This window comes from Anabrus simplex, chromosome 8, assembly GCF_040414725.1.
Source record: "Anabrus simplex isolate iqAnaSimp1 chromosome 8, ASM4041472v1, whole genome shotgun sequence".
Lineage (NCBI taxonomy): Eukaryota > Metazoa > Arthropoda > Insecta > Orthoptera > Tettigoniidae > Anabrus > Anabrus simplex.
In genome coordinates, this window is record NC_090272.1 from 223,185,209 (window position 1) to 223,255,910 (window position 70,702).

General features: G+C 52.9%; 6 non-coding genes across 6 annotated transcripts; all 6 read right to left on the reverse strand.

The window, feature by feature from the left end:
* Positions 1-23,528: 23,528 nt before the first annotated feature.
* On the reverse strand, positions 23,529-23,600 carry TRNAI-UAU (transfer RNA isoleucine (anticodon UAU)). The gene has a single exon. It is a non-coding gene; the product is annotated as a tRNA-Ile (tRNA).
* Positions 23,601-25,463: 1,863 nt separating this feature from the next.
* TRNAI-UAU (transfer RNA isoleucine (anticodon UAU)) lies at positions 25,464-25,535 on the reverse strand. The gene has a single exon. It is a non-coding gene; the product is annotated as a tRNA-Ile (tRNA).
* A 6,685-nt stretch (positions 25,536-32,220) lies between these two features.
* TRNAI-UAU (transfer RNA isoleucine (anticodon UAU)) lies at positions 32,221-32,292 on the reverse strand. Its single transcript has one exon. It is a non-coding gene; the product is annotated as a tRNA-Ile (tRNA).
* Positions 32,293-34,155: 1,863 nt separating this feature from the next.
* On the reverse strand, positions 34,156-34,227 carry TRNAI-UAU (transfer RNA isoleucine (anticodon UAU)). The gene has a single exon. It is a non-coding gene; the product is annotated as a tRNA-Ile (tRNA).
* A 2,558-nt stretch (positions 34,228-36,785) lies between these two features.
* On the reverse strand, positions 36,786-36,857 carry TRNAI-GAU (transfer RNA isoleucine (anticodon GAU)). Its single transcript has one exon. It is a non-coding gene; the product is annotated as a tRNA-Ile (tRNA).
* A 7,153-nt stretch (positions 36,858-44,010) lies between these two features.
* Positions 44,011-44,082, reverse strand: TRNAV-CAC (transfer RNA valine (anticodon CAC)). Its single transcript has one exon. It is a non-coding gene; the product is annotated as a tRNA-Val (tRNA).
* Between the last annotated feature and the right edge of the window lie 26,620 nt (positions 44,083-70,702).

Genomic DNA, 70,702 nt, shown 5'->3' on the forward strand with positions numbered 1-70,702 from the left:
ATGGTGTTGATGATGCTTCCACTGCGCTACTCTGCTGCGAGGGCAGGGCGTATTGCACCAGGCTCTGGCTGTAGTGTGAGACATTATTGTGTTAAAATAACTTTAGCAGAGCGTGGTTTCGATCCACGGACCTCTGGGTTATGGGCCGAGCACGCTCCCACTGCACCACTGTGCTGCGGTGAGAGGGCGTCTTGCTCGAGGCTCTGGCTGTAGTGTGAGACATTTTGTGTTGAAACAACTTTAGCAGAGCGTGGTTTCGATCCACGGACCTCTGGGTTATGGGCCCAGCACGCTACCACTGTGCCACTCCGCTGCGGTGAGAGGGCGTCCTGCTCGAGGCTCTGGCTGTAGTGTGAGACATTTTGTGTTGAAATAACTCTAGCGGAGCATGGTTTCGACCCACGGACTTCTGGCTTTTCGAGCCAGCACGCTTCCACTGCGCAACTCCGCTGCGGTGATTGGGCGTCTTATACCAGTCTCTGGCTGTATTTTGAGACGTTATTGTGTTATGTAACTTTAGCAGAGCGTGGATTCATTCCAAGGACCTCTGGGTTATGGGCCCAGCACGCTTCCACTGCGCCACTCTGCTGCGAGAACGTCGCGTCTTGCTCCAGTCTCTGACTGTAGTGTGAGATATTATTGTGTTTTAGAAACGTTAGTAAAACGGTGTCTCGTAGGACGGACATCTGGATTATCGGCCCGGCATGTTTCCACTGCGCTACTCTGCTGCGAGGGCAGAGCGTATTGCACCAGGCTCTGGCTGTAGTTTGAGACATTGTGTTGAAATAACTTGAGCAGAACGTGGATTCGATCCACGGACCTCTGGGTTATGGGCCCAGCACGCTTCAACTGCGCCACTCTGCTGCGAGCGTGCGCTGCTTGCTCCAGGCTCTGGCTGTAGAGTGAGACATTTTTGTATTAAAATACCTTTAGCAGAGCGTGGTTTCGATCCACGGACCTCTGGGTTATGGGCCCAGCACGCTTCCAATGCGCCACCCGGCTGCTGTGAGAGCGCGACTTCCTCCAGGCTCTGGCTGTATTATGAGTCATTATTGTGTTACGAAAACGTTAGCAGACCGCGGATTCGATCCACGGACATCTGATTTATGGGCCCACAAGAGAACACTGCGGAACTCTGCTGCGAGGGGAGCGCGTCTTGCTCGAGGCTCTGGCTGTAGTGCGAGACATTTTGTGTTGAAATAACTTTAGCAGATCGCGGTTTCGATCCACGGACCTCTGGGTTATGGGCATAGCACGTTTCCACTGCCCCACTCTGCTGCGGTGAGAGCGCGTCTTGCTCGAGGCTGGGGCTGTAGTGTGAGACAATTTGTGTTGAAATAACTTTAGCAGAGCGTGGATTCGATCCACGGACCTCTGGGTTATGGGCCCAGCACGCTTCCACTGCGCGACCCTGCTGCTGTGAGAAGGCGACTTCCTCCAGGCTGTGGCTGTATTATGAGTCATTATTGTGTTAAGAAAACGTTAGCAGACCGCGGTTTCGATCCACGGACCTCTGAGTTATGGGCCCACAAGCGACCACTGCGGCACTCTGCTGCGAGGGGAGCGCGTCTTTCCCCAGGCTCTGGCTGTAGTGTGAGATATTATTGTGTTAAAATAAACTTAGCAGAGCGTGGTTTCGATCCACGGACCGCTGGGTTATGGGCCCACACGCTTCCACTGCGCCACTCTGCTGCGAGAACATCGCATCTTGCTCCAGGCTCTGACTGTAGTGTGAGACATTATTGTGTTTAAAAACGTTAGTAAAACGGGGTCTCGTCCCCCGGACATCTGGATTATTGGCCCGGCATGCTTCCACTGCGCTACTCTGCTGCGAGGGCAGGGCGTATTGCACCAGACTCAGGCTGTAGTGTGAGACATTATTGTGTTAAAATAACTTTAGCAGAGCGTGGTTTCGATCCACGGACCTCTGGGTTATGGGCCAAGCACGCTCCCACTGCGCCACTCTGCTGCGGTGAGATGGCATCTTGCTCGAGGCTCTGGCTGTAGTGTGAGACATTTTGTGTTGAAACAACTTTAGCAGAGCGCGGTTTCGATCCACGGACCTCTGGGTTATGGGCCCAGCACGCTTCCAATGCGCGACCCTGCTGCTGTGAGAGCGCGGCTTCCTCCAGGCTCTGGCTGTATTATGAGTCATTATTGTGTTAAGAAAACGTTAGCAGACCGCGGTTTCGATCCACGGACCTCTGATTTATGGACCCACAAGAGAACACTGCGGCACTCTGCTGCGAGGGGAGCGCGTCTTCCTCCAGGCTCTGGCTGTAGTGTGAGATATTATTGTGTTAAAATAAACTTAGCAGAGCGTGGTTTCGATCCACGGACCTCTGGGTTATGGGCCCAGCACGCTCCCACTGCGCCACTCTGCTGCTGTGAGAGCGCGTCTTGCTCGAGGCACTGGCTGTAGCGTGTGACATTTTGTGTTGAAATAACTTTAGCAGAGCGTGGATTCGATCCACGGACGTCTGGGTTATGGGTCCAGCAGGCTTCAACTGCGCCACTCTGCTGCGAGCGCGGCGCTGCTTGCTCCAGGCTTGGATGTAGAGTGAGACATTATTGTGTTAAAATAACGTTAGCAGAGCGTGGTTTCAATCCACGGCCCTCTGGGTTATGGGCCCAGCACGCTTCCACTGCGCAACCCTGCTGCTATGAGAGCGCGTCTTGCTAGCTGCCCTGGCTGTGTTGTGAGACATTTTGTGTTGAAGTAACTTTAGCAGAGCGTGGTTTCGATCCACGGACCTCTGGTTTATGGGCCCAGCACGCTTCCACTGCGCCACTCTGCTGCGGTGATTGGGCGTCTTATACCAGGCTCGGGCTGTAGTTTGAGACGTTATTGTGTTATATAACATTGGCAGAGCGTGGTTTCATTCCACGGACCTTTGGGTTGTGGGCCCAGCACGCTTCCACTGCGCCACTCTGCTGCGAGAACGTCGCATCTTGCTCCAGGCTCTGACTGTAGTGTGAGACATTATTGTGTTTTAGAACCGTTAGTAAAACGGTGTCTCGTAGCCCGGACATCTGGGTTATCGGCCCGGCATGCTTAAACAGCGCTACTCTGCTGCGAGGGCAGGGCGTATTGCACCAGGCTTTGTCTGTAGTTTGAGACATTGTGTTGAAACAACTTTAACAGAGCGTGGTTACGATCCACGGACCTCTGGGTTATGGGCCCAGCACGCTACCACTGTGCCACTCTGCTGCGGTGAGAGGGCGTCCTGCTCGAGGCTCTGGCTGTAGTGTGAGACGTTTTGTGTTGAAATAACATTAGCGGAGCATGGTTTCGACCCACGGACTTCTGGCTTTTCACCCAAGCACTCTTCCACTGCGCCACTCTGCTGCGGTGATTGGGCGTCTTATACCAGGCTCTGGCTGTATTTTGAGACGTTATTGTGTTATGTAACTTTAGCAGAACGTGGTTTCATTCCACGGACCTCTGGGTTATGGGCCCAGCACGCTTCCACTGCGCCACTCTGCTGCGAGAACGTCGCATCTTGCTCCAGGCTCTGACTGTAGTGTGAGACATTATTGTGTTTTAGAACCGTTAGTAAAACGGTGTCTCGTAGCCCGGACATCTGGATTATCGGCCCGGCATGCTTCCACTGCGCTACTCTGCTGCGAGGGCAGGGCGTATTGCACCAGACTCTGGCTGTAGTTTGAGACATTGTGTTGAAATAACTTGAGCAGAGCGTGGATTCGATCCACGCACCTCTGGGTTATGGGCCCAGCACGCTTCAACTGCGCCACTCTGCTGCGAGAACACCGCATGTTGATCCAGGCTCTGACTGTAGTGTGAGACATTATTGTGTTTAAAAACGTTAGTAAAACGGGGTCTCGTCCCCCGTACATCTGGATTATTTGTCAAGCATGCTTCCACTGCGCTACTCGGCTGCGATTGCAGGTCGTCTTGCTCGAGGCTCTGGCTGTAGTGCGAGAAATTTTGTGTTGAAATAACTTTAGCAGAGTGTGGTTTCGATCCACGGAACTCTGGGTTATGGGCCCAGCACGTTTCCACTGCCCCACTCTGCTGCGGTGAAAGCGCGTCTTGCTCGAGGCTCGGGCTGTAGTGTGGGACAATTTGTGTTGAAATAACTTTAGCAGAGCGTGGATTCGATCCACGGACCTCTGGGTTATGGGCCCAGCACGCTTCCACTGCGCGACCCTGCTGCTGTGAGAACGCGACTTCTTCCAGGCTCTGGCTGTATTATGAGTCATTATTGTGTTAAGAAAACGTTAGCAGACCGCGGTTTCGATCCATGGTCCTCTGAGTTATGGGCCTACAAGCGACCACTGCGGCACTCTGCTGCGAGGAGAGCGCGTCTTACCCCAGGATCTGGCTGTAGTGTGAGACATTATTGTGTTTAAATAAAACGGGGTCTCGTCCCCCGTACGTCTGGATTATCGGCCCGGGATGTTTCCACTGCGCTAATCATCTGCGAGGGGAAGGGCGTATTGCACCAGGCTCTGGCTGTAGTGTGAGACATTATTGTGTTAAAATAACTTCAGCAGAGCGTGGTTTCGATCCACGGACCTCTGGGTTATGGGCCCAGAACGCTTCCACTGCGCCACTCTGCTGCTGTGAGAGCGCGACTTGCTCGAGGCTCTGGCTGTGGTGTGAGACATTTTGTGTTGAAATAACTTTAGCAGAGCGTGGTTTCGATCCACGGATCTCTGGGTTATGGGCCCAGCACGCTTCCACTGCGCCACTCTGCTGCGAGAACGTCGCGTCTTGCTCCAGGCTCTGACTGTAGTGTGAGACATTATTGTGTTTTAAAAACCGTTAGTAAAACGGGGTCTCGTAGCCCGGACATCCGGATTATCGCCCCGGCATGTTTCCACTGCGCTACTCTGCTGCGAGGGCAGGGCGTATTGCACCAGGCTCTGTCTGTTGTGTGTGACATTATTGTGTCAAAATAACATTAGCAGAGCGTGGTATCGAACCACGGACCTCTGTGTTATGGGCCCAGCACGCTCCCACTGCGCCACTTTGCTGCGAGAACGTCGCATCTTGCTCCAGGCTATGACTGTAGTGTGAGACATTATTGTGTTTAAAAACGTTAGTAATACGGGGTCTCGTCCCACGGACATCTGGATTATCGGCCCGCGATGTTTCCACTGCGCTAATCTGCTGCGAGGGGAAGGGCGTATTGCACCAGGCTCTGGCTGTAGTGTGAGACATTATTGTGTTAAAATAACTTTAGCAGAGCGTGGTTTCGATCCACGGACCTCTGGGTTACGGGCCCAGCACGCTTCCACTGCGCCAATCTGCTGCTGTGAGAGCGCGACTTGCTCGAGGCTCTGGCTGTGGTGTGAGACATTTTGTGTTGAAATAACTTTAGCAGAGCGCGGTTTCGATCCACGGACATCTGGGTTATTGACCCAGCACGCATCCACTGCGCCACTATGCTGCGTTGAGAATGCGTCTTGCTCGAGGCTCTGGCCGTAGAGTGAGACATTTTGTGATGAAATAACTTTAGCAGAGCGTGGTTTCATTCCACGGACCTCTGGGTTGTGGGCCCAGCACGCTTCCACTGCGCCACTCTGCTGCGAGAACGTCGCATCTTGCTCCAGGCTCTGACTGTAGTGTGAGACATTATTGTGTTATGTAACTTTAGCAGAGCGTGGTTTCATTCCACGGACCTCTGGGATATGGGCCCAGCCCGCTTCCACTGCGCCACTCTGCTGCGAGAACGTCGCATCTTGCTTCAGGCTCTGACTGTAGTGTGAGACATTATTGTGTTTAAAAACGTTAGTAAAACGGGGTCTCGTCCCCTGGACATCTGGATTATTGGCCCGGCATGCTTCCACTGCGCTACTCTGCTGCGAGGGCAGGGAGTATTGCACCAGGCTCTGGCTGTAGTGTGAGACATTATTGTGTTAAAATAAATTTAGCAGAGCGTGGTTTCGATCCACGGACCTCTGGGTTATGGGCCCAGCACGCTCCCACTGCGCCACTCTGCTGCGGCGAGATGGCGTCTTGCTCGAGGCTCTGGCTGTAGTGTGAGACATTTTGTGTTGAAACAACTTTAGCAGAGCGTGGTTTCGATCCACGGACCTCTGGGTTATGGGCCCAGCACGCTTCCACTGCGCCACTCTGCTGCGAGAACACCGCATGTTGATCCAGGCTCTCACTGTAGTGTGAGACATTATTGTGTTTAAGAACGTTAGTAAAACGGGGTCTCGTCTCCCGGACATCTGGATTACTTGTCAGTAATGCTTCCACTGCGCTACTCGGCTGCGAGTGCAGGGCGTCTTGCTCCAGGCTCTGGCTCTAGAGTGAGACATTACTGTGTTAAAATAACGTTAGCAGAGCGTGGTTTCGATCCACGGCTTTCTGGGTTATGGGCCCAGCACGCTTCCACTGCGCAACCCTGCTGCTATAAGAGCGCGTCTTGCTAGCTGCTCTGGCTGTGTTGTGAGACATTTTGTGTTGAAGTAAATTTAGCAGAGCGTGGTTTCGATCCACGGACCTCTGGGTTATGGGCCCAGCACGCTCCCACTGCGCCACAATGCTGCTGCGAGAGCGCGTCTTGCTCGAGGCTCTGGCTGTAGTGTGAGACATTTTGTGTTGAAATAACTTTAGCAGAGCGTGGATTCGATCCACGGACCTCTGGGTTATGGGACCAGCACGCTTCCACTGCGCGACCCTGCTGCTGTGAGAACGCGATTTCCTCCAGGCTCTGGCTGTATTATGAGTCATTATAGTGTTAAGAAAACGTTAGCAGACCGCGGTTTCGATCCACGGACCTCTGAGTTATGGGCCCACAAGCGACAACTGCGGCACTCTGCTGCGAGGGGAGCGCGTCTTTCTCCAGGCTCTGGCTGTAGTGTGAGATATTATTGTGTTAAAATAAGCTTAGCAGAGCGTGGTTTCGATCCACGGACCTCTGGGTTATGGGCCCAGCACGCTTCCACGGCGCCACTCTGCAACGAGAACATCGCATCTTGCTCCAGGCTCTGACTGAAGTGTGAGACAATATTGTGTTTAAAAACGTTAGTAAAACGGGGTCTCGTCAACCGGACATCTGGGTTATCGGCCGGGGATGTTTCCACTGCGCTAATCTGCTGCGAGGGGAAGGGCGTATTCCACCAGGCACTGGCTGTAGTGTGAGACATTATTGTGTTAAAATAACTTTACGAGAGCGTGGTTTCGATCCACGGACCTCTGGGTTATGGGCCCAGCACGCTTCCACTGCGCCACTCTGCAGCGAGAACATCGCATCTTGCACCAGGCTCTGACTGAAGTGTGAGACATTATTGTGTTTAAAAACGTTAGTAAAACGGGGTCTCGTCAACCGGACATCTGGGTTATCGGCCCGGGATGTTTCCACTGCGCTAATCTGCTGCGAGGGGAAGGGCGTATTCCACCAGGCTCTGGCTGTGGTTTGAGACATTTTGTGTTGAAATAAATTTACCAGAGCGTGGTTTCGATCCACGCATCTCTGGGTTACGGGCCCATCACACTTCCACTGCGCCACTCTGCTGCGAGAACGTCGCGTCTTGCTCCAGGCTCTGACTGTAGTGTGAGACATTATTGTGTTTTAAAACCGTTAGTAAAACGGGGTCTCGCAGCCCAGACATCTGGATTATTGGCCCGGCATGCTTCCACTGCGCTACTCTGCTGCGAGGGCAGGGCGTATTGCACCAGGCTCTGGCTGTAGTGTGAGACATTATTGTGTTAAAATAACTTTAGCAGAGCGTGGTTTCGACCCACGGACCTCTGGGTTATGGGCCCAGCACGCTCCCACTGCGCCACTCTGCTGCGGTGAGAGGGCGTCTTGCTCGAGTCTCTGGCTGTAGTGTGAAACATTTTGTGTTGAAACAACTTTAGGAGAGCGTGGTTTCGATCCACGGACCTCTGGGTTATGGGCCCAGCACGCTACCACTGTGCCACTCTGCTGCGGTGAGAGGGCGTCCTGCTCGAGGCTGTGGCTGTAGTGTGAGACATTTTGTGTTGAAATAACTTTAGCGGAGCATGGTTTCGACCCACGGACTTCTGGATTTTCGCCCCTGCACGCTTACACTGCGCCACTCTGCTGCGGTGATTGGGCGTTTTATACCAGGCTCTGGATGTAGTTTGAGACGTTATTGTGTTATGTAACTTTAGCAGAGCGTGGTTTCATTCCACGGACCTCCGGGTTATGGGCCCAGCACGCTTCCATTGCGCCACTTTGCTGCGAGAACGACGCATCTTGCTCCAGGCACAGACTGTAGTGTGAGACATTATTGTGTTTAAAAATGTTAGTAAAACGGGGTCTCGTCCCCCGGACATCTGGATAATTTGTCAGGCATGCTTCCACTGCGCTACTCTGCTGCGAGTGCGGGCCGTCTTGCTCGAGGCTCTGGCTGTAGTGCGAGTCATTTTGTGTTGAACTAACTTTAGCAGAGCGTGGTTTCGATCCACGGACTTCTGGGATATGAGCCCAGCACGCTCCCACTGCCCCACTCTGCTGCTGTGAGAGCGCGTCTTGCTCGAGGCTCTGGCTGTAGTGTGAGACATTTTGTGTTGAAATAACTTTGGCAGAGCGTGGATTCGATCCACGGCCCTCTGGGTTATGGGCCCAGGTCGCTTCCACTGCGCCATCCTGCTGCTGTGTGAACGCGACTTCCTCCAAGCTCTGGCTGTATTCTGAGTCATTATTGTGTTAAGAAAAGCTAGCAGACCGCGGTTTCGATCCACGGACCTCTGGGTTATGGGCCCAGCACGCTTCTACTGCTCCACTCTGCTGCGAGAGCGGCGCTGCTTGCTCCAGGCTCTGGCTGTAGAGTGAGACATTATTGTGTTAAAATAACTTTAGCAGAGCGTGGTTTCGATCCACGGACCTCTGGGTTATGGGCCCAGCACGCTTCAAATGCGCCACTCTGCTGCGAGAGCGGCGCTGCTTGCTCCAGGCTCTGGCGGTAGTGTGAGACATTATTGTGTTAAAGTAACTTTAGCAGAGCGTGGTTTCGATCCACGGACATCTGGGTTATGGGCCCAGCACGCTTCCACTGCGCCACTCTGCTGCATTGAGAGCGCGACTTGCTCGAGGCTCTGGCTTTGGTGTGAGACATTTTGTGTTGAAATAACTTTAGCAGAGCGTGGTTTCGATTCCCGGACCTCTGGGTTTTGGGCCAAAACGCTTCAACTGCGCCACTCTGCTGCTAGGGCTGCTCTGCTTTCTGCAGGCTCTGGCTGTAGAGTGAGACATTATTGTGTTAAAGTAACTTTTAGCAGAGCGTGGTTTCGATCCACGGACCTCTGGGTTATGGGCCCAGCACGCTTCCACTGCGCCACCCTGCTGCTGTGAGAACGCGTCTTCCTCCAGGCTCTGGCTGTATTATGAGTCATTATTGTGTTAAGAAAAGGTTAGCAGACCGCGGTTTCGATCCACGGACCTCTGGTTTATGGGCCCAGGAAGCTTCCACTGCGCCACGCTGCTGCGACAACGTGGCGTCTTGCTCTAGGCTCTGACTGTAGTGTGAGACATTTTGTGTTGAAATAACTTTAGCGGAGCATGGTTTCGACCCACGGACTTCTCCCTTTTCGCCCCAGCACGCTTCTACTGCGCCACTCTGCTGCAGCGATTGGGCGTCTTATACCAGGCTCTGGCTGTAGTTTGAGACGTTATTGCGTTATATAACTTTAGCAGAGCGTGGTTTCATTCCACGGACCTCTGGGTTATTTGCCCAGCACGCTTCCACTGCTCCACACTGCTGCGAGAACGTCGCATCTTGCTCCAGGCTCTGACTGTAGTGTGAGACATTATTGTGTTTAAAAACGTTAGTAAAACGGGGTCTCGTCCCCCGGACATCTGGATTATCGGCTCAGCATGTTCCCACTGCGCTACTCTGCTGCGAGGGCAGGGCGTATTGCACCAGGCTCTGGCTGTAGTGTGAGACATTATTGTGTTAAAATAACTTTAGCAGAGCGTGGTTTTGATCCACGGACCTCTGTGTTATGGGCCCAGCACGCTTCCACTGCGGCACTCCGCTGCGACAGGAGCGCGACATTCTCCAGGCTGTGGCTGTAGTGAAAGAAATTATTGTGTTAAAATAAACTTAGCAGAGCGTGGTTTGGATCTACGGACCTCTGGGTTATGGGCCCAGCACGCTTCCACTGTGCCACTCTGCTGCTGTCAGAGCGCGTCTTGCTCGAGGCTCTGGCTGTAGTGCGAGACATTTTGTGTTGAAATAACTTTAGCAACGCGTGGTTTCGATCCACGGACCTCTGGGTTATAGGCCCAGCACGCTCCCAATGCGCCAAACTGCTGCTGTGACAGCGCGTCTTGCTCGAGGCTCTGGCTGTAGTGTGAGACATTTGCTGTTTAAATAACTTTAGCAGAGCCTGGATTCGATTCCCGGACCTCTGGGTTTTGGGCCAAAACGCTTCAACTGCGCCACTCTGCTGCTAGGGCTGCTCTGCTTTCTCCAGGCTCTGGCTGTAGAGTGAGACATTATTGTGTTAAAGTAACTTTTAGCAGAGCGTGGTTTCGATCCACGGACCTCTGGGTTATGGGCCCAGCACGCTTCCACTGCGCCACCCTGCTGCTGTGAGAACGCGACTTCCTCCAGGCTCTGGCTGTATTATGAGTCATTATTGTGTTAAGAAAAGGTTAGCAGACCGCGGTTTCGATCCACGGACCTCTGGGTTATGGGCCCAGCACGCTTCAACTGCGCCACTCTGCTACGAGAGCTGCGCTGCTTGCTCCAGGCTCTGGCTGTAGAGTGAGACATTTTTGTGTTAAAATAACTTTAGCAGAACATTGTTTCGATCCCCGGACCTCTGGGTTACGCGCCCAGCATGCCTCCACTGCGCCACTCTGCTGCGAGGGCAGTTCGTCTTGCACAAGTCTCTGGCTGTTGTGTGAGACATTTTGTGTTGAAATAACTTTAGCAGAGCGTGGATTCGATTCCCGGACCTCTGGGTTTTGGGCCAAAACGCTTCAACTGCGCCACTCTGCTGCTAGGGCTGCTCTGCTTTCTCCAGGCTCTGGCTGTAGAGTGAGACATTATTGTGTTAAAGTAACTTTTAGCAGAGCGTGGTTTAGATCCACGGACCTCTGGGTTATGGGCCCAGCACGCTTCCACTGCGCCACCCTGCTGCTATGAGAACGCGACTTCCTCCAGGCTCTGGCTGTATTATGAGTCATTATTGTGTTAAGAAAAGGTTAGCAGACCGCGGTTTCGATCCACGGTCCTCTGGGTTATGGGCCCAGCACGCTCCCACTGCGCCACTCTGCTGCTCTGAGAGCGCGTCTTGCTCGAGGCTGCGGCTGTAGTGTGAGACATTTTGTGTTGAAATAACTTTAGCAGGGCGTGGATTCGATCCACGGACCTCTGGGTTATGGGCCCAGCACGCTTAAACTGCGCCACTCTGCTGCGAGAGCTGCGCTGCTTGCTCCAGGCTCTGCCTGTAGAGTGAGACATTATTGTGTTAAAATAACTTCAGCTGTGCGTGGTTTCGATCCACGGACCTCTGGCTTATGGGCCCAACACGCTCCCACTGCGCCACTCTGCTGCGGCGAAAGCGCGTCTTGCTCGAGGCTCTGGCTGTAATGTGAAACATTTTGTGTTTAAATAAATTTAGCAGAGCGTGGATGCGATCCACGGACCTCTCGGTTATGGGCCCAGCACGCTTCAACTGCGCCTCTCTGCTGCGAGGGCTGCTCTGCTTTCTCCAGTTTCTGGCTGAAGAGTGAGACATTATTGTGTTAAAATAACTTCAGCTGAGCGTGGTTTCGATCCACGGACCTCTGGCTTATGGGCCCAACACGCTTCCACTGCGCCATCCTGCTGCTGTGTGAACGCGACTTCCTCCAGGCTCTGGCTGTATTCTGAGTCATTATTGTGTTAAGAAAAGTTAGCAGACCGCGGTTTCGATCCACGGACCTCTTGGTAATGGGCCCAGCAAGCGACCACTGCGGCACTCTGCTGCGGTAGCGTCGCGTCTTGCTGCAGGCTCTGGCTGTCGATTGAGACATTATTGTGTTAAAATAACTTCAGCTGAGCGTGGTTTCGATCCACGGACCTCTGGCTTATGGGCCCAACACGCTTCCACTGCGCCACTCTGCTGCTGTAAGAGCGCGACTTGCTTGAGGCTCTGGCTATGGTGTGAGACATTTTGTGTTGAAATAACTTTAGCACAGCGCGGTTTCGATCCACGGACATCTGGGTTATGGACCCAGCACGCATCCACTGCGCCACTCTGCTGCGTTGTGAGGGCGTCTTGCTCGAGGCTCTGGCCGTAGAGTGAGACATTTTGTGTTGAAATAACTTTAGCAGAGCGTGGTTTCGATCCACGGACCTCTGGGTTATGGGCCCAGCACGCTCCCACTGCGCCACTCTGCTGCGGTGATTGGGCGTCTTATACCAGGCTCTGGCTGTAGTTTGAGACGTTATTGTGTTACATAACTTTGGCAGAGCGTGGTTTCATTCCACGGACCTCTGGGTTGTGGGCCCAGCACGCTTCCACTGCGCCACTCTGCTGCGAGAACGTCGCATCTTGCTCCAGGCTCTGACTGTAGTGTGAGACATTATTGTGTTTTAGAACCGTTAGTAAAACGGTGTCTCGTAGCCCGGATATCTGGATTATCGGCCCGGCATGCTTCCACTGCGCTACTCTGCTGCGAGGGCAGGGCGTATATGCACCAGGCTCTGGCTGTAGTTTGAGACATTGTGTAGAAATATCTTTCGCAGAGCGTGGTCTCGATCCACGGACCTCTGGGTTATGGGCCCAGCACGCTTCCACTGCGCCACTCTGCTGCGAGAACGTCGCGTCTTGCTCCAGGCTCTGACTGTAGTGTGAGACATTATTGTGTTTTAAAACCGTTAGTAAAGCGGGGTCTCGTAGCCCGGACATCTGGATTATTGGCCCGGCATGCTTCCACTGCGTCCGCCTCTGTGGTGTAGTGGTTAGCGTGATTAGCTGCCACCCCCGGAGGTCCGGGTTCGATACCCGGCTCTGCCACGAAATTTGAAAAGTGGTACGAGGACTGGAACGGGGTCCACTCAGCCTCGGGAGGTCAACTGAGTAGAGGTGGGTTCGATTCCCATCTCAGCCAGCCTGGAAGTGGTTTTCCGTGGTTTCCCACTTCTCCTCCAGGCGAATGCCGGGGTGGTACCTAACTTAAGGCCACGGCCGCTTCCTTCTCTCTTCCTTGCCTATCCCTTCCAATCTTCCCATCCCTCACAAGGCCCCTGTTCAGCATAGCAGGTGAGGCCGCCTGGGCGAGGTACTGGTCATACTCCCCAGTTGTATCCCCTGACCAAGAGTCTGAAGCTCCAGGACACTGCCCTTGAGGCGGTAGAGGTGGGATCCCTCGCTAAGTCCGAGGGAAAAACCGAACCTGGGGGGTAAACAGATGATGGTGTTGATGATGCTTCCACTGCGCTACTCTGCTGCGAGGGCAGGGCGTATTGCACCAGGCTCTGGCTGTAGTGTGAGACATTATTGTGTTAAAATAACTTTAGCAGAGCGTGGTTTCGATCCACGGACCTCTGGGTTATGGGCCGAGCACGCTCCCACTGCACCACTGTGCTGCGGTGAGAGGGCGTCTTGCTCGAGGCTCTGGCTGTAGTGTGAGACATTTTGTGTTGAAACAACTTTAGCAGAGCGTGGTTTCGATCCACGGACCTCTGGGTTATGGGCCCAGCACGCTACCACTGTGCCACTCCGCTGCGGTGAGAGGGCGTCCTGCTCGAGGCTCTGGCTGTAGTGTGAGACATTTTGTGTTGAAATAACTCTAGCGGAGCATGGTTTCGACCCACGGACTTCTGGCTTTTCGAGCCAGCACGCTTCCACTGCGCAACTCCGCTGCGGTGATTGGGCGTCTTATACCAGTCTCTGGCTGTATTTTGAGACGTTATTGTGTTATGTAACTTTAGCAGAGCGTGGATTCATTCCACGGACCTCTGGGTTATGGGCCCAGCACGCTTCCACTGCGCCACTCTGCTGCGAGAACGTCGCGTCTTGCTCCAGTCTCTGACTGTAGTGTGAGATATTATTGTGTTTTAGAAACGTTAGTAAAACGGTGTCTCGTAGGACGGACATCTGGATTATCGGCCCGGCATGTTTCCACTGCGCTACTCTGCTGCGAGGGCAGAGCGTATTGCACCAGGCTCTGGCTGTAGTTTGAGACATTGTGTTGAAATAACTTGAGCAGAACGTGGATTCGATCCACGGACCTCTGGGTTATGGGCCCAGCACGCTTCAACTGCGCCACTCTGCTGCGAGCGTGCGCTGCTTGCTCCAGGCTCTGGCTGTAGAGTGAGACATTTTTGTATTAAAATACCTTTAGCAGAGCGTGGTTTCGATCCACGGACCTCTGGGTTATGGGCCCAGCACGCTTCCAATGCGCCACCCGGCTGCTGTGAGAGCGCGACTTCCTCCAGGCTCTGGCTGTATTATGAGTCATTATTGTGTTACGAAAACGTTAGCAGACCGCGGATTCGATCCACGGACCTCTGATTTATGGGCCCACAAGAGAACACTGCGGAACTCTGCTGCGAGGGGAGCGCGTCTTGCTCGAGGCTCTGGCTGTAGTGCGAGACATTTTGTGTTGAAATAACTTTAGCAGATCGCGGTTTCGATCCACGGACCTCTGGGTTATGGGCATAGCACGTTTCCACTGCCCCACTCTGCTGCGGTGAGAGCGCGTCTTGCTCGAGGCTGGGGCTGTAGTGTGAGACAATTTGTGTTGAAATAACTTTAGCAGAGCGTGGATTCGATCCACGGACCTCTGGGTTATGGGCCCAGCACGCTTCCACTGCGCGACCCTGCTGCTGTGAGAAGGCGACTTCCTCCAGGCTGTGGCTGTATTATGAGTCATTATTGTGTTAAGAAAACGTTAGCAGACCGCGGTTTCGATCCACGGACCTCTGAGTTATGGGCCCACAAGCGACCACTGCGGCACTCTGCTGCGAGGGGAGCGCGTCTTTCCCCAGGCTCTGGCTGTAGTGTGAGATATTATTGTGTTAAAATAAACTTAGCAGAGCGTGGTTTCGATCCACGGACCGCTGGGTTATGGGCCCACACGCTTCCACTGCGCCACTCTGCTGCGAGAACATCGCATCTTGCTCCAGGCTCTGACTGTAGTGTGAGACATTATTGTGTTTAAAAACGTTAGTAAAACGGGGTCTCGTCCCCCGGACATCTGGATTATTGGCCCGGCATGCTTCCACTGCGCTACTCTGCTGCGAGGGCAGGGCGTATTGCACCAGACTCAGGCTGTAGTGTGAGACATTATTGTGTTAAAATAACTTTAGCAGAGCGTGGTTTCGATCCACGGACCTCTGGGTTATGGGCCAAGCACGCTCCCACTGCGCCACTCTGCTGCGGTGAGATGGCATCTTGCTCGAGGCTCTGGCTGTAGTGTGAGACATTTTGTGTTGAAACAACTTTAGCAGAGCGCGGTTTCGATCCACGGACCTCTGGGTTATGGGCCCAGCACGCTTCCACTGCGCCACTCTGCTGCGAGAACGTCGCATCTTGCTCCAGGCTCTGACTGTAGTGTGAGACATTATTGTGTTTTAGAACCGTTAGTAAAACGGTGTCTCGTAGCCCGGACATCTGGATTATCGGCCCGGCATGCTTCCACTGCGCTACTCTGCTGCGAGGGGAGGGCGTATTGCACCAGGCTCTGGCTGTAGTTTGAGACATTGTGTTGAAATAACTTGAGAAGAGCGTGGATTCGATCCAAGGGCCTCTGGGTTATGGGCCCAGCACGCTTCAACTGCGCCACTCTGCTGCGAGCGTGCGCTGCTTGCTCCAGGCTCTGGCTGTAGAGTGAGACATTTTTGTATTAAAATACCTTTAGCAGAGCGTGGTTTCGATCCACGGACCTCTGGGTTATGGGCCCAGCACGCTTCCAATGCGCGACCCTGCTGCTGTGAGAGCGCGGCTTCCTCCAGGCTCTGGCTGTATTATGAGTCATTATTGTGTTAAGAAAACGTTAGCAGACCGCGGTTTCGATCCACGGACCTCTGATTTATGGACCCACAAGAGAACACTGCGGCACTCTGCTGCGAGGGGAGCGCGTCTTCCTGCAGGCTCTGGCTGTAGTGTGAGATATTATTGTGTTAAAATAAACTTAGCAGAGCGTGGTTTCGATCCACGGACCTCCGGGTTATGGGCCCAGCACGCTCCAACTGCGCCACTCTGCTGCTGTGAGAGCGCGTATTGCTCGAGGCACTGGCTGTAGCGTGTGACATTTTGTGTTGAAATAACTTAAGCAGAGCGTGGATTCGATCCACGGACGTCTGGGTTATGGGTCCAGCAGGCTTCAACTGCGCCACTCTGCTGCGAGCGCGGCGCTGCTTGCTCCAGGCTTGGATGTAGAGTGAGACATTATTGTGTTAAAATAACGTTAGCAGAGCGTGGTTTCAATCCACGGCCCTCTGGGTTATGGGCCCAGCACGCTTCCACTGCGCAACCCTGCTGCTATGAGAGCGCGTCTTGCTAGCTGCTCTGGCTGTGTTGTGAGACATTTTGTGTTGAAGTAACTTTAGCAGAGCGTGGTTTCGATCCACGGACCTCTGGTTTATGGGCCCAGCACGCTCCCACTGCGCCACTCTGCTGCGGTGATTGGGCGTCTTATACCAGGCTCGGGCTGTAGTTTGAGACGTTATTGTGTTATATAACATTGGCAGAGCGTGGTTTCATTCCACGGACCTTTGGGTTGTGGGCCCAGCACGCTTCCACTGCGCCACTCTGCTGCGAGAACGTCGCATCTTGCTCCAGGCTCTGACTGTAGTGTGAGACATTATTGTGTTTTACAACCGTTAGTAAAACGGTGTCTCGTAGCCCGGACATCTGGGTTATCGGCCCGGCATGCTTAAACAGCGCTACTCTGCTGCGAGGGCAGGGCGTATTGCACCAGGCTTTGTCTGTAGTTTGAGACATTGTGTTGAAACAACTTTAACAGAGCGTGGTTACGATCCACGGACCTCTGGGTTATGGGCCCAGCACGCTACCACTGTGCCACTCTGCTGCGGTGAGAGGGCGTCCTGCTCGAGGCTCTGGCTGTAGTGTGAGACGTTTTGTGTTGAAATAACATTAGCGGAGCATGGTTTCGACCCACGGACTTCTGGCTTTTCACCCAAGCACGCTTCCACTGCGCCACTCTGCTGCGGTGATTGGGCGTCTTATACCAGGCTCTGGCTGTATTTTGAGACGTTATTGTGTTATGTAACTTTAGCAGAACGTGGTTTCATTCCACGGACCTCTGGGTTATGGGCCCAGCACGCTTCCACTGCGCCACTCTGCTGCGAGAACGTCGCATCTTGCTCCAGGCTCTGACTGTAGTGTGAGACATTATTGTGTTTTAGAACCGTTAGTAAAACGGTGTCTCGTAGCCCGGACATCTGGATTATCGGCCCGGCATGCTTCCACTGCGCTACTCTGCTGCGAGGGCAGGGCGTATTGCACCAGACTCTGGCTGTAGTTTGAGACATTGTGTTGAAATAACTTGAGCAGAGCGTGGATTCGATCCACGCACCTCTGGGTTATGGGCCCAGCACGCTTCAACTGCGCCACTCTGCTGCGAGAACACCGCATGTTGATCCAGGCTCTGACTGTAGTGTGAGACATTATTGTGTTTAAAAACGTTAGTAAAACGGGGTCTCGTCCCCCGTACATCTGGATTATTTGTCAAGCATGCTTCCACTGCGCTACTCGGCTGCGAGTGCAGGTCGTCTTGCTCGAGGCTCTGGCTGTAGTGCGAGAAATTTTGTGTTGAAATAACTTTAGCAGAGCGTGGTTTCGATCCACGGAACTCTGGGTTATGGGCCCAGCACGTTTCCACTGCCCCACTCTGCTGCGGTGAGAGCGCGTCTTGCTCGAGGCTCGGGCTGTAGTGTGGGACAATTTGTGTTGAAATAACTTTAGCAGAGCGTGGATTCGATCCACGGACCTCTGGGTTATGGGCCCAGCATGCTTCCACTGCGCGACCCTGCTGCTGTGAGAACGCGACTTCTTCCAGGCTCTGGCTGTATTATGAGTCATTATTGTGTTAAGAAAACGTTAGCAGACCGCGGTTTCGATCCATGGACCTCTGAGTTATGGGCCCACAAGCGACCACTGCGGCACTCTGCTGCGAGGGGAGCGCGTCTTTCCCCAGGATCTGGCTGTAGTGTGAGATATTATTGTGTTAAAATAAACTTAGCAGAGCGTGGTTTCGATCCACGGACCTCTGGGTTATGGGCCCAGCACGCTCCCACTGCGCCACTTTGCTGCGAGAAGGTCGCATCTTGCTCCAGGCTATGACTGTAGTGTGAGACATTATTGTGTTTAAATAAAACGGGGTCTCGTCCCCCGGACATCTGGATTATCGGCCCGGGATGTTTCCACTGCGCTAATCTGCTGCGAGGGGAAAGGCGTATTGCACCAGGCTCTGGCCGTAGTGTGAGACATTATTGTGTTAAAATAACTTCAGCAGAGCGTGGTTTCGATCCACGGACCTCTGGGCTATGGGCCCAGCACGCTTCCACTGCGCCACTCTGCTGCTGTGAGAGCGCGACTTGCTCGAGGCTCTGGCTGTGGTGTGAGACATTTTGTGTTGAAATAACTTTAGCAGAGCGTGGTTTCGATCCACGGACCTCTGGGTTATGGGCCCAGCACGCTACCACTGTGCCACTCAGCTGCGGTGAGAGGGCGTCCTGCTCGAGGCTCTGGCTGTAGTGTGAGACATTTTGTGTTGAAATAACTTTAGCGGAGCATGGTTTCGACCGACGGACTTCTGGCTTTTCGCCCCAGCACGCTTCCACTGCGCCACTCTGCTGCGGTGATTGGGCGTCTTATACCAGGCTCTGGCTGTATTTTGAGACTTTATTGTGTTATGTAACTTTAGCAGAGCGTGGTTTCATTCCACGGACCTCTGGGTTATGGGCCCAGCACGCTTCCACTGCGCCACTCTGCTGCGAGAACGTCGCATCTTGCTCCAGGCTCTGACTGCAGTGTGAGACATTATTGTGTTTTAGAACCGTTAGTAAAACGGTGTCTCGTAGCCCGGACATCTGGATTATCGGCCCGGCATGCTTCCACTGCGCTACTCTGCTGCGAGGGCAAGGCGTATTGCACCAGGCTCTGGCTGTAGTTTGAGACATTGTGTTGAAATAACTTTAGCAGAGCGTGGTTTCAATCCACGGACCTCTGGGTTATGGGCCCAGCACGCTTCCAATGCGCCACCCTGTTGCTGTGAGAGCGCGACTTCCTCCAGGCCCTGGCTGTATTATGAGTCATTATTGTGTTAAGAAAACGTTAGCAGACCGCGGTTTCGATCCACGGACCTCTGATTTATGGGCCCACAAGAGAACACTGCGGCACTCTGCTGCGAGGGGAGCGAGTCTTCCTCCAGGCTCTGGCTGTAGTGTGAGATATTATTGTGTTAAAATAAACTTAGCAGAGCGTGGTTTCGATCCACGGACCTCTGGGTTATGGGCCCAGCACGCTTCCACTGCGCCACTCTGCTGCGAGAACACCGCATGTTGATCCAGGCTCTCACTGTAGTGTGAGACATTATTGTGTTTAAAAACGTTACTAAAACGGGGTCTCGTCCCCCGGACATCTGGATTACTTGTCAATCATGCTTCCACTGCGCTACTCGGCTGCGAGTGCAGGGCGTCTTGCTCGAGGCTCTGGCTGTAGTGCGAGTCATTTTGTGTTGAAATAACTTTAGCAGAGCGTGGTTTCGATCCACGGACCTCTGGGTTATGGGCCCAGCACGCTCCCACTGCGCCACTCTGCTGCTGTGAGAGCGCGTCTTGCTCGAGGCACTGGCTGTAGTGTGAGACATTTTGTGTTGAAATAACTTTAGCAGAGCGTGGATTCGACCCACGGACCTCTGGGTTATGGGCCCAGCAGGCTTCAACTGCGCCACTCTGCTGCGAGAGCGGCGCTGCTTGCTCCAGGCTCTGGCTGTAGAGTGAGACATTATTGTGTTAAAATAAATTTAGCAGAGCGTGGTTTCGATCCACGGACATGTGGGTTATGGGCCCAGCACGCTTCCACTGCGCCACTCTGCTGCTGTGAGAGCGCGACTTGCTCGAGGCTCTGGCTGCGGTGTGAGACATTTTGTATTGAAATAACTTTAGCAGAGCGTGGTTTCGATCCACGGATCTCTGGGTTATGGGCCCAGCACGCTTCCACTGCGCCACTCCGCTGCGAGAACGTCGCGTCTTGCTCCAGGCTCTGACTGTACTGTGAGACATAATTGTGTTTTAAAACCGTTAGTAAAACGAGGTCTCGCAGCCCGGACATCTGGATTATTGGCCCGGCATGCTTCCACTGCGCTACTCTGCTGCGAGGGCAGGGCGTATTGCACCAGGCTCTGGCTGTAGTGTGAAACATTATTGTGTTAAAATAACTTTAGCAGAGCGTGGTTTCGATCCACGGACCTCTGGGTTATGGGCCCAGCACGCTACCACTGTGCCACTCTGCTGCGGTGGGAGGGCGTCCTGCTCGAGGCTCTGGCTGTAGTGTGAGACATTTTGTGTTGAAATAACTTTAGCAGAGCGTGGTTTCGATCCACGGACCTCTGGGTTATGGGCCCAGCACGCTTCCACTGCGCCACTCTGCTGCGGTGATTGGGCGTCTTATACCAGGCTCTGGCTGTAGTTTGAGACGTTATTGTGTTATGTAACTTTAGCAGAGCGTGGTTTCATTCCACGGACCTCTGGGTTATGGGCCCAGCACGCTTCTAATGCGCCACTCTGCTGCGAGAACGTCGCATCTTGCTCCAGGATCTGACTGTAGTGTGAGACATTATTGTGTTTAAAAACGTTAGTAAAACGGGGTCTCGTCCCCCGGACATCTGGCCTATCGCCCCGGGATGTTTCCACTGCGCTAATCTGCTGCGAGGGGAAGGGCGTATTGCACCAGGCTCTGGCTGTGGTGTGAGACATTATTGTGTTAAAATAACTTTAGCAGAGCGTGGTTTCGATCCACGGACCTCTGGGTTATTGGCCCAGCACGCTACAACTGCGCCACTCTGCTGCGGTGAGAGGGCGTCTTACTCGAGGCTCTGGCTGTGGTGTGAGACAATTTGTGTTGAAATAACTTTAGCAGAGCGTGGTTCGATCCACGGACCTCTGGGTTATGGGCCCAGCACGCTTCCACTGCTCCACTCTGCTGCGAGAACGTCGCGTCTTGCTCCAGGCTCTGACTGTAGTGTGAGACATTGTTGTGTTTTAAAACCGTTAGTAAAACGGGGTCTCGTAGCCCGGACATCTGGATTATTGGCCCGGCATGCTTCCACTGCGCTACTCAGCTGCGAGCGCAGGGCGTATTGCACCAGGCTCTGGCTGTAGTGTGAGACATTATTGTGTTAAAATAACTTTAGCAGAGCGTGGTTTCGATCCACGGACCTCTGGGTTATGGGCCCAGCACGCTCCCACTGCGCCACTCTGCTGCGGTGAGAGGGCGTCTTGCTCGAGGCTCTGGCTGTAGTGTGAGACATTTTGTGTTGAAACAATTTAGCAGAAAGTGGTTTCGATCAACGGACCTCTGGGTTATGGGCCCAGCACGCTACCACTGTGCCACTCTGCTGCGGTGAGAGGGCGTCCTGCTCGATGCTCTGGCTGTAGTGTGAGACATTTTGTGTTGAAATAACTTTAGCGGAGCATGGTTTCGACCTACGGACTTCTGGCTTATCGCCAAAGCACGCTTCGACTGCGCCACTCTGCTGCGGTGATTGGGCGTCTTATACCAGGCTCTGGCTGTATTTTGAGACGTTATTGTGTTATGTAACTTTAGCAGAGCGTGGTTTTATTCCACGGACCTCTGGGTTATGGGCCCAGCCCGCTTCCACTGCGCCACTCTGCTGCGAGAACGTCGCATCTTGCTCCAGGCTCTGACTGTAGTGTGAGACATTATTGTGTTTTAGAACTGTTAATAAAACGGTGTCTCGTAGCCCGGATATCTGGATTATCGGCCCGGCATGCTTAAAATGCGCTACACTGCTGCAAGGGCAGGGCGTATTGCACCAGGCTCTAGCTGTAGTGTGAGACATTATTGTGTTAAAATAACTTTAGCAGAGCGTGGTTTCGATCCACGGACCTCTGGGTTATGGGCCCAGCACGCTCCCACTGCGCCACTCTGCTGCGGTGAGAGGGCGTCTTGCTCGAGGCTCTGGCTGTAGTGTGAGACATTTTGTGTTGAAACAACTTGAGCAGAGCGTGGATTCGATCCACGGACCTCTGGGTTATGGGCCCAGCACGCTTCAACTGCGCCACTCTGCTGCGAGAACACCGCATGTTGATCCAGGCTCTGACTGTAGTGTGAGACATTATTGTGTTTAAAAACGTTAGTAAAACTGGGTCTCGTCCCCCGGACATCTGGATTATTTGTCAGGCATGCTTCCACTGCGCTACTCGGCTGCGAGTGCAGGTCGTCTTGCTCGAGGCTCTGGCTGTAGTGCGAGAAATTTTGTGTTGAAATAACTTTAGCAGAGCGTGGTTTCGATCCACGGAACTCTGGGTTATGGGCCCAGCACGTTTCCACTGCCCCACTCTGCTGCGGTGAGAGCGCGTCTTGCTCGAGGCTCGGGCTGTAGTGTGGGACAATTTGTGTTGAAATAACTTTAGCAGAGCGTGGATTCGATCCACGGACCTCTGGGTTATGGGCCCAGCACGCTTCCACTGCGCGACCCTGCTGCTGTGAGAACGCGACTTCTTCCAGGCTCTGGCTGTATTATGAGTCATTATTGTGTTAAGAAAACGTTAGCAGACCGCGGTTTCGATCCATGGACCTCTGAGTTATGGGCCCACAAGCGACCACTGCGGCACTCTGCTGCGAGGGGAGCGCGTCTTTCCCCATGATCTGGCTGTAGTGTGAGATATTATTGTGTTAAAATAAACTTAGCAGAGCGTGGTTTCGATCCACGGACCTCTGGGTAATGGGCCCAGCACGCTCCCACTGCGCCACTTTGCTGCGAGAACGTCGCATCTTGCTCCAGGCTATGACTGTAGTGTGAGACATTATTGTGTTTAAATAAAACGGGGTCTCGTCCCCCGGACATCTGGATTATCGGCCCGGGATGCTTCCACTGCGCTAATCTGCTGCGAGGGGAAGGGCGTATTGCACCAGGCTCTGGCCGTAGTGTGAGACATTATTGTGTTAAAATAACTTCAGCAGAGCGTGGTTTCGATCCACGGACCTCTGGGTTATTGTCCCAGTACGCTTCCACTGCGCCACTCTGCTGCTGTGAGAGCGCGACTTGCTCGAGGCTCTGGCTGTGGTGTGAGATATTATTGTGTTAAAATAAACTTAGCAGAGCGTGGTTTCGATCCACGGACCTCTGGGTTATGGGCCCAGCACGCTTCCACTGCGCCACTCTGCTGCGAGAACACCGCATGTTGATCCAGGCTCTCACTGTAGTGTGAGACATTATTGTGTTTAAAAACGTTACTAAAACGGGGTCTCGTCCCCCGGACATCTGGATTACTTGTCAGGCATGCTTCCACTGCGCTACTCGGCTGCGAGTGCAGGGCGTCTTGCTCGAGGCTCTGGCTGTAGTGCGAGTCATTTTGTGTTGAAATAACTTCAGCAGAGCGTGGTTTCGATCCACGGACCTCTGGGTTATAGGCCCAGCACGCTCCCACTGCGCCACTCTGCTGCTGTGAGAGGGCGCCTTGCTCGAGGCACTGGCTGTAGTGTGAGACATTTTGTGTTGAAATAACTTTAGCAGAGCTTGGATTCGACCCACGGACCTCTGGGTTATGGGCCCAGCAGGCTTCAACTGCGCCACTCTGCTGCGAGAGCGGCGCTGCGTGCTCCAGGCTCTGGCTGTAGAGTGAGACATTATTGTGTTAAAATAAATTTAGCAGAGCGTGGTTTCGATCCACGGACATCTGGGTTATGGGCCCAGCACGCTTCCACTTCGCCACTCTGCTGCTGTGAGAGCGCGACTTGCTCGAGGCTCTGGCTGTGGTGTGAGACATTTTGTGTTGAAATAACTTTAGCAGAGCGTGGTTTCGATCCACGGATCTCTGGGTTATGGGCCCTGCACGCTTCCACTGCGCCACTCCGCTGCGAGAACGTCGCGTCTTGCTCCAGGCTCTGACTGTAGTGTGAGACATTATTGTGTTTTAAAACCGTTAGTAAAACGGGGTCTCGCAGCCCGGACATCTGGATTATTGGCCCGGCATGCTTCCACTGCGCTACTCTGCTGCGAGGGGAGGGCGTATTGCACCAGGCTCTGGCTGTAGTGTGAGACATTATTGTGTTAAAATAACTTTAGCAGAGCGTGGTTTCGATCCACGGACCTCTGGGTTATGGGCCCAGCACGCTACCACTGTGCCACTCTGCTGCGGTGAGAGGGCGTCCTGCTCGAGGCTCTGGCTGTAGTGTGAGACATTTTGTGTTGAAATAACTTTAGCGGAGCATGGTTTCGACCGACGGACTTCTGGCTTTTCGCCCCAGCACGCTTCCACTGCGCCACTCTGCTGCGGTGATTGGGCGTCTTATACCAGGCTCTGGCTGTATTTTGAGACTTTATTGTGTTATGTAACTTTAGCAGAGCGTGGTTTCATTCCACGGACCTCTGGGTTATGGGCCCAGCACGCTTCCACTGCGCCACTCTGCTGCGAGAACGTCGCATCTTGCTCCAGGCTCTGACTGCAGTGTGAGACATTATTGTGTTTTAGAACCGTTAGTAAAACGGTGTCTCGTAGCCCGGACATCTGGATTATCGGCCCGGCATGCTTCCACTGCGCTACTCTGCTGCGAGGGCAAGGCGTATTGCACCAGGCTCTGGCTGTAGTTTGAGACATTGTGTTGAAATAACTTTAGCAGAGCGTGGATTCGATCCACGGACCTCTGGGTTATGGGCCCAGCACGCTTCAACTGCGCCACTCTGCTACGAGCGTGCGCTGCTTGCTCCAGGCTCTGGCTGTAGAGTGAGACATTTTTGTATTAAAATACCTTTAGCAGAGCGTGGTTTCAATCCACGGACCTCTGGGTTATGGGCCCAGCACGCTTCCAATGCGCCACCCTGTTGCTGTGAGAGCGCGACTTCCTCCAGGCTCTGGCTGTATTATGAGTCATTATTGTGTTAAGAAAACGTTAGCAGACCGCGGTTTCGATCCACGGACCTCTGATTTATGGGCCCACAAGAGAACACTGCGGCACTCTGCTGCGAGGGGAGCGAGTCTTCCTCCAGGCTCTGGCTGTAGTGTGAGATATTATTGTGTTAAAATAAACTTAGCAGAGCGTGGTTTCGATCCACGGACCTCTGGGTTATGGGCCCAGCACGCTTCCACTGCGCCACTCTGCTGCGAGAACACCGCATGTTGATCCAGGCTCTCACTGTAGTGTGAGACATTATTGTGTTTAAAAACGTTACTAAAACGGGGTCTCGTCCCCCGGACATCTGGATTACTTGTCAGGCATGCTTCCACTGCGCTACTCGGCTGCGAGTGCAGGGCGTCTTGCTCGAGGCTCTGGCTGTAGTGCGAGTCATTTTGTGTTGAAATAACTTCAGCAGAGCGTGGTTTCGATCCACGGACCTCTGGGTTATAGGCCCAGCACGCTCCCACTGCGCCACTCTGCTGCTGTGAGAGGGCGCCTTGCTCGAGGCACTGGCTGTAGTGTGAGACATTTTGTGTTGAAATAACTTTAGCAGAGCTTGGATTCGACCCACGGACCTCTGGGTTATGGGCCCAGCAGGCTTCAACTGCGCCACTCTGCTGCGAGAGCGGCGCTGCGTGCTCCAGGCTCTGGCTGTAGAGTGAGACATTATTGTGTTAAAATAAATTTAGCAGAGCGTGGTTTCGATCCACGGACATCTGGGTTATGGGCCCAGCACGCTCCCACTGCGCCACTCTGCTGCTGTGAGAGGGCGCCTTGCTCGAGGCACTGGCTGTAGTGTGAGACATTTTGTGTTGAAATAACTTTAGCAGAGCTTGGATTCGTCCCCCGGACATCTGGCTTATCGGCCCGGGATGTTTCCACTGCGCTAATCTGCTGCGAGGGGAAGGGCGTATTGCACCAGGCTCTGGCTGTGGTGTGAGACATTATTGTGTTAAAATAACTTTAGCAGAGCGTGGTTTCGATCCACGGATCTCTGGGTTATGGGCCCAGCACGCTTCCACTGCGCCACTCCGCTGCGAGAACGTCGCGTCTTGCTCCAGGCTCTGACTGTAGTGTGAGACATTATTGTGTATTTAAACCGTTAGTAAAACGGGGTCTCGCAGCCCGGACATCTGGATTATTGGCCCGGCATGCTTCCACTGCGCTACTCTGCTGCGAGGGCAGGGCGTGTTGCACCAGGCTCTGGCTGTAGTGTGAGACATTATTTTGTTAAAATAACTTTAGCAGAGCGTGGTTTCGATCCACGGCCCTCTGGGTTATGGGCCCAGCACGCTACCACTGTGCCACACTGCTGCGGTGGGGGGGCGTCCTGCTCGAGGCTCTGGCTGTAGTGTGAGACATTTTGTGTTGAAATAACTTTAGCGGAGCATGGTTTCGACCGACGGACTTCTGGCTTTTCGCCCCAGCACGCTTCCACTGCGCCACTCTGCTGCGGTGATTGGGCGTCTTATACCAGGCTCTGGCTGTATTTTGAGACTTTATTGTGTTATGTAACTTTAGCAGAGCGTGGTTTCATTCCACGGACCTCTGGGTTATGGGCCCAGCACGCTTCCACTGCGCCACTCTGCTGCGAGAACGTCGCATCTTGCTCCAGGCTCTGACTGCAGTGTGAGACATTATTGTGTTTTAGAACCGTTAGTAAAACGGTGTCTCGTAGCCCGGACATCTGGATTATCGGCCCGGCATGCTTCCACTGCGCTACTCTGCTGCGAGGGCAAGGCGTATTGCACCAGGCTCTGGCTGTAGTTTGAGACATTGTGTTGAAATAACTTTAGCAGAGCGTGGTTTCAATCCACGGACCTCTGGGTTATGGGCCCAGCACGCTTCCAATGCGCCACCCTGTTGCTGTGAGAGCGCGACTTCCTCCAGGCCCTGGCTGTATTATGAGTCATTATTGTGTTAAGAAAACGTTAGCAGACCGCGGTTTCGATCCACGGACCTCTGATTTATGGGCCCACAAGAGAACACTGCGGCACTCTGCTGCGAGGGGAGCGAGTCTTCCTCCAGGCTCTGGCTGTAGTGTGAGATATTATTGTGTTAAAATAAACTTAGCAGAGCGTGGTTTCGATCCACGGACCTCTGGGTTATGGGCCCAGCACGCTTCCACTGCGCCACTCTGCTGCGAGAACACCGCATGTTGATCCAGGCTCTCACTGTAGTGTGAGACATTATTGTGTTTAAAAACGTTACTAAAACGGGGTCTCGTCCCCCGGACATCTGGATTACTTGTCAATCATGCTTCCACTGCGCTACTCGGCTGCGAGTGCAGGGCGTCTTGCTCGAGGCTCTGGCTGTAGTGCGAGTCATTTTGTGTTGAAATAACTTTAGCAGAGCGTGGTTTCGATCCACGGACCTCTGGGTTATGGGCCCAGCACGCTCCCACTGCGCCACTCTGCTGCTGTGAGAGCGCGTCTTGCTCGAGGCACTGGCTGTAGTGTGAGACATTTTGTGTTGAAATAACTTTAGCAGAGCGTGGATTCGACCCACGGACCTCTGGGTTATGGGCCCAGCAGGCTTCAACTGCGCCACTCTGCTGCGAGAGCGGCGCTGCTTGCTCCAGGCTCTGGCTGTAGAGTGAGACATTATTGTGTTAAAATAAATTTAGCAGAGCGTGGTTTCGATCCACGGACATGTGGGTTATGGGCCCAGCACGCTTCCACTGCGCCACTCTGCTGCTGTGAGAGCGCGACTTGCTCGAGGCTCTGGCTGCGGTGTGAGACATTTTGTATTGAAATAACTTTAGCAGAGCGTGGTTTCGATCCACGGATCTCTGGGTTATGGGCCCAGCACGCTTCCACTGCGCCACTCCGCTGCGAGAACGTCGCGTCTTGCTCCAGGCTCTGACTGTACTGTGAGACATAATTGTGTTTTAAAACCGTTAGTAAAACGAGGTCTCGCAGCCCGGACATCTGGATTATTGGCCCGGCATGCTTCCACTGCGCTACTCTGCTGCGAGGGCAGGGCGTATTGCACCAGGCTCTGGCTGTAGTGTGAAACATTATTGTGTTAAAATAACTTTAGCAGAGCGTGGTTTCGATCCACGGACCTCTGGGTTATGGGCCCAGCACGCTACCACTGTGCCACTCTGCTGCGGTGGGAGGGCGTCCTGCTCGAGGCTCTGGCTGTAGTGTGAGACATTTTGTGTTGAAATAACTTTAGCAGAGCGTGGTTTCGATCCACGGACCTCTGGGTTATGGGCCCAGCACGCTTCCACTGCGCCACTCTGCTGCGGTGATTGGGCGTCTTATACCAGGCTCTGGCTGTAGTTTGAGACGTTATTGTGTTATGTAACTTTAGCAGAGCGTGGTTTCATTCCACGGACCTCTGGGTTATGGGCCCAGCACGCTTCTAATGCGCCACTCTGCTGCGAGAACGTCGCATCTTGCTCCAGGATCTGACTGTAGTGTGAGACATTATTGTGTTTAAAAACGTTAGTAAAACGGGGTCTCGTCCCCCGGACATCTTGATAATTTGTCAGGCATGCTTCCACTGCGCTACTCTGCTGCGACCGCACGGCGTCTTGCTCGAGGCTCTGGCTGTAGTGCGAGTCATTTTGTGTTGAAATAACTTTAGCAGAGCGTGGTTTCGATCCACGGACCTCTGGGTTATGGGCCCACACGCTTCCGCTGCGCCACTCTGCTGCGAGAACATCGCATCTTGCTCCAGGCTCTGACTGTAGTGTGAGACATTATTGTGTTTATAAACGTTAGTAAAACGTGGTCTCGTCCCCCGGACCTCTGGATTATTGGACAGGCATGCTTCCACTGCGCTACTCGGCTGCGAGTGCAGGGCGTCTTGCTCGAGGCTCTGGCTGTAGTGCGAGACATTTTGTGTTGAAATAAATTTAGCAGAGCGTGGTTTCGAACCACGGACCTCTGGGTTATGGGCCCAGCACGTTTCCACTGCCCCACTTTGCTGCGGTGAGAGCGCGTCTTGCTCGAGGCTCGGGCTGTAGTGTGAGACAATTTGTGTTGAAATAACTTTAGCAGAGCGTGGATTCAATCCACGGACCTCTGGGTTATGGGCCCAGCACGGTTCCACTGCGCGACCCTGCTGCTGTGAGAACGCGACGTCCTCCAGGCTCTGGCTGTATTATGAGTCATTATTGTGTTAAGAAAACGTTAGCAGACCGCGGTTTCGATCCACGGACCTCTGAGTTATGGGCCCACAAGCGACCACTGCGGCACTCTGCTGCGACGGGAGCGCGTCTTTCCCCAGGCTCTGGCTGTAGTGTGAGATATTATTGTGTTAAAATAAACTTAGCTGAGCGTGGTTTCGATCCACGGACCTCTGGGTTATGGGCCCACACGCTTCCGCTGCGCCACTCTGCTGCGAGAGCATCGTATCTTGCTCCAGGCTCTGACTGTAGTGTGAGACATTATTGTGTTTAAAAACGTTAGTAAAACGGGGTCTCGTCCCCCGGACATCTGGCCTATCGCCCCGGGATGTTTCCACTGCGCTAATCTGCTGCGAGGGGAAGGGCGTATTGCACCAGGCTCTGGCTGTGGTGTGAGACATTATTGTGTTAAAATAACTTTAGCAGAGCGTGGTTTCGATCCACGGACCTCTGGGTTATTGGCCCAGCACGCTACAACTGCGCCACTCTGCTGCGGTGAGAGGGCGTCTTACTCGAGGCTCTGGCTGTGGTGTGAGACAATTTGTGTTGAAATAACTTTAGCAGAGCGTGGTTCGATCCACGGACCTCTGGGTTATGGGCCCAGCACGCTTCCACTGCTCCACTCTGCTGCGAGAACGTCGCGTCTTGCTCCAGGCTCTGACTGTAGTGTGAGACATTGTTGTGTTTTAAAACCGTTAGTAAAACGGGGTCTCGTAGCCCGGACATCTGGATTATTGGCCCGGCATGCTTCCACTGCGCTACTCAGCTGCGAGGGCAGGGCGTATTGCACCAGGCTCTGGCTGTAGTGTGAGACATTATTGTGTTAAAATAACTTTAGCAGAGCGTGGTTTCGATCCACGGACCTCTGGGTTATGGGCCCAGCACGCTCCCACTGCGCCACTCTGCTGCGGTGAGAGGGCGTCTTGCTCGAGGCTCTGGCTGTAGTGTGAGACATTTTGTGTTGAAACAATTTAGCAGAAAGTGGTTTCGATCAACGGACCTCTGGGTTATGGGCCCAGCACGCTACCACTGTGCCACTCTGCTGCGGTGAGAGGGCGTCCTGCTCGATGCTCTGGCTGTAGTGTGAGACATTTTGTGTTGAAATAACTTTAGCGGAGCATGGTTTCGACCTACGGACTTCTGGCTTATCGCCAAAGCACGCTTCGACTGCGCCACTCTGCTGCGGTGATTGGGCGTCTTATACCAGGCTCTGGCTGTATTTTGAGACGTTATTGTGTTATGTAACTTTAGCAGAGCGTGGTTTTATTCCACGGACCTCTGGGTTATGGGCCCAGCCCGCTTCCACTGCGCCACTCTGCTGCGAGAACGTCGCATCTTGCTCCAGGCTCTGACTGTAGTGTGAGACATTATTGTGTTTTAGAACTGTTAATAAAACGGTGTCTCGTAGCCCGGATATCTGGATTATCGGCCCGGCATGCTTAAACTGCGCTACACTGCTGCAAGGGCAGGGCGTATTGCACCAGGCTCTAGCTGTAGTGTGAGACATTATTGTGTTAAAATAACTTTAGCAGAGCGTGGTTTCGATCCACGGACCTCTGGGTTATGGGCCCAGCACGCTCCCACTGCGCCACTCTGCTGCGGTGAGAGGGCGTCTTGCTCGAGGCTCTGGCTGTAGTGTGAGACATTTTGTGTTGAAACAACTTGAGCAGAGCGTGGATTCGATCCACGGACCTCTGGGTTATGGGCCCAGCACGCTTCAACTGCGCCACTCTGCTGCGAGAACACCGCATGTTGATCCAGGCTCTGACTGTAGTGTGAGACATTATTGTGTTTAAAAACGTTAGTAAAACTGGGTCTCGTCCCCCGGACATCTGGATTATTTGTCAGGCATGCTTCCACTGCGCTACTCGGCTGCGAGTGCAGGTCGTCTTGCTCGAGGCTCTGGCTGTAGTGCGAGAAATTTTGTGTTGAAATAACTTTAGCAGAGCGTGGTTTCGATCCACGGAACTCTGGGTTATGGGCCCAGCACGTTTCCACTGCCCCACTCTGCTGCGGTGAGAGCGCGTCTTGCTCGAGGCTCGGGCTGTAGTGTGGGACAATTTGTGTTGAAATAACTTTAGCAGAGCGTGGATTCGATCCACGGACCTCTGGGTTATGGGCCCAGCACGCTTCCACTGCGCGACCCTGCTGCTGTGAGAACGCGACTTCTTCCAGGCTCTGGCTGTATTATGAGTCATTATTGTGTTAAGAAAACGTTAGCAGACCGCGGTTTCGATCCATGGACCTCTGAGTTATGGGCCCACAAGCGACCACTGCGGCAGTCTGCTGCGAGGGGAGCGCGTCTTTCCCCATGATCTGGCTGTAGTGTGAGATATTATTGTGTTAAAATAAACTTAGCAGAGCGTGGTTTCGATCCACGGACCTCTGGGTAATGGGCCCAGCACGCTCCCACTGCGCCACTTTGCTGCGAGAACGTCGCATCTTGCTCCAGGCTATGACTGTAGTGTGAGACATTATTGTGTTTAAATAAAACGGGGTCTCGTCCCCCGGACATCTGGATTATCGGCCCGGGATGCTTCCACTGCGCTAATCTGCTGCGAGGGGAAGGGCGTATTGCACCAGGCTCTGGCCGTAGTGTGAGACATTATTGTGTTAAAATAACTTCAGCAGAGCGTGGTTTCGATCCACGGACCTCTGGGTTATTGTCCCAGTACGCTTCCACTGCGCCACTCTGCTGCTGTGAGAGCGCGACTTGCTCGAGGCTCTGGCTGTGGTGTGAGATATTATTGTGTTAAAATAAGTGGTTTCGATCCACGGACCTCTGGGTTATGGGCCCAGCACGCTTCCACTGCGCCACTCTGCTGCGAGAACACCGCATGTTGATCCAGGCTCTCACTGTAGTGTGAGACATTATTGTGTTTAAAAACGTTACTAAAACGGGGTCTCGTCCCCCGGACATCTGGATTACTTGTCAGGCATGCTTCCACTGCGCTACTCGGCTGCGAGTGCAGGGCGTCTTGCTCGAGGCTCTGGCTGTAGTGCGAGTCATTTTGTGTTGAAATAACTTCAGCAGAGCGTGGTTTCGATCCACGGACCTCTGGGTTATAGGCCCAGCACGCTCCCACTGCGCCACTCTGCTGCTGTGAGAGGGCGCCTTGCTCGAGGCACTGGCTGTAGTGTGAGACATTTTGTGTTGAAATAACTTTAGCAGAGCTTGGATTCGACCCACGGACCTCTGGGTTATGGGCCCAGCAGGCTTCAACTGCGCCACTCTGCTGCGAGAGCGGCGCTGCGTGCTCCAGGCTCTGGCTGTAGAGTGAGACATTATTGTGTTAAAATAAATTTAGCAGAGCGTGGTTTCGATCCACGGACATCTGGGTTATGGGCCCAGCACGCTTCCACTTCGCCACTCTGCTGCTGTGAGAGCGCGACTTGCTCGAGGCTCTGGCTGTGGTGTGAGACATTTTGTGTTGAAATAACTTTAGCAGAGCGTGGTTTCGATCCACGGATCTCTGGGTTATGGGCCCTGCACGCTTCCACTGCGCCACTCCGCTGCGAGAACGTCGCGTCTTGCTCCAGGCTCTGACTGTAGTGTGAGACATTATTGTGTTTTAAAACCGTTAGTAAAACGGGGTCTCGCAGCCCGGACATCTGGATTATTGGCCCGGCATGCTTCCACTGCGCTACTCTGCTGCGAGGGCAGGGCGTATTGCACCAGGCTCTGGCTGTAGTGTGAGACATTATTGTGTTAAAATAACTTTAGCAGAGCGTGGTTTCGATCCACGGACCTCTGGGTTATGGGCCCAGCACGCTACCACTGTGCCACTCTGCTGCGGTGAGAGGGCGTCCTGCTCGAGGCTCTGGCTGTAGTGTGAGACATTTTGTGTTGAAATAACTTTAGCGGAGCATGGTTTCGACCGACGGACTTCTGGCTTTTCGCCCCAGCACGCTTCCACTGCGCCACTCTGCTGCGGTGATTGGGCGTCTTATACCAGGCTCTGGCTGTATTTTGAGACTTTATTGTGTTATGTAACTTTAGCAGAGCGTGGTTTCATTCCACGGACCTCTGGGTTATGGGCCCAGCACGCTTCCACTGCGCCACTCTGCTGCGAGAACGTCGCATCTTGCTCCAGGCTCTGACTGCAGTGTGAGACATTATTGTGTTTTAGAACCGTTAGTAAAACGGTGTCTCGTAGCCCGGACATCTGGATTATCGGCCCGGCATGCTTCCACTGCGCTACTCTGCTGCGAGGGCAAGGCGTATTGCACCAGGCTCTGGCTGTAGTTTGAGACATTGTGTTGAAATAACTTTAGCAGAGCGTGGATTCGATCCACGGACCTCTGGGTTATGGGCCCAGCACGCTTCAACTGCGCCACTCTGCTACGAGCGTGCGCTGCTTGCTCCAGGCTCTGGCTGTAGAGTGAGACATTTTTGTATTAAAATACCTTTAGCAGAGCGTGGTTTCAATCCACGGACCTCTGGGTTATGGGCCCAGCACGCTTCCAATGCGCCACCCTGTTGCTGTGAGAGCGCGACTTCCTCCAGGCTCTGGCTGTATTATGAGTCATTATTGTGTTAAGAAAACGTTAGCAGACCGCGGTTTCGATCCACGGACCTCTGATTTATGGGCCCACAAGAGAACACTGCGGCACTCTGCTGCGAGGGGAGCGAGTCTTCCTCCAGGCTCTGGCTGTAGTGTGAGATATTATTGTGTTAAAATAAACTTAGCAGAGCGTGGTTTCGATCCACGGACCTCTGGGTTATGGGCCCAGCACGCTTCCACTGCGCCACTCTGCTGCGAGAACACCGCATGTTGATCCAGGCTCTCACTGTAGTGTGAGACATTATTGTGTTTAAAAACGTTACTAAAACGGGGTCTCGTCCCCCGGACATCTGGATTACTTGTCAGGCATGCTTCCACTGCGCTACTCGGCTGCGAGTGCAGGGCGTCTTGCTCGAGGCTCTGGCTGTAGTGCGAGTCATTTTGTGTTGAAATAACTTCAGCAGAGCGTGGTTTCGATCCACGGACCTCTGGGTTATAGGCCCAGCACGCTCCCACTGCGCCACTCTGCTGCTGTGAGAGGGCGCCTTGCTCGAGGCACTGGCTGTAGTGTGAGACATTTTGTGTTGAAATAACTTTAGCAGAGCTTGGATTCGACCCACGGACCTCTGGGTTATGGGCCCAGCAGGCTTCAACTGCGCCACTCTGCTGCGAGAGCGGCGCTGCGTGCTCCAGGCTCTGGCTGTAGAGTGAGACATTATTGTGTTAAAATAAATTTAGCAGAGCGTGGTTTCGATCCACGGACATCTGGGTTATGGGCCCAGCACGCTCCCACTGCGCCACTCTGCTGCTGTGAGAGGGCGCCTTGCTCGAGGCACTGGCTGTAGTGTGAGACATTTTGTGTTGAAATAACTTTAGCAGAGCTTGGATTCGTCCCCCGGACATCTGGCTTATCGGCCCGGGATGTTTCCACTGCGCTAATCTGCTGCGAGGGGAAGGGCGTATTGCACCAGGCTCTGGCTGTGGTGTGAGACATTATTGTGTTAAAATAACTTTAGCAGAGCGTGGTTTCGATCCACGGATCTCTGGGTTATGGGCCCAGCACGCTTCCACTGCGCCACTCCGCTGCGAGAACGTCGCGTCTTGCTCCAGGCTCTGACTGTAGTGTGAGACATTATTGTGTATTTAAACCGTTAGTAAAACGGGGTCTCGCAGCCCGGACATCTGGATTATTGGCCCGGCATGCTTCCACTGCGCTACTCTGCTGCGAGGGCAGGGCGTGTTGCACCAGGCTCTGGCTGTAGTGTGAGACATTATTTTGTTAAAATAACTTTAGCAGAGCGTGGTTTCGATCCACGGCCCTCTGGGTTATGGGCCCAGCACGCTACCACTGTGCCACACTGCTGCGGTGGGGGGGCGTCCTGCTCGAGGCTCTGGCTGTAGTGTGAGACATTTTGTGTTGAAATAACTTTAGCGGAGCATGGTTTCGACCCACGGACTTCTGGCTTTTCACCCCAGCACGCTTCCACTGCGCCACTCTGCTGCGGTGACTGGGCGTCTTATACCAGGCTCTGGCTGTAGTTTGAGACGTTATTGTGTTATGTAACTTTAGCAGAGCGTGGTTTCATTCCACAGACCTCTGGGTTATGGGCCCAGCACGCTTCCACTGCGCCACTCTGCTGCGAGAACGTCGCATCTTGCTCCAGGCTCTGACTGTAGTGTGAGACATTATTGTGTTTAAAAACGTTAGTAAAACGGGGTCTCGTCCCCCGGACATCTGGATAATTTGTCAGGCATGCTTCCACTGCGCTACTCTGCTGCGAGTGCAGGGCGTCCTGCTCGAGGCTCTGGCTGTAGTGCGAGTCATTTTGTGTTGAACTAACTTTAGCAGAGCGTGGTTTCGATCCACGGACCTCTGGGTTATGGGCCCAGCCCGCTCCCACTGCGCCACTCTGCTGCTGTGAGAGCGCGTCTTGCTCGAGGCACTGGCTGTAGTGTGAGACATTTTGTGTTGAAATAACTTTAGCAGAGCCTGGATTCGACCCACGGACCTCTGGGTTATGGGCCCAGCAGGCTTCAACTGCGCCACTCTGCTGCGAGAGCGGCGCTGCTTTCTCCAGGCTCTGGCTGTAGAGTGAGACATTATTATGTTAAAATAAATTTAGCAGAGCGTGGTTTCGATCCACGGACATCAGGGTTATGGGCCCAGCACGCTTCCACTGCGCCACTCTGCTGCTGTGAGAGCGCGACTTGCTCGAGGCTCTGGCTGTGGTATGAGACATTTTGTGTTGAAATAACTTTAGCAGAGCGTGGTTTCGATCCACGGATCTCTGGGTTATGGGCCCAGCACGCTTCCACTGCGCCACTCCGCTGCGAGAACGTCGCGTCTTGCCCCAGGCTCTGACTGTAGTGTGAGACATTATTGTGTTTTAAAACCGTTAGTAAAACGGGGTCTCGCAGCCCGGACATCTGGATTATTGGCCCGGCATGCTTCCACTGCGCTACTCTGCTGCGAGGGCAGGGCGTATTGCACCAGGCACTGGCTGTAGTGTGAGACATTATTGTGTTAAAATAACTTTAGCAGAGCGTGGTTTCGATCCACGGACCTCTGGGTTATGGGCCCAGCACGCTACCACTGTGCCACTCTGCTGCGGTGGGAGGGCGTCCTGCTCGAGGCTCTGGCTGTAGTGTGAGATATTTTGTGTTGAAATAACTTTAGCGGAGCATGGTTTCGACCCACGGACTTCTGGCTTTTCGCCCCAGCACGCTTCCACTGCGCCACTCTGCTGCGGTGATTGGGCGTCTTATACCAGGCTCTGGCTGTAGTTTGAGACGTTATTGTGTTATGTAACTTTAGCAGAGCGTGGTTTCATTCCACGGACCTCTGGGTTATGGGCCCAGCACGCTTCCACTGCGCCACTCTGCTGCGAGAACGTCGCATCTTGCTCCAGGCTCTGACTGTAGTGTGAGACATTATTGTGTTTAAAAACGTTAGTAAAACGGGGTCTCGTCCCCCGGACATCTGGATAATTTGTCAAGCATGCTTCCACTGCGCTACTCTGCTGCGAGTGCAGGGCGTCTTGCTCGAGGCTCTGGCTGTAGTGCGAGTCATTTTGTGTTGAACTAACTTTAGCAGAGCGTGGTTTCGATCCACGGACCTCTGGGATATCGGCCCAGCACGCTCCCACTGCGCCACTCTGCTGCTGTGAGAGCGCGTCTTGCTCGAGGCTCTGGCTGTAGTGTGAGACATAATTATGTTAAAATAACTTTAGCAGAGCGTGGTTTCGATCACGGCCCTCTGGGTTATGGGCCCAGCACGCTTCCACTGCGCCACCCTGCTGCTGTGAGAACGCGACTTCCTCCAGGCTCTGGCTGTATTATGAGTCATTATTGTGTTAAGAAAACGTTAGCAGACCGCGGTTTCGATTCAAGGACCTTTTGGTTATGGGCCCAGCATGCGACCACTGCGGCACTCTGCTGCGGAAGCGTCGCGTCTTGCTGCAGGCTCTGACTGTAGTGTGAGACATTATTGTGTTTTAAAAACGTTAGTAAAACGGGGTGGCCCCCCGGACATCTGGATTATTGGCCCGGCATGCTTCCACTGCGCTACTCTGCTGCGAGGGCAGGGCGTCTTGCACCAGGCTCTGGCGGTAGTGTGAGACATTATTGTGTTAAAGTAACTTTAGCAGAGCGTGGTTTCGATCCACGGACATCTGGGTTATGGGCCCAGCACGCTTCCACTGCGCCACTCTGCTGCTGTGAGAGCGCGACTTGCTCGAGGCTCTGGCTTTGGTGTGAGACATTTTGTGTTGAAATAACTTTAGCAGAGCGTGGTTTCGATCCGCGGACTTCTGGGTTATGGGCCCAGCACGCTTCCACTGCGCCACGCTGCTGCGAGAACGTAGCGTCTTGCTCTAGGCTCTGACTGCAGTGTGAGACATTGTGTTTTAGAAACTTTAGTAAAACGGGGTCTCGTAGCCCGGACATCTGGATTGTTGGCCCGGCATGCTTCCACTGCGCTAGTCTGCTGCGAGGGCAGGGCGTATTGCACCAGGCTCTGGCTGTAGTGTGAGACATTATTGTGTTAAAATAACTTTAGCAGACCATGGTTTCGATCCACGGACCTCTGGGTTATGGGCCCAGCACGCTTCCAGTGCGCCACTCTGCTGCTAGAACGTCGCATCTTGCTCTAGGCTCTGACTGTAGTGTGAGACATTATTGTGTTTAAAAACGTTAGTAAAACGGGGTCTCGTCCCCCGGACATCTGGATTATCGGCTCGGCATTTTCCCACTGCGCTACTCTGCTGAGAGGGCAGGGCGTATTGCACCAGGCTCTGGCTGTAGTGTGAGACATTATTGTGTTAAAATAACTTTAGCAGAGCGTGGTTTCGATCCACGGACCTCTGGGTTATGGGCCCAGCACGCTTCCACTGCGGCACTCCGCTGCGACGGGAGCGCGTCTTGCTCGAGGCTCTGGCTGTAGTGCGAGATATTTTGTGTTGAAATAACTTTAGCGAAGCGTGGTTTCGATCCACGGACCTCTGGGTTATGGGCCCAGCACGCTCCCAATGCGCCACTCTGCTGCTGTGAGAGCGCATCTTGCTCGAGGCCTTGGCTGTAGTGTGAGGCATTTGCTGTTTAAATAACTTTAGCAGAGCGTGGATTCGATTCCCGGACCTCTGGGTTTTGGGCCAAAACGCTTCAACTGTGCCACTCTGCTGCTAGGGCTGCTCTGCTTTCTCCAGGCTCTGGCTGTAGAGTGAGACATTATTGTGTTAAAATAACTTTAGCAGAGCGTGGTTTCGATCAACGGACCTCTGGGTTATGGGAACAGCACGATTCCACTGCGCCACCCTGCTGCTGTGAGAACGCGACTTCCTCCAGGCTCTGCCTGTATTATGAGTCATTATTGTGTTAAGAAAAGGTTAGCAGACCGCGGTTTCGATCCACGGACCTCTGGGTTATGGGCCCAGCACGCTTCAACTGCGCCACTCTGCTACGAGAGCTGCGCTGCTAGCTCCAGGCTCTGGCTGTAGAGTGAGACATTGTTGTGTTAAAATAACTTTAGCAGAACATTGTTTCGATCCCCGGACCTCTGGGTTACGCGCCCAGCATGCCTCCACTGAGCCACTCTGCTGCGAGGGCAGTTCGTCTTGCACAAGTCTCTGGCTGTTGTGTGAGACATTTTGTGTTGAAATAACTTTAGCAGAGCGTGGTTTCGTTCCACGGACCTCTGGGTTCTGGGCCCAGCACGCTCCCACTGCGCCACTCTGCTGCTGTGAGAGCGCGTCTTGCTCGAGGCTCCGGCTGTAGTGTGAGACATTTTGTGTTGAAATAATTTTAGCAGTGCGTGGAATCGATCCACGGACCTCTGGGCCATAGGCCCAGCACGCTTCAACTGCGCCACTCTGCTGCGATAACTGCGCTGCTTGCTCCAGGCTCTGGCTGTAGTGTGAGACATTTTGGCCCGGTTTCTTCAACGAATGTTAAGTGTTGACACTGCTGTTGAGGAGACTTAACTCACAATTTAACAAAATGGTCGTCTCATCAAGACTTGTTAACTCTAACAATTGTAAAATCTTGTGTTAAATTAACCTAGCAGCACCCCTGTGTTAAACCTCTTAACAGTTGCTAAAATTTCAAAATGGAGACATGTAGAAGACGTAAGTTTGAAGCTTTACTGCTGTATGAGGACTATTTATAAACTGAAGAAGGCAAAGGACGACCCATACTAAGAAATAATGACCTTTTAGAGTTGTCAGAAGAAAGATTTCTAATTACCGAAGCCATAATGAACAAGGTACTAGACGATATAGGTTAGAGTTTCCAACAGATTGCAACTTACCAATCTCTCCAGTGCAGCAGTTGCTTATAGATTTTACAAGGATGGGTCAGACCCTGCGTCCAATCGATTTCAACTAGCATAATGTACCTGTTGGGGGACACTCAACAGTAACTCGTGTAGAAGGGTTTGGGTCAATACCGGTACCGTACAGTTTCGTTTTCGAAATAAATGAGGACAAATGTCATGAGGCAGGATCCGCTTTGGACCACGTGGAAGGGATAGAACACTAAAATGCGAAAACATTTAACTTGAACTTGTTAGGTCCGCAACCTAATAATTTCCGAAAAAATTACGAATTCTCGATTGTAAAGGACAGCGTATATACTTGAAAAGTTGCGCACTAGTCAAGAGTAGCAGTGGCCGAGTGGTCATCGTAGTTGTCTACGAACCACGACGATGAGAGTTCGAGTCCCGCCTTAGATAACTTTTTTTTTGCTAGTTGCTTTACGTCGCACCGACACAGATAGGTCTTATAGCGACGATGGGACGGGAAAGGGCTAGGAGTTGGAAGGAAGCGGCCGTGGCCTTAATTAAGGTACAGCCCCAGCATTTGCCTGGTGTGAAAATGGGAAACCACGGAAAACCATTTTCAGGGCTGCCGACAGTGGGGTTCGAACCTACTATCTCCCGAATACTGGATACTGGCCGCACTTAACCGAATGCAGCTATCGAGCTCGGTAGATCACTTTTTTATATACAAATTTAATTAATTATTTCAGGGAATGAGAAGGTAAAAATGCGAATAAAAGTAATGATCAAATTGCAGTGGAACTTTATTTCCAACCTCAAATTAATACAGTCCGCCTCTGTGGTGTAGTGGTTAGCGTGATTAGCTGCCACCCCCGGAGGCCCGGGTTCGATTCCTGGCTCTGCCACGAAATTTGAAAAGTGGTATGAGGGCTGGAACGGGATCCACTCAGCCTCGGGAGGTCAACTGAGTAGAGGAGGGTTCGATTCCCACCTCAGCCATCCTCGAAGTGGTTTTCCGTGGGTTCCCACTTCTCCTCCAGGCAAATGCTGGGATGGTACTTAACTTAAGGCCACGGCCGCTTCCTTCCCTGTCCCATCCAATCTTCTTTCCATCCCTCCACAAGGCCCCTGTTCAGCATAGCAGGTGAGGCCATCTGGGGGGTACTGATCATTCTCCCCAATTGTATCCCCCGTCCCAAAGTCTGAAGCTCCAGGACACTGCCCTTAAGGCGGTAGAGGTGGGATCCGTCGTTGAGTCCGAGGGAAAAACCGACCCTGGAAGATAAACAGATTGAGAAGAAATTAATATATACAGAAAAAGAGATCCAGCAGTAACTGTGAGAACGTTTAGACCTATATTAATTTCAGGTAGAAAACAAAGTGTACCGGTACTGCAATTTGCGTAATTTTTTTGTTCCAAATTTTAAATAACGTTCCCTGAAACGAGACTCGAACTCACGTCTACGACGCTCGCAGACAAGTACGATGACCACTATGCCACAACTCCTAAGTATATACGCCTTGCATTGGAATCGGGAGATTTTTCAATTTTTCAGAAGTTATTAGGTTGCGGACCTGAAATGTTTGTAATGACATCTGACCTCGAGACACTTTCCGTGTAGGACTAATAATTGTAGGGGCAAAAGATCTTCATAGGTCGACGTCCGGAACAAATAGTATTTTTTAAAAAAGAAAAAAAAGGCCTAAGGCCCCATTCACAATGCAAACGTAACCGTAAACTTAACGACGTAACGTAACCGTAAAATTAACGTAAAATTTGTGGTATTCACAATGGAGGAACGTAACATTAACGTAAAGAGTACACAGCAGCCAATCAAAACACTGCCATGTTATTTAGTACGGAAGTCAGGTTTTGGGCTATCTCGCAGTTTGATATTTCAATAACTCGATGGAATCAAACAACGTGGTAGCGGAATCCATATTACTTCAAACATCTATTGCTTTGCTCCTGGGAGCTATGTAGGCCTACGGTACCTGAAAAGGCGATCGAAACAACGGTGCAGAAAATGGGTTCATCCCTTGAATCAAAGAAGGTTATCTCAGGGCGATTTCGGTAATCTACTGTAAGAAATGACCCTCATCAGTTCGTTTTGGACATGCGGTTGCAACCTGAACTGTTTGCCTTTCTTACGATTTGCTTCCCCTTTTGTAATAAAAAGAAATGTAAAAGGTCTCCTTTACCGACATCTATGACCCTATCTATCACACCCCGATGAGATATTTGGATCTATTTGTTTGGATGATATCGTTTTCGTAAACTAGTAGTCCGTCATAATGTTAAGAAATGAAATGGCGTATGGCTTTTAGTGCCGGGAGTGTCCGAGGACATGTTCGGCTCGCCAGGTGCAGGTCTTTCGATTTGACTCCCGTAGGCGACCTGCGCGTCGTAATGAGGATGAAATGATGATGAAGACGACACATACACCCAGCCCGTGTGCCAGCGAAATTAACCAATGATGGTTAAAATTCCCGACCCTGCCGGGAATCGAACCCGGGACCCCTGTGACCAAAGGCCAGCACGCTAACCATTTAGCCATGGAGCCGGACATAATGTTAAGAAATATACAGGGACACTGTTTTATTTATGACAGGGATATTCTCTCGTTCGTTTGCCAGCGCTGCGAGCTTGTCTCCCGCCATTTATTGTCAGATTTCATTACTACAGGATATTAATTTCCACCTATTATTTTTCGGTACAGCGTATTTGTAATTCTTTTTCCTTCTATCATACATAGCCTATACACAAAGATTATTTTGAAAGAGAATTACAACTGTTTCGTCGAAAGAAGTCATTATACCGTGCACAACACACAATGTTTACCTCTGCTCTGATTGGCTGGTTCTTAAAGTTAACGTAAAATTAACCGCAAGAGCTTGGAGTTTGCAATCCCTTAATTTTACGGACTCGCAGTTAAGTTTACGTCGGCGCATTGTGAATGGATCCATTAGATAAGATGGCCGCTAACTTCTAAGTTAACGTTAATTTTAAGTTTACGTTACGTTACGTTTGCATTGTGAATGGGGCTTAATTGTAGGCGACTGTGTTCACGAGGGCAAGAAAAGAGTGTGTAGAATTCTACAAAGAATTCTTGCTGCCATTGCAGCATTAACAAGGCATTACATTACTTTCCCCGCAATAAAAGAATGCCCGAAAATCATTCAAAACATATCAATTATCACATTTTCCCGGTGATGTAGGAACCTTAGATTGCACTCCTACAAGAATAGGCTATATCGAATGTTGTGATATAACAGTCCGTTATTTCATTTTTTAAGCACACTCGCATAATTTTAAATTAAAACTATAACAACATTTGTCTCGCATTCATCATAATAACGCTGTTGTTGCCTCTTACTTGACATGTTTACTTCTTAGCGATCTCCGCTAACCATAACCTATAATAATGTCAACCATGTGTCTGTGTGACAAAATACTATTTCAATACGCCACTAGGAGCGCTATATGTAAAGAAACAAAAGACGCTCACTGCCAAACGCGTTCAGAAATCGTACGGAAATGTGTTAATTTGTCTTTAACAATTGTTTCGTAACAAATGTTGGAAATATGTTCGTGAAACAGGGTACTTTTAAACGAAGTGTTAAATTAATAACAACTGTTAGTTAACATTTGTTACGCAAAATTTAACATAGAGTTGAAGAAACCGGGCCTTTGTGTTAATATAACTTTAGCAGAGCGTGGATTCGATCCACGGACCTGTGGGTTATGGGCCCAGCACGCTTCAACTGCGCCACTCTGCTGCGAGAGCTGCGCTGCTTGCTCCAGGCTCTGCCTGTAGAGTGAGACATTATTGTGTTGAAATAACTTTAGTAGAGCGTGGTTTCGATCCACGGACCTCTGGGTAATGGGCCCAGCACTCTCCCACCGCGCCACTCTGCTGCTGTGAGAGCGCGTCTTGCTCGAGGCTCTGGCTGTAGTGTGAGACATTTTGTGTTGAAATAAATTTAGCAGAGCGTGGATTCGATCCATGGGCCTCTGGGTTATGGGCCCAGCACGCTTCAACTGCGCCACTCTGCTGCGAGCGCTGCGCTGCTTGCTCCAGGCTCTGGCTGTAGATTGAGACATTATTGTGTTAAAATAACTTTAGCAGAGCGTGGTTTCGATCCACGGACCTCTGGGTTATGGGCCCAGCACGATCCCACTGCGCCACTCTGCTGCTGTGAGAGCGCGTCTTGCTCGAGGCTCTGGCTGTAGTGTGAGACATTTTGTGTTGAAATAACTTTAGCAGAGCGTGGATTCGATCCACGCACCTCTGGGTTATGGGCCCAGCACGCTTCAACTGCGCCACTCTGCTGCGAGAGCTGCGCTGCTTGCTCCAGGCTCTGGCTGTAGAGTGAGACATTATTGTGTTAAGATAACTTTAGCAGAGCATTGTCTCGATCCCCGGACCTCTGGGTTATGCGCCCAGCATGCCTCCACTGAGCCACACTGCTGCAAGGGCAGGGTGTCTTGCATCAGGCTCTGGCTGTAGTGTGAGACATTATTGTGTTAAAATAACTTTAGCAGAGCGTGGTTTCGATCCACGGACCTCTGGGTTGTGGGCCCAGCACGCATCCACTGCGCCACTCTGCTGCGGTGAAAGCGCGTCTTGCTCGAGGCTCTGGTTGTGGTGTGAGACATTTTGTGTTGAAATAACTTTAGCAGAGCGTGGTTTCGATCCACGGACCTCTGGGTTATGGGCCCAGCACGCTCCCACTGCGGCACTCTGCTGCTGTGAGAACGCGTCTCGCTCGAGGCTCTGGCTGAAGTGTGAGACATTTTGTGTTGAGATAACTTTATCAGAGCGTGGATTCGATCCACGGACCTCTGGGTTATGGGCCCAGCACGCTCCCACTGCGCCACTCTAATGCTGTGAGAGCGCGTCTTGCTCGAGGCTCTGGCTGTAGAGTGAGACATTACTGTGTTAAAATAACTTTAGCAGAGCGTGGTTTCGATCCACGGACCTCTGGGTTATGGGCCCAGCACGCTTCCACTGCGCCACCCTGCTGCTGTGAGAACGAGACTTCCTCCAGGCTCTGGCTGTATTATGAGTCATTATTGTGTTAAGAAAACGTTAGCACACCGCGGTTTCGATCCGCGGACCTCTTGGTTATGGGCCCAGCATGCGACCGCTGCGGCACTCTGCTGCGGAAGCGTCGCGTCTTGCTGAAGGCTCTGACTGAAGTGTGAGACATTATTGTGTTTTAAAAACGTTAGCAGTCCGCCTCTGTGGTGTAGTGGTTAGCGTGATTAGCTGCCACCCCCGGAGGCCCGGGTTCGATTCCCGGCTCTGCCACGAAATTTGAAAAGTGGTACGAGGGCTGGAACGGGGTTCACTCAGCCTCGGGAGGTCAACTGAGTAGAGGTGGGTTCGATTCCCACCTCAGCCATCCTCGAAGTGGTTTTCCGTGGTTTCCCACTTCTCCTCCAGGCGAATGCCGGGATGGTACCTAACTTAAGGCCACGGCCGCTTCCTTCCCTCTTCGTTGCCTATCCCTTCCAATCTTCCCATCCCTCCACAAGGCCCCTGTTCAGCATAGCAGGTGAGGCCGCCTGGGCGAGGTACTGGTCATACTCCCCAGTTGTATCCCCCGACCAAGAGTCTGAAGCTCCAGGACACTGCCCTTGCGGCGGTAGAGGTGGGATCCCCCGCTAAGTCCGAGGGAAAAACCGAACCTGGAGGGTAAACAGATGATGATGATGATGAAAAACGTTAGTAAAACGAGGTCTGGCCCCCCGGTCATCTGGATTATTCGCCCGGCATGCTTCCACTGCGCTACTCTGCTATGAGGGCAGGGCGTCTTGCACCAGGCTCTGGCGGTAGTGTGAGACGTTATTGTGTTAAAATAACTTTAGCAGAGCGAGGTTTCGATCCACGGACCTCTGGGTTATGGGCCCAGCACGCTACCACTGTGCCACTCTGCTGCGGTGAGAGGGCGTCCTGCTCGAGGCTCTGGCTGTAGTGTGAGACATTTTGTGTTGAAATAACTTTACCGGAGCATGGTTTCGACCGACGGACTTCTGGCTTTTCGCCCCAGCACGCTTCCACTGCGCCACTCTGCTGCAGTGATTGGGCGTCTTATACCAGGCTCTGGCTGTACTTTGAGACTTTATTGTCTTATGTAACTTTAGCAGAGCGTGGTTTCATTCCACGGACCTCTGGGTTGTGGGCCCAGCACGCTTCCACTGCGCCACTCTGCTGCGAGAACGTCGCATTTTGCTCCAGGCTCTGACTGCAGTGTGAGACATTATTGTGTTTTAGAACCGTTAGTAAAACGGTGTCTCGTAGCCCGGACATCTGGATTAACGGCCCGGCATGCTTCCACTGCGCTACTCTGCTGCGAGGGCAAGGCGTATTGCACCAGGCTCTGGCTGTAGTTTGAGACATTGTGTTGAAATAACTTTAGCAGAGTGTGGATTCGATAGACGGACCTCTGGGTTATGGGCCCAGCACCCTTCAACTGCGCCACTCTGCTGCGAGCGTGCGCTGCTTGCTCCAGGCTCTGGCTGTAGAGTGAGACATTTTTGTATTAAAATACCTTTAGCAGAGCGTGGTATCGATCCACGGACCTCTGGGTTATGGGCCCAGCACGCTTCCAATGCGCCACCCTGTTGCTGTGAGAGCGCGACTTCCTCCAGGCTCTGGCTGTATTATGAGTCATTATTGTGTTAAGAAAACGTAAGCAGACCGCGGTTTCGATCCACGGACCTCTGAGTTATGGGCCCACAAGCGACCACTGCGGCACTCCGCTGCGAGGGGAGCGCGTCTTTCCCCAGGCTCTGGCTGTAGTGTGAGATATTATTGTGTTGAAACAAAACTTATCAGAGCGTGGTTTCGATCCACGGACCTCTGGGTTATGTGCCCACACGCTTCCGCTGCGCCACTCTGCTGCGAGAGCATCGCATCTTGCTCCAGGCTCTGACTGGAGTGTGAGACATTATTGTGTTTAAAAACGTTAGTAAAACGGGGTCTCGTCCCCCGGACATCTGGCTTATCGGCCCGGGATGTTTCCACTGCGCTAATCTGCTGCGAGGGGAAGGGCGTATTGCACCAGGCTCTGGCTGTGGTGTGAGACATTATTGTGTTAAAATAACTTTAGCAGAGCGTGGTTTCGATCCACGGACCTCTGGGTTATGGGCCCAGCACGCTTCCACTGCGCCACTCTGCTGCTGTGAGGGCGCGACTTGCTCGAGGCTCTGGCTGTGGTGTGAGACATTTTGTGTTGAAATGACTTTAGCAGAGCGTGGATTCGATCCACGGACCTCTGGGTTATGGGCCCAACACGCTTCAACTGCGCCACTCTGCTGCTAGCGTGCGCTGCTTGCTCCAGGCTCTGGCTGTAGAGTGAGACATTTTTGTATTAAAATACCTTTAGCAGAGCTTGGTTTCGATCCACGGACCTCTGGGTTATGGGTCCAGCACGCTTCCAATGCGCCACCCTGTTGCTGTGAGAGCGCGACTTCCTCCAGGCTCTGGCTGTATTATGAGTCATTATTGTGTTAAGAAAACGTTAGCAGACCGCGGTTTCGATCCACGGACCTCTGATTTATGGGCCCACAAGAGAACACTGCGGCACTCTGCTGCTAGGGGAGCGAGTCTTCCTCCAGGCTCTGGCTGTAGTGTGAGATATTATTGTGTTAAAATAAACTTAGCAGAGCGTGGTTTCGATCCACGGACCTCTGGGTTATGGGCCCAGCACGCTTCCACTGCGCCACTCTGCTGCGAGAACACCGCATGTTGATCCAGGCTCTAACTGTAGTGTGAGACATTATTGTGTTTAAAAACGTTACTAAAACGGGGTCTCGTCCCCCGGACACCTGGATTACTTGTCAGGCATGCTTCCACTGCGCTACTCGGCTGCGAGTGCAGGGCGTCTTGCTCGAGGCTCTGGCTGTAGTGCGAGTCATTTTGTGTTGAAATAACTTTAGCAGAGCGTGGTTTCGATCCACGGACCTCTGGGTTATGGGCCCAGCACGCTCCCACTGCGCCAATCTGCTGCTGTGAGAGCGCGTCTTGCTCGAGGCACTGGCTGTAGTGTGAGACATTTTGTGTTGAAATAACTTTACCGGAGCATGGTTTCGACCGACGGACTTCTGGCTTTTCGCCCCAGCACGCTTCCACTGCGCCACTCTGCTGCAGTGATTGGGCGTCTTATACCAGGCTCTGGCTGTATTTTGAGACTTTATTGTCTGATGTAACTTTAGCAGAGCGTTGCTTCATTCCACGTACCTCTGGGTTGTGGGCCCAGCACGCTTCCACTGCGCCACTCTGCTGCGAGAACGTCGCATCTTGCTCCAGGCTCTGACTGCAGTGTGAGACATTGTTGTGTTTTAGAACCGTTAGTAAAACGGTGTCTCGTAGCCCGGACATCTGGATTATCGGCCCGGCATGCTTAAACTGCGCTACTCTGCTGCGAGGGCAGGGCGTATTGCACCAGGCTCTGGCTGTAGTGGAGACATTATTGTGTTAAAATAACTTTAGCAGAGCGTGGTTTCGATCCACGGACCTGTGGGTTATGGGCCCAGCACGCTACCACTGTGCCACTCTGCTGCGGTGAGAGGGCGTCCTGCTCGAGGCTCTGGCTGTAGTGTGAGACATTTTGTGTTGAAATAACTTTAGCGGAGCATGGTTTCGACCCACGGACTTCTGGCTTTTCGCCCCAGCACGCTTCCACTGCGCCACTCTGCTGCAGTGATTGGGCGTCTTATACCAGGCTCTGGCTGTATTTTGAGACTTTATTGTCTTATGTAACTTTAGCAGAGCGTGGTTTCATTCCACGGACCTCTGGGTTGTGGGCCCAGCACGCTTCCACTGCGCCACTCTGCTGCGAGAACGTCGCATCTTGCTCCAGGCTCTGACTGTAGTGTGAGACATTATTGTGTTTTAGAACCGTTAGTAAAACGGTGTGTCGTAGCCCGGACATCTGGATTATCGGCCCGGCAGGCTTCCACTGCGCTACTCTGCTGCGAGGGCAGGGCGTAATGCACAAGGCTCAGGCTGTAGTTTGAGACATTGTGTTGAAATAACTTGAGCAGAGCGTGGATTCGATCCACGGACCTCTGGGTTATGGGCCAAGCACGCTTCAACTGCGCCACTCTGCTGCGAGAACACCGCATGTTGATCCAGGCTCTGACTGTAGTGTGAGACATTATTGTGTTTAAAAACGTTAGTAAAACGGGGTCTCGTCCCCCGGACATCTGGATTATTTGTCAGGCATGCTTCCACTGCGCTACTCGGCTGCGAGTGCAGGTCGTCTTGCTCGAGGCTCTGGCTGTAGTGCGAGACATTTTGTGTTGAAATAACTTTAGCAGAGCGTGGTTTCGATCCACGGACCTCTGGGTTATGGGCCCAGCACGTTTCCACTGCCCCACTCTGCTGCGGTGAGAGCGCGCCTTGCTCGAGGCTCGGGCTGTAGTGTGAGACAATTTGTGTTGAAATAACTTTAGCAGAGCGTGGATTCGATCCACGGACCTCTGGGTTATGGGCCCAGCACGCTTCCACTGCGCGACCCTGCTGCTGTGAGAACGCGACTTCCTCCAGGCTCTGGCTGTATTATGAGTCATTATTGTGTTAAGAAAACGTTAGCAGACCGCGGTTTCGATCCACGGACTTCTGAGTTATGGGCCCACAAGCGACCACTGCGGCACTCTGCTGCGAGGGGAGCGCGTCTTTCCCCAGGCTCTGGCTGTAGTGTGAGACATTATTGTGTTAAAATAACTTTAGCAGAGCGTGGTTTCGATCCACGGACCTCTGGGTTATGGGCCCAGCACGCTTCCACTGCGCCACTCTGCTGCTGTGAGAGCGCGACTTGCTCGAGGCTCTGGCTGTGGTGTGAGACATTTTGTTGAAATAACTTTAGCAGAGCGTGGTTTCGACCCACGGACCTCTGGGTTATGGGCCCAGCACGCTTCCACTGCGCCACTCTGCTGCGAGAACGTCGCGTCTTGCTCCAGGCTCTGACTGTAGTGTGAGACATTATTGTGTTTTAAAAACCGTTAGTAAAACGGGGTCTCGTAGCCCGGACATCTGGATTATTGGCCCGGCATGCTTCCACTGCGCTACTCTGCTGCGCGGGCAGGGCGTATTGCACCAGGCTCTGGCTGTAGTGTGAGACATTATTGTGTTAAAATAACTTTAGCAGAGCGTGGTTTCGATCCACGGACCTCTGGGTTATGGGCCCAGCACGCTTCCAATGCGCCACCCTGTTGCTGTGAGAGCGCGACTTCCTCCAGGCTCTGGCTGTATTATGAGTCATTATTGTGTTAAGAAAACGTTAGCTGGGTTATTGGCCCAGCACGCCCCCACTTCGCCACTTTGCTGCGAGAACGTCGCATCTTGCTCCAGGCTATGACTGTAGTGTGAGACATTATTGTGTTTAAATAAAACGGGGTCTCGTCCCCCGGACATCTGGATTATCGACCCGGGATGTTTCCACTGCGCTAATCTGCTGCGAGGGGAAGGGCGTATTGCACCAGGCTCTGGCTGTAGTGTGAGACATTATTGTATTAAAATAACTTTAGCAGAGCGTGGTTTCGATCCACGGACCTCTGGGTTATGGGCCCAGCACGCTTCCACTGCGCCACTCTGCTGCTGTGAGAGCGCGAATAGCTCGAGGCTCTGGCTGTGGTGTGAGACATTTTGTGTTGAAATAACTTTAGCAGAGCGTGGTTTCGATCCACGGACCTCTGGGTTATGGGCCCAGCACGCTTCCACTGCGCCACTCTGCTGCGAGAACTTCGCGTCTTGCTCCAGGCTCTGACTGTAGTGTGAGACATTATTGTGTTTTAAAAACCGTTAGTAAAACGGGGTCTCGTACCCCGGACATCTGGATTATTGGCCAGGCATGCTTCCACTGCGCTACTCTGCTGCGAGGGCAGGGCGTATTGCACCAGGCTCTGGCTGTAGTGTGAGACATTATTGTGTTAAAATAACTTTAGCAGAGCGTGGTTTCGATCCATGGACCTCTGGGTTATGGGCCCAGCACGCTCCCACTGGGCCACTCTGCTGCGGTGAGATGGCGTCTTGCTCGAGGCTCTGGCTGTAGTGTGAGACATTTTGTGTTGAAACAACTTTAGCAGAGCGTGGTTTCGATCCACGGACCTCTGGGTTATGGGCCCAGCACGCTACCACTGTGCCACTCTGCTGCGGTGAGAGGGCGTCCTGCTCGAGGCTCTGGCTGTAGTGTGAGACATATTGTGTTGAAATAACTTTAGCGGAGCATGGTTTCGACCGACGGACTTCTGGCTTTTCGCCCCAGCACGCTTCCACTGCGCCACTCTGCTGCTGTGAGAGCGCGAATTGCTCGAGGCTCTGGCTGTGGTGTGAGACATTTCGTGTTGAAATAACTTTAGCTGAGCGTGGTTTCGATCCACGGACCTCTGGGTTATGGGCCCAGCACCCTTCAACTGCGCCACTCTGCTGCGAGCGTGCGGTGCTTGCTCCAGGCTCTGGCTGTAGAGTGAGACATTTTTGTATTAAAATACCTTTAGCAGAGCGTGGGTTCGATCCAGGGACCTCTGGGTTATGGGCCCAGCACGCTTCCAATGCGCCACCCTGTTGCTGTGAGAGCGCGACTTCCTCCAGGATCTGGCTGTATTATGAGTCATTATTGTGTTAAGAAAACGTTAGCAGACCGCGGTTTCGATCCACGGACCTCTGATTTATGGGCCCACAAGAGAAAACTGCGGCACTCTGCTGCGAGGGGAGCGAGTCTTCGTCCAGGCTCTGGCTGTACTGTGAGATATTATTGTGTTAAAAAAAACTTAGCAGAGCGTGCTTTCGATCGACGGACATCTGGGTTATGGGCCCAGCACGCTTCCACTGCGCCACTCTGCTGCTGTGAGAGCGCGACTAGCTCGAGGCTCTGGCTGTGGTGTGAGACATTTTGTGTTGAATTAACTTTAGCAGAGCGTGGTTTCGATCCACGGATCTCTGGGTTATGGGCCCAGCACGCTTCCACTGCGCCACTCTGCTGCGAGAACGTCGCGTCTTGCTCCAGGCTCTGACTGTAGTGTGAGACATTATTGTGTTTTAAAACCGTTAGTAAAACGGGGTCTCGCAGCCCGGACATCTGGATTATTGGCCCGGCATGCTTCCACTGCGCTACTCTGCTGCGAGGGCAGGGCGTATTGCACCAGGCTCTGGCTGTAGTGTGAGACATTATTGTGTTACAATAACTTTAGCAGAGCGTGGTTTCGATCCACGGACCTCTGGGTTATGGGCCCAGCACGCTCCCACTGCGCCACTCTGCTGCGGTGAGAGGGCGTCTTGCTCGAGTCTCTGGCTGTAGTGTGAAACATTTTGTGTTGAAACAACTTTAGCAGAGCGTGGTTTCGATCCACGGACCCCTGAGTTATGGGCCCAGCACGCTAACACTGTGCCAATCTGCTGCGGTGAGAGGGCGTCCTGCTCGAAGCTCTGGCTTTAGTGTGAGACATTTTGTGTTGAAATAACTATAGCGGAGCATGGTTTCGACCCACGGACTTCTGGCTTTTCGCCCCAGCACGCTTCCACTGCGCCACTCTGCTGCGGTGATTGGGCGTCTTATACCAGGCTCTGGCTGTAGTTTGAGACGTTATTGTGTTATGTAACTTTAGCAGAGCGTGGTTTCATTCCACGGACCTCTGGGTTGTGGGCCCAGCACGCTTCCACTGCGCCACTCTGCTGCGAGAACGTCGCATCTTGCTCCCGGCTCTGACTGCAGTGTGAGACATTATTGTGTTTTAGAACCGTTAGTAAAACGGTGTCTCGTAGCCCGGACATCTGGATTATCGGCCCGGCATGCTTCCACTACGCTACTCTGCTGCGAGGGCAAGGCGTATTGCACCAGGCTCTGGCTGTAGTTTGAGACATTGTGTTGAAATAACTTTAGCAGAGCGTGGATTCCATCCACGGACCTCTGGGTTATGGGCCCAGCACGCTTCAACTGCGCCACTCTGCTGCGAGCGTGCGCTGCTTGCTCCAGGCTCTGGTTGTAGAGTGAGACATTTTTGTATTAAAATACCTTTAGCAGAGCGTGGTTTCGATCCACGGACCTCTGGGTTATGGGCCCAGAACGCTTCCAATGCGCCACCCTGTTGCTGCGAGAGCGCGACTTCCTCCAGGCTCTCGCTGTATTATGAGTCATTATTGTGTTAAGAAAACGCTAGCAGACCGCGGTTTCGATCCACGGACCTCTGATTTATGGGCCCACAAGATAACACTGCGGCACTCTGCTGCGAGGGGAGCGAGTCTTCCTCCAGGCTCTGGCTGTAGTGTGAGATATTATTGTGTTAAAATAAACTTAGCAGAGCGTGGTTTCGATCCACGGACCTCTGGGTTATGGGCCCAGCACGCTCCCACTGCGCCACTTTCCTGCGAGAACGTCGCATCTTGCTCCAGGCTATGACTGTAGTGTGAGACATTATTGTGTTTAAATAAAACGGGGTCTCGTCCCCCGGACATCTGGATTATCGGCCCGGGATGTTTCCACTGCGCTAATCTGCTGCGAGGGGAGGGGCGTATTGCACCAGGCTCTGGCTGTAGTGTGAGACATTATTGTGTTAAAATAACTTTAGCAGAGCGTGGTTTCGATCCACGGACCTCTGGGTTATGGGCCCAGCACGCTTCCACTGCGCCACTCTGCTGCTGTGAGAGCGCGAATTGCTCGAGGCTCTGGCTGTGGTGTGAGACATTTTGTGTTGAAATAACTTTAGCAGAGCGTGGTTTCGATCAACGAACCTCTGGGTTACGGGCCCAGCACGCTTCCACTGCGCCACTCTGCTGCGAGAACGTCGCGTCTTGCTCCAGGCTCTGACTGTAGTGTGAGACATTATTGTGTTTTAAAAACCGTTAGTAAAACGGGGTCTCGTAGCCCGGACATCTGGATTATTGGCCCGGCATGCTACCACTGCGCTACTCTGCTGCGAGGGCAGGGCGTATTGCACCAGGCTCTGGCTGTAGTGTTAGACATTATTGTGTTAAAATAACTTTAGCAGAGCGTGGTTTCGATCCACGGACCTATGGGTTATGGGCCAAGCACGCTCCCACTGCGCCACTCTGCTGCTGTGAGATGGCGTCTTGCTCGAGGATCTGGCTGTATTATGAGTCATTATTGTGTTAAGAAAACGTTAGCAGACTGCGGTTTCGATCCACGGACCTCTGATTTATGGGCCCACAAAAGAAAACTGCGGCACTCTGCTGCGAGGGGAGCGAGTCTTCCTCCAGGCTCTGGCTGTAGTGTGAGATATTATTGTGTTAAAATAAACTTAGCAGAGCGTGGTTTCGATCCACGGACCTCTGGGTTATGGGCGCAGCACGCTTCCACTGCGCCACTCTGCTGCGAGAACACCGCATGTTGATGCAGGCTCTAACTGTAGTGTGAGACATTATTGTGTTTAAAAACGTTACTAAAACGGGGTCTCGTCCCCCGGACATCTGGATTACTTGTCAGGCATGCTTCCACTGCGCTACTCGGCTGCGAGTGCAGGGCGTCTTGCTCGAGGCTCTGGCTGTAGTGCGAGTCATTTTGTGTTGAAATAACTTTAGCAGAGCGTGGTTTCGGTCCACGGACCTCTGGGTTATGGGCCCAGCACGCTCCCACTGCGCCACTCTGCTGCTGTGAAAGCGCGTCTTGCTCGAGGCACTGGCTGTAGTGTGAGACATTTTGTGTTGAAATAAATTTAGCAGAGCGTGGATTCGACGCACGGACCTCTGGGCTATGGGCCCAGCAGGCTTCAACTGCGCCACTCTGCTGCGAGAGCGGCGCTGCTTGCTCCAGGCTCTGGCTGTACAGTGAGACATTAGTGTGTTAAAATAACTTTAGCAGAGCGTGGTTTCGATCCACGGATCTCTGGGTTATGGGCCCAGCACGCTCCCACTGCGCCACTTTGCTGCGAGAACGTCGCACCTTGCTCCAGGCTATGACTGTAGTGTGAGACATTATTGTGTTTAAATAAAACGGGGTCTCGTCCCCCGGACATCTGGATTATCGGCCCGGGATGTTTCCACTGCGCTAATCTGCTGCGAGGGGAAGGTCGTATTGCACCAGGCTCTGGCTGTAGTGTGGGACATTATTGTGTTAAAATAACTTTAGCAGAGCGTGGTTTCGATCCACGGACCTCTGGGTTATGGGCCCAGCACGCTTCCACTGCGCCACTCTGCTGCTGTGACAGCGCGAATTGCTCGAGGCTCTGGCTGTGGTGTGAGACACTTTGTGTTGAAATAACTTTAGCAGAGCGTGGTTTCGATCCACGGACCTCTGGGTTACGGGCCCAGCACGCTTCAACTGCGCCACTCTGCTGCGAGAACGTCGCGTCTTGCTCCAGGCTCTGACTGTAGTGTGAGACATTATTGTGTTTTAAAAACCGTTAGTAAAACGGGGTCTCGTAGCCGGGACATCTGGATTATTGGCCCGGCATGCTTTCACTGCGCTACTCTGCTGCGAGGGCAGGGCGTATTGCACCAGGCTCTGGCTGTAGTGTGAGACATTATTGTGTTAAAATAACTTTAGCAGAGCGTGGTTTCGATCCACGGACCTCTGGGTTATGGGCCAAGCACGCTCCCACTGCGCCACTCTGCTGCTGTGAGATGGCGTCTTGCTCGAGGCTCTGGCTGTATTATGAGTCATTATTGTGTTAAGAAAACGTTAGCAGACCGCGGTTTCGATCCACGGACCTCTGATTTATGGGCCCACAAAAGAACACTGCGGCACTCTGCTGCGAGGGGAGCGAGTCTTCCTCCAGGCTCTGGCTGTAGTGTGAGATATTATTGTGTTAAAATAAACTTAGCAGAGCGTGGTTTCGATCCACGGACCTCTGGGTTATGGGCCCAGCACGCTTCCACTGCGCCACTCTGCTGCGAGAACACCGCATGTTGATGCAGGCTCTAACTGTAGTGTGAGACATTATTGTGTTTAAAAACGTTACTAAAACGGGGTCTCGTCCCCCGGACATCTGGATTACTTGTCAGGCATGCTTCCACTGCGCTATGCGGCTGCGAGTGCAGGGCGTCTTGCTCGAGGATCTGGCTGTAGTGCGAGTCATTTTGTGTTGAAATAACTTTAGCAGAGCGTGGTTTCGATCCACGGACCTCTGGGTTATGGGCCCAGCACGCTACCACTGTGCCACTCTGCTACGGTGAGAGGGCGTCCTGCTCGAGGCTCTGGCTGTAGTGTGAGACATTTTGTGTTAAAATAACTTTGGCGGAGCATGGTTTCGACCGACGGACTTCTGGCTTTTCGCCCCAGCACGCTTCCACTGCGCCACTCTGCTGCGGTGATTGGGCGTCTTATTCCAGGCTCTGGCTGTATTTTGAGACTTTATTGTGTTATGTAACTTTAGCAGAGCGTGGTTTTATTCCACGGACCTCTGGGTTGTGGGCCCAGCACGCTTCCAGTGCGCCACTCTGCTGCGAGAACGTCGCATCTTGCTCCAGGCTCCGACTGCAGTGTGAGACATTATTGTGTTTTAGAACCGTTAGAAAAACGGTGTCTCGTAGCCCGGACATCTGGATTATCGGCCCGGCATGCTTCCACTGCGCTACTCTGCTGCGAGGGCAAGGCGTATTGCACCAGGCTCTGGCTGTAGTTTGAGGCATTGTGTTGAAATAACTTTAGCAGAGCGTGGATTCGATCCACGGACCTCTGGGTTATGGGCCCAGCACGCTTCAACTGCGCCACTCTGCTGCGAGCGTGCGTTGCTTGCTCCAGGCTCTGGCTGTAGAGTGAGACATTTTTGTATTAAAATACCTTTAGCAGAGCGTGGTTTCGATCCACGGACCTCTGGGTTATGGGCCCAGCACGCTTCCAATGCGCCACCCTGTTGCTGTGAGAGCGCGACTTCCTCCAGGCTCTGGCTGTATTATGAGTCATTATTGTGTTAAGAAAACGTTAGCAGACCGCGGTTTCGATCCACGGACCTCTGATTTATGGGCCCACAAGAGAACACTGCGGCACTCTGCTGCGAGGGGAGCGAGTCTTCCTCCAGGCTCTGGCTGTAGTGTGAGATATTATTGCGTTAAAATAAACTTAGCAGAGCGTGGTTTCGATCCACGGACCTCTGGGTTATGGACCCAGCACGCTTCCACTGCGCCACTCTGCTGCCAGAACGCCGTATGTTGATCCAGGCTCTAACTGTAGTGTCAGACATTATTGTGTTTAAAAACGTTACTAAAACGGTGTCTCGTCCCCCGGACATCTGGATTACTTGTCAGGCATGCTTCCACTGCGCTACTCGGCTGCGAGTGCAGGGCGTCTTGCTCGAGGCTCTGGCTGTAGTGCGAGTCATTTTGTGTTGAAATAACTTTAGCAGGGCGTGGTTTCGATCCACGGACCTCTGGGTTATGGGCCCAGCACGCTCCCACTGCGCCAACCTGCTGCTATGAGAGCGCGTCTTGCTCGAGGCACTGGCTGTAGTGTGAGACATTTTGTGTTGAAATAACTATAGCAGAGCGTGGATTCGACCCACGGACCTCTGGGTTATGAGCCCAGCAGGCTTCAACTGCGCCACTCTGCTGCGAGAGCGGCGCTCCTTGCTCCAGGCTCTGGCTGTAGAGTGAGACATTATTGTATTAAAATAACTTTAGGAGACCGTGGTTTCGATCCACATACATGTGGGTTATGGGCCCAGCACGCTTCCACTGCGCCACTCTGCTGCTGTGAGAGCGCGACTTGCTCGAAGCTCTGGCTGTGGTGTGAGACATTTTGTGTTGAAATAACTTTAGCAGAGCGTGGTTTCGATCCACGGATCTCTGGGTTATGGGCCCAGCACGCTCCCACTGCGCCACTCTGCTGCGGTGAGAGGGCGTCTTGCTCGAGTCTCTGGCTGTAGTGTGAAACATTTTGTGTTGAAACAACTTTAGCAGAGCGTGGTTTCGATCCACGGACCCCTGAGTTATGGGCCCAGCACGCTAACACTGTGCCAATCTGCTGCGGTGAGAGGGCGTCCTGCTCGAAGCTCTGGCTTTAGTGTGAGACATTTTGTGTTGAAATAACTATAGCGGAGCATGGTTTCGACCCACGGACTTCTGGCTTTTCGCCCCAGCACGCTTCCACTGCGCCACTCTGCTGCGGTGATTGGGCGTCTTATACCAGGCTCTGGCTGTAGTTTGAGACGTTATTGTGTTATGTAACTTTAGCAGAGCGTGGTTTCATTCCACGGACCTCTGGGTTGTGGGCCCAGCACGCTTCCACTGCGCCACTCTGCTGCGAGAACGTCGCATCTTGCTCCCGGCTCTGACTGCAGTGTGAGACATTATTGTGTTTTAGAACCGTTAGTAAAACGGTGTCTCGTAGCCCGGACATCTGGATTATCGGCCCGGCATGCTTCCACTACGCTACTCTGCTGCGAGGGCAAGGCGTATTGCACCAGGCTCTGGCTGTAGTTTGAGACATTGTGTTGAAATAACTTTAGCAGAGCGTGGATTCCATCCACGGACCTCTGGGTTATGGGCCCAGCACGCTTCAACTGCGCCACTCTGCTGCGAGCGTGCGCTGCTTGCTCCAGGCTCTGGTTGTAGAGTGAGACATTTTTGTATTAAAATACCTTTAGCAGAGCGTGGTTTCGATCCACGGACCTCTGGGTTATGGGCCCAGAACGCTTCCAATGCGCCACCCTGTTGCTGCGAGAGCGCGACTTCCTCCAGGCTCTGGCTGTATTATGAGTCATTATTGTGTTAAGAAAACGTTAGCAGACCGCGGTTTCGATCCACGGACCTCTGATTTATGGGCCCACAAGATAACACTGCGGCACTCTGCTGCGAGGGGAGCGAGTCTTCCTCCAGGCTCTGGCTGTAGTGTGAGATATTATTGTGTTAAAATAAACTTAGCAGAGCGTGGTTTCGATCCACGGACCTCTGGGTTATGGGCCCAGCACGCTCCCACTGCGCCACTTTCCTGCGAGAACGTCGCATCTTGCTCCAGGCTATGACTGTAGTGTGAGACATTATTGTGTTTAAATAAAACGGGGTCTCGTCCCCCGGACATCTGGATTATCGGCCCGGGATGTTTCCACTGCGCTAATCTGCTGCGAGGGGAGGGGCGTATTGCACCAGGCTCTGGCTGTAGTGTGAGACATTATTGTGTTAAAATAACTTTAGCAGAGCGTGGTTTCGATCCACGGACCTCTGGGTTATGGGCCCAGCACGCTTCCACTGCGCCACTCTGCTGCTGTGAGAGCGCGAATTGCTCGAGGCTCTGGCTGTGGTGTGAGACATTTTGTGTTGAAATAACTTTAGCAGAGCGTGGTTTCGATCAACGAACCTCTGGGTTACGGGCCCAGCACGCTTCCACTGCGCCACTCTGCTGCGAGAACGTCGCGTCTTGCTCCAGGCTCTGACTGTAGTGTGAGACATTATTGTGTTTTAAAAACCGTTAGTAAAACGGGGTCTCGTAGCCCGGACATCTGGATTATTGGCCCGGCATGCTACCACTGCGCTACTCTGCTGCGAGGGCAGGGCGTATTGCACCAGGCTCTGGCTGTAGTGTTAGACATTATTGTGTTAAAATAACTTTAGCAGACCGTGGTTTCGATCCACGGACCTATGGGTTATGGGCCAAGCACGCTCCCACTGCGCCACTCTGCTGCTGTGAGATGGCGTCTTGCTCGAGGATCTGGCTGTATTATGAGTCATTATTGTGTTAAGAAAACGTTAGCAGACTGCGGTTTCGATCCACGGACCTCTGATTTATGGGCCCACAAAAGAAAACTGCGGCACTCTGCTGCGAGGGGAGCGAGTCTTCCTCCAGGCTCTGGCTGTAGTGTGAGATATTATTGTGTTAAAATAAACTTAGCAGAGCGTGGTTTCGATCCACGGACCTCTGGGTTATGGGCGCAGCACGCTTCCACTGCGCCACTCTGCTGCGAGAACACCGCATGTTGATGCAGGCTCTAACTGTAGTGTGAGACATTATTGTGTTTAAAAACGTTACTAAAACGGGGTCTCGTCCCCCGGACATCTGGATTACTTGTCAGGCATGCTTCCACTGCGCTACTCGGCTGCGAGTGCAGGGCGTCTTGCTCGAGGCTCTGGCTGTAGTGCGAGTCATTTTGTGTTGAAATAACTTTAGCAGAGCGTGGTTTCGATCCACGGACCTCTGGGTTATGGGCCCAGCACGCTCCCACTGCGCCACTCTGCTGCTGTGAAAGCGCGTCTTGCTCGAGGCACTGGCTGTAGTGTGAGACATTTTGTGTTGAAATAAATTTAGCAGAGCGTGGATTCGACGCACGGACCTCTGGGCTATGGGCCCAGCAGGCTTCAACTGCGCCACTCTGCTGCGAGAGCGGCGCTGCTTGCTCCAGGCTCTGGCTGTACAGTGAGACATTAGTGTGTTAAAATAACTTTAGCAGAGCGTGGTTTCGATCCACGGATCTCTGGGTTATGGGCCCAGCACGCTCCCACTGCGCCACTTTGCTGCGAGAACGTCACACCTTGCTCCAGGCTATGACTGTAGTGTGAGACATTATTGTGTTTAAATAAAACGGGGTCTCGTCCCCCGGACATCTGGATTATCGGCCCGGGATGTTTCCACTGCGCTAATCTGCTGCGAGGGGAAGGTCGTATTGCACCAGGCTCTGGCTGTAGTGTGGGACATTATTGTGTTAAAATAACTTTAGCAGAGCGTGGTTTCGATCCACGGACCTCTGGGTTATGGGCCCAGCACGCTTCCACTGCGCCACTCTGCTGCTGTGACAGCGCGAATTGCTCGAGGCTCTGGCTGTGGTGTGAGACACTTTGTGTTGAAATAACTTTAGCAGAGCGTGGTTTCGATCCACGGACCTCTGGGTTACGGGCCCAGCACGCTTCAACTGCGCCACTCTGCTGCGAGAACGTCGCGTCTTGCTCCAGGCTCTGACTGTAGTGTGAGACATTATTGTGTTTTGAAAACCGTTAGTAAAACGGGGTCTCGTAGCCGGGACATCTGGATTATTGGCCCGGCATGCTTTCACTGCGCTACTCTGGTGCGAGGGCAGGGCGTATTGCACCAGGCTCTGGCTGTAGTGTGAGACATTATTGTGTTAAAATAACTTTAGCAGAGCGTGGTTTCGATCCACGGACCTCTGGGTTATGGGCCAAGCACGCTCCCACTGCGCCACTCTGCTGCTGTGAGATGGCGTCTTGCTCGAGGCTCTGGCTGTATTATGAGTCATTATTGTGTTAAGAAAACGTTAGCAGACCGCGGTTTCGATCCACGGACCTCTGATTTATGGGCCCACAAAAGAACACTGCGGCACTCTGCTGCGAGGGGAGCGAGTCTTCCTCCAGGCTCTGGCTGTAGTGTGAGATATTATTGTGTTAAAATAAACTTAGCAGAGCGTGGTTTCGATCCACGGACCTCTGGGTTATGGGCCCAGCACGCTTCCACTGCGCCACTCTGCTGCGAGAACACCGCATGTTGATGCAGGCTCTAACTGTAGTGTGAGACATTATTGTGTTTAAAAACGTTACTAAAACGGGGTCTCGTCCCCCGGACATCTGGATTACTTGTCAGGCATGCTTCCACTGCGCTATGCGGCTGCGAGTGCAGGGCGTCTTGCTCGAGGATCTGGCTGTAGTGCGAGTCATTTTGTGTTGAAATAACTTTAGCAGAGCGTGGTTTCGATCCACGGACCTCTGGGTTATGGGCCCAGCACGCTCCCACTGCGCCACTCTGCTGCGAGAACGTCGCATCTTGCTCCAGGCTATGACTGTAGTGTGAGACATTATTGTGTTTAAATAAAACGGGGTCTCCTCCCCCGGACATCTGGATTATCGGCCCGGGATGTTTCCACTGCGCTAATCTGCTGCGAGGGGAAGGGCGTATTGCACCAGGCTCTGGCTGTAGTGTGAGACATTGTTGTGTTGAAACAACTTTAGCAGAGCGTGGTTTCGATCCACGGACCTCTGGGTTATGGGCCCAGCACGCTACCACTGTGCCACTCTGCTACGGTGAGAGGGCGTCCTGCTCGAGGCTCTGGCTGTAGTGTGAGACATTTTGTGTTAATATAACTTTGGCGGAGCATGGTTTCGACCGACGGACTTCTGGCTTTTCGCCCCAGCACGCTTCCACTGCGCCACTCTGCTGCGGTGATTGGGCGTCTTATTCCAGGCTCTGGCTGTATTTTGAGACTTTATTGTGTTATGTAACTTTAGCAGAGCGTGGTTTTATTCCACGGACCTCTGGGTTGTGGGCCCAGCACGCTTCCAGTGCGCCACTCTGCTGCGAGAACGTCGCATCTTGCTCCAGGCTCCGACTGCAGTGTGAGACATTATTGTGTTTTAGAACCGTTAGAAAAACGGTGTCTCGTAGCCCGGACATCTGGATTATCGGCCCGGCATGCTTCCACTGCGCTACTCTGCTGCGAGGGCAAGGCGTATTGCACCAGGCTCTGGCTGTAGTTTGAGGCATTGTGTTGAAATAACTTTAGCAGAGCGTGGATTCGATCCACGGACCTCTGGGTTATGGGCCCAGCACGCTTCAACTGCGCCACTCTGCTGCGAGCGTGCGTTGCTTGCTCCAGGCTCTGGCTGTAGAGTGAGACATTTTTGTATTAAAATACCTTTAGCAGAGCGTGGTTTCGATCCACGGACCTCTGGGTTATGGGCCCAGCACGCTTCCAATGCGCCACCCTGTTGCTGTGAGAGCGCGACTTCCTCCAGGCTCTGGCTGTATTATGAGTCATTATTGTGTTAAGAAAACGTTAGCAGACCGCGGTTTCGATCCACGGACCTCTGATTTATGGGCCCACAAGAGAACACTGCGGCACTCTGCTGCGAGGGGAGCGAGTCTTCCTCCAGGCTCTGGCTGTAGTGTGAGATATTATTGCGTTAAAATAAACTTAGCAGAGCGTGGTTTCGATCCACGGACCTCTGGGTTATGGGCCCAGCACGCTTCCACTGCGCCACTCTGCTGCCAGAACGCCGTATGTTGATCCAGGCTCTAACTGTAGTGTCAGACATTATTGTGTTTAAAAACGTTACTAAAACGGGGTCTCGTCCCCCGGACATCTGGATTACTTGTCAGGCATGCTTCCACTGCGCTACTCGGCTGCGAGTGCAGGGCGTCTTGCTCGAGGCTCTGGCTGTAGTGCGAGTCATTTTGTGTTGAAATAACTTTAGCAGAGCGTGGTTTCGATCCACGGACCTCTGGGTTATGGGCCCAGCACGCTCCCACTGCGCCAACCTGCTGCTATGAGAGCGCGTCTTGCTCGAGGCACTGGCTGTAGTGTGAGACATTTTGTGTTGAAATAACTATAGCAGAGCGTGGATTCGACCCACGGACCTCTGGGTTATGAGCCCAGCAGGCTTCAACTGCGCCACTCTGCTGCGAGATCGGCGCTCCTTGCTCCAGGCTCTGGCTGTAGAGTGAGACATTATTGTGTTAAAATAACTTTAGGAGACCGTGGTTTCGATCCACATACATGTGGGTTATGGGCCCAGCACGCTTCCACTGCGCCACTCTGCTGCTGTGAGAGCGCGACTTGCTCGAAGCTCTGGCTGTGGTGTGAGACATTTTGTGTTGAAATAACTTTAGCAGAGCGTGGTTTCGATCCACGGATCTCTGGGTTATGGGCCCAGCACGCTTCCACTGCGCCACTCTGCTGCGAGAACGTCGCGTCTTGCTCCAGGCTCTGACTGTAGTGTGAGACATTATTGTGTTTTAAAACCGTTAGTAAAACGGGGCCTCGCAGCCCGGACATCTGGATTATTAGCCCGGCATGCTTCCACTGCGCTACTCTGCTGCGAGGGCAGGGCGTATTGCACCAGGCTCTGGCTGTAGTGTGAGACATTATTGTGTTAAAATAACTTTAGCAGAGCGTGGTTTCGATCCACGGACCTCTGGGTTATGGGCCCAGCACGCACCCACTGCGCCACTCTGCTGCGGTGAGAGGGCGTCTTGCTCGAGGCTCTGGCTGTAGTGTGAGACATTTTGTGTTGAAATAACTTTAGCGGAGCATGGTTTCGACCGACGGACTTCTGGCTTTTCGCCCCAGCACGCTTCCACTGCGCCACTCTGCTGCCGTGATTGGGCGTCTTATACCAGGCTCTGGCTGTATTTTGACACTTTATTGCGTTATGTAACTTTAGCAGAGCGTGGTTTCATTCCACGGACCTCTGGGTTATGGGCCCAGCACGCTTCCATTGCGCCACTCTGCTGCGAGAACGTCGCATCTTGCTCCAGGCTCTGACTGCAGTGTGAGACATTATTGTGTTTTAGAACCGTTAGTAAAACGGTGTCTCGATGCCCGGACATCTGGATTATCGGCCCGGCATGCTTCCACTGCGCTACTCTGCTGCGAGGGCAAGGCGTATTGCACCAGGCTCTGGCTGTAGTTTGAGACATTGTGTTGAAATAACTTTAGAAGAGCGTGGATTCGATCCACGGACCTCTGGGTTATGGGCCTAGCACGCTTCAACTGCGCCACTCTGCTGCGAGCGTGCGCTGCTTGCTCCAGGCTCTGGCTGTAGAGTGAGACATTTTTGTATTAAAATACCTTTAGCAGAGCGTGGTTTCGATCCACGGACCTCTGGGTTATGGGCCCAGCACGCTTCCAATGCGCCAACCTGTTGCTGTGAGAGCGCGACTTCCTCCAGGCTCTGGCTGTATTATGAGTCATTATTGTGTTAAGATAACGTTAGCTGGGTTATTGGCCCAGCACGCCCCCACTGCGCCACTTTGCTGCGAGAACGTCGCATCTTGCTCCAGGCTATGACTGTAGTGTGAGACATTATTGTGTTTAAATAAAACGGGGTCTCGTCCCCCGGACATCTGGATTATCGGCCCGGGATGTTTCCACTGCGCTAATCTGCTGCGAGGGGAAGGGCGTATTGCACCAGGCTCTGGCTGTAGTGTGAGACATTATTGTGTTAAAATAACTTTAGCAGAGCGTGGTTTCGATCCACGGACCTCTGGGTTATGGCCCCAGCACGCTTCCACTGCGCCACTCTGCTGCTGTGAGAGCGCGAATTGCTCGAGGCTCTGGCTGTGGTGTGAGACATTTTGTGTTGAAATAACTTTAGCAGAGCGTGGTTTCGATCCACGGACCTCTGCGTTATGGGCCCAGCATGCTTCCACTGCGCCACTCTGCTGCGAGAACTTCGCGTCTTGTTCCAGGCTCTGACTGTAGTGTGAGACATTTTGTGTTGAAATAACTTTAGCGGAGCATGGTTTCGACCGACGGACTTCTGGCTTTTCGCCCCAGCACGCTTCCACTGCGCCACTCTGCTGCGGTGATTGGGCGTCTTATACCAGGCTCTGGCTGTATTTTGAGACTTTATTGTGTTATGTAACTTCAGCAGAGCGTGGTTTCATTCCACGGACCTCTGGGTTGTGGGCCCAGCACGCTTCCACTGCGCCACTCTGCTGCGAGAACGTCGCATCTTGCTCCAGGCTCTGACTGCAGTGTGAGACATTATTGTGTTTTAGAACCGCTAGTAAAACGGTGTCTCGTAGCCCGGACATCTGGATTATCGGCCCGACATGCTTCCACTGCGCTACGCTGCTGCGAGGGCAAGGCGTATTGCACCAGGCTCTGGCTGTAGTTTGAGACATTGTGTTGAAATAACTTTAGCAGAGCGTGGATTCGATAGACGGACCTCTGGGTTATGGGCCCAGCACCCTTCAACTGCGCCACTCTGCTGCGAGCGTGCGCTGCTTGCTCCAGTCTCTGGCTGTAGAGTGAGACATCTTTGTATTAAAATACCTTTAGCAGAGCGTGGTATCGATCCACGGACCTCTGGGTTATGGGCCCAGCACGCTTCCACTGCGCCACTCTGCTGCGAGAACACCGCATGTTGATCCAGGCTCTAACTGTAGTGTGAGACATTATTGTGTTTAAAAACGTTACTAAAACGGGGTCTCGTCCCCCGGACATCTGGATTACTTGTCAGGCATGCTTCCACTGCGCTACTCGGCTGCGAGGGCACGGCGTCTTGATCGAGGCTCTGGCTGTAGTGCGAGTCATTTTGTGTTGAAATAACTTTAGCAGAGCGTGGTTTCGATCCACGGACCTCTGGGTTATGGGCCCAGCACGCTCCCACTGCGCCACTCTGCTGCTGTGAGAGCGCGTCTTGCTCGAGGCACTGGCTGTAGTGTGAGACATTTTGTGTTGAAATAACTTTAGCAGAGCGTGGATTCGACCCACGGACCTCTGGGTTATGGGCCCAGCAGGCTTCAACTGCGCCACTCTGCTGCGAGAGCGGCGCTGCTTGCTCCAGGCTCTGGCTGTAGAGTGAGACATTATTGTGTTAAAATAAATTTTGCAGAGCGTGGTTTCGATCCACGGACATCTGGGTTATGGGCCCAGCACGCTTCCACTGCGCCACTCTGCTGCTGTGAGAGCGCGACTAGCTCCAGTCTCTGGCTGTGATGTGAGACATTTTGTGTTGAAATAACTTTAGCAGAGCGTGGTTTCGATCCACGGATCTCTGGGTTATGGGCCCAGCACGCTTCCAATGCGCCACCCTGTTGCTGTGAGAGCGCGACTTCCTCCAGGCTCTGGCTGTATTATGAGTCATTATTGTGTTAAGAAAACGTTAGCAGACCGCGGTTTCGATCCACGGACCTTTGATTTATGGGCCCACAAGAGAACACTGCGGCACTCTGCTGCGAGGGGAGCGAATCTTCCACTCTGCTGCGAGAACACCGCATGCTGATCCAGGCTCTCACTGTAGTGTGAGACATTATTGTATTTAAAAACGTAACTAAAACGTGGTCTCGTCCCCCGGACATCTGGATTATTGGCCCGGCATGCTTCCACTGTGCTACTCTGCTGCGAGGGCAGGGCGTATTGCACCAGGCTCTGGCTGTAGTGTGAGACATTATTGTGTTAAAATAACTTTAGCAGAGCGTGGTTTCGATCCACGGACCTCTGGGTTATGGGCCCAGCACGCTCCCACTGCGCCACTCTGCTGCGGTGAGAGGGCGTCTTGCTCGAGGCTCTGGCTGTGGTGTGAGACATTTTGTGTTGAAATAACTTTAGCTGAGCGTGGTTTCGATCCACGGCCCTCTGGGTTATGGGCCCAGCACGCTTCCACTGCGCCACTCTGCTGCGAGAACGTCGCGTCTTGCTCCAGGCTCTGACTGTAGTGTGAGACATTATTGTGTTTTAAAAACCGTTAGTAAAACGGGGTCTCGTCCCCCGGACATCTGGATTATCGGCCCGGCATGTTCCCACTGCGCTACTCTGCTGCGAGGGCGGGGCTTATTGCACCAGGCTCTGGCTGTAGTGTGAGACATTATTGTGTTAAAATACCTTTAGCAGAGCGTGGTTTCGATCCACGGACCTCTGGGTTATGGGCCCAGCACGCTCCCACTGCGCCACTCTGCTGCGGTGAGAGGGCGTCTTGCTGGAGTCTCTGGCTGTAGTGTGAAACATTTTGTGTTGAAACAACTTTAGCAGAGTGCGGTTTCGATCCACGGACCTCTGGGTTATGGGCCCAGCACGCTACCACTGTGCCACTCTGCTGCGGTGATTGGGCGTCTTATACCAGGCTCTGGCTGTATTTTGAGACTTTATTGTGTTATGTAACTCTAGCAGAGCGTGGTTTCATTCCACGGACCTCTGGGTTGTGGGCCCAGCACGCTTCTACTGCGCCACTCTGCTGCGAGAACGTCGCATCTTGCTCCAGGCTCTGACTGCAGTGTGAGACATTATTGTGTTTTAGAACCGGTAGTAAAACGGTGTCTCGTAGCCCGGACATCTCGATTATCGGCCCGGCATGCTTCCAGTGCGCTACTCTGCTGCGAGGGCATGCGTATTGCACCAGGCTCTGGCTGTAGTTTGAGACATAGTGTTGAAATAACTTTAGCAGTGCGTGGATTCGATCCACGGACCTCTGGGTTATGGGCCCAGCACGCTTCAACTGCGCCACTCTGCTGCGAGCGTGCGCTGCTTGCTCCAGGCTCTGGCTGCAGAGTGAGACATTTTTGTATTAAAATACCTTTAGCAGAGCGTGGTTTCGACCACGGACCTCTGGGTTATGGGCCCAGCACGCTTCCAATGCGCCACCCTGTTGCTGTGAGAGCGCGACTTCCTCCAGGCTCTGGCTGTATTATGAGTCATTATTGTGTTAAGAAAACGTTAGCAGACCGCGGTTTCGATCCACGGACCTCTGATTTATGGGCCCACAAGAGAACACTGCGGCACTCTGCTGCGAGGGGAGCGAATCTTCCTCCAGGCTCTATCTGTAGTGTGAGATATTATTGTGTTAAAATAAACTTAGCAGAGCGAGGTTTCGATCCGAGGACCTCTGGGTTAAGGGCCCATCAAGCTTCCACTGCGCCACTCTGCTGCGAGAACACCGCATCTTGCTCCAGGCTCTGACTGTAGAGTGAGACATTATTGTGTTTTAAAAACGTTAGTAAAACGGGGTCTGGCCGCCCGGACATCTGGATTATTGGCCCGGCATGCTTCCACTGCGCTACTCTGCTGCGAGGGCAGGGCGTCTTGCACCAGGCTCTGGCGGTAGTGTGAGACATTATTCTTTTAAAGTAACTTTAGCAGAGCGTGGTTTCGATCCACGGACCTCTGGGTTATGGGCCCAGCACGCTTCCACTGCACCACGCTGCTGCGAGAACGTAGCGTCTTGCTCTAGGCTCTGACTGTAGTGTGAGACATTATTGTGTTTTAGAACCTTTAGTAAAACGGGGTCTCGTAGCCCGGACATCTGGATTGTTGGCCCAGCATGCTTCCACTGCACTACTCTGCTGCGAGGGCAGGGCGTATTGCACCAGGCTCTGGCTGTAGTGTGAGACATTATTGTGTTAAAATAACTTTAGCAGAGCGTGGATTCGATCCACGGACGTCTGGGTTATGGGCCCAGCACGCTTCCACTGCGCCACGCTGCTGCGAGAACGTAGCGTCTTGCTCTAGGCTCTGGCTGTAATGTGAGACATTTTGTGTTGAAATAACTTTAGCGGAGCATGGTTTCGACCCACGGACTTCTGGCTTTCCGGCCCAGCACGCTTCTACTGCGCCACTCTGCTGCGGCGATTGGGCGTCTTATACCAGGCTCTGGCTGTAGTTTGAGACGTTATTGTGTTTTTTTTAAGTTAAAAACTTCATTATTGTTCCGTATTGAATAGAGAAGCCGCCTCTGTGGTGTAGTGGTTAGCGTGATTAGCTGCCACCCCCGGAGGTCCGGGTTCGATTCCCGGCTCTGCCACGAAATTTGAAAAGTGGTACGAGGGCTGAACGGGGTCCACTCAGCCTCGGGAGGTCAACTGAGTAGAGGCGGGTTCGATTCCCACCTCAGCCATCCTCGAAGTGGTTTTCCGTGGTTTCCCACTTCACCTCCAGGCAAATGCCGGGATGGTACCTATCTTAAGGCCACGGCCGCTTCCTTCCCTCATCCTTGCCTATCCCTTCCAATCTTCCCATCCCCCTACTAGGCCCCTGTTCACTATATCAGGTGAGGCCGCCTGGGCGAGGTACTGGTCATACTCCCCAGTTGCATCCCCCGACCAAGAGTCTGCAGCTCCAGGACACTGCCCTTGAGGCGGTAGAGGTGGGATCCCTCGCTCAGTCCGAGGGAAAAGCCGAACCTGGAGGGTAAACAGATGATGATGATGATGATGATTGAATAGAGAAAATAAGATGTACAATATTATAGGGAAGGATACAGAGCGTGGTTTCATTCCACGGACCTCTGGGTTATTTGCCCAGCGCGCTTCCACTGCGCCACTCTGCTGCGAGAACGTCGCATCTTGCTCCAGGCTCTGACTGTAGTGTGAGATATTATTGTGTTTAAAAACGTTAGTAAAACGGGGTCTCGTCCCCCGGACATCTGGATTATCGGCTGCGACGGGAGCGCGACTCTCTCCAGGCTGTGGCTGTAGTGAGAGAAATTATTGTGTTAAAATAAACTTAGCAGAGCGTGGTTTGGATCCACGGACCTCTGGGTTATGGGCCCAGCACGCTTCCACTGTGCCACTCTGCTGCTGTCAGAGCGCGTCTTGCTCGAGGCTCTGGCTGTAGTGCGAGACATTTTGTGTTGAAATAACTTTAGCCAAGCGTGGTTTCGATCCACGGACCTCTGGGTTATGGGCCCAGCACGCTCCCAATGCGCCACTCTGCTGCTGTGAGAGCGCGTCTTGCTCGAGGCTTTGGCTGTAGTGTGAGACATTTGCTGTTTAAATAACTTTAGCAGAGCGTGGATTCGATTCCCGGACCTCTGGGTTGTTGGCCCAGCACGCTTCCACTGCGCCACTCTGCTGCGGTGACAGCGCGTCTTGCTCGAGGCTCTGGCTGTAGTGTGAGACATTTTTTGTTTAAATAAATTTAGCAGAGCGTGGTTTCATTCCACGGACCTCTGGGTTATGGGCCCAGCCCGCTTCCACTGCGCCACTCTGCTGCGAGAACGTCGCATCTTGCTCCAGGCTCTGACTGTAGTGTGAGACATTATTGTGTTTAAAAAAGTTAGTAAATCGGGGTCTCGTCCCCCGGACATCTGGATTATCGGCCCGGCATGTTCCCACTGCGCTACTCTGCTGCGAGGGCAGGGCGTATTGCACCAAGCTCTGGCTGTAGTGTGAGACATTATTGTGTTAAACTACCTTTAGCAGAGCGTGGTTTCGATCCACGGACCTCTGGGTTATGGGCCCAGCACGCTTCCACTGCGGCACTCTGCTGCGGTGAGAGCGCGTTTTGCTCGAGGCTCTGGCTGTGGTGTGAGACTTTTTGTGTTGAAATAACTTTAGCAGAGCATTGTTTCGATCCCCGGACCTCTGGGTTATGCGCCCAGCATGCCTCAACTGAGCCACTCTGCTGCAAGGGCACGGTGTCTTGCATCAGGCTCTGGCTGTAGTGTGAGACATTATTGTGTTAAGATAACATTAGCAGAGCGTGGTCTCGTCCCCCGGAACTACGGATTATTGGCCCGTAATGCTTCCACTGCGCTACTCTGCTGCGAGGGCAGTTCGTCTTGCACAAGGCTCTGGCTGTTGTGTGAGATATTTTGTGTTGAAATAACTTTAGCAGTGCGTGGAATCGATCCACGGACCTCTGGGTCATGGGCCCAGCACGCTCCCACTGCGCCACTCTGCTGCTGTGAGAGCGCGTCTTGCTCCAGGCTCCGCCTGTAGTGAGAGACATTTTGTGTTGAAATAATTTTAGCAGTGCGTGGATTCGATCCACGGACCTCTGGGTCATGGGCCCAGCACGCTTCAACTGCGCCACTCTGCTGCGAGAACTGCGCTGCTTGCTCCAGGCTCTGGCTGTAGTGTGAGACATTTTGTGTTAAAATAACTTTAGCAGA